The sequence below is a fragment of the Arvicola amphibius genome, chromosome 4 (genome assembly GCF_903992535.2).
Source record: "Arvicola amphibius chromosome 4, mArvAmp1.2, whole genome shotgun sequence".
Taxonomy (NCBI): domain Eukaryota; kingdom Metazoa; phylum Chordata; class Mammalia; order Rodentia; family Cricetidae; genus Arvicola; species Arvicola amphibius.
Window position 1 is genome coordinate 161216305 of NC_052050.1, and position 71884 is coordinate 161288188.

General features: G+C 43.9%; 3 protein-coding genes across 3 annotated transcripts in view; 2 read left to right on the forward strand and 1 right to left on the reverse strand.

Moving 5' to 3' along the window:
• Positions 1-9984: 9984 nt before the first annotated feature.
• Arsh (arylsulfatase family member H) lies at positions 9985-19192 on the reverse strand. The gene is made up of 11 exons (XM_042054932.1): positions 19063-19192; positions 18611-18671; positions 15724-15873; positions 15326-15447; positions 14289-14414; positions 13117-13540; positions 12794-12930; positions 12121-12255; positions 11746-11908; positions 11510-11631; positions 9985-10926 (listed from the first exon to the last, which is right to left on the reverse strand). The coding sequence occupies exons 1-11, from the start codon at positions 19190-19192 to the stop codon at positions 10574-10576; spliced, it is 1923 nt and encodes a 640-aa protein (XP_041910866.1). The 3' UTR covers positions 9985-10573.
• A 5926-nt stretch (positions 19193-25118) lies between these two features.
• On the forward strand, positions 25119-31884 carry Arsl (arylsulfatase L). The gene is made up of 10 exons (XM_038326203.2): positions 25119-25163; positions 25354-25503; positions 25919-26040; positions 26895-27017; positions 27242-27665; positions 28680-28816; positions 29053-29187; positions 29615-29777; positions 30464-30585; positions 30778-31884. Exons 1-10 carry the CDS (start codon positions 25141-25143, stop codon positions 31122-31124), a joined length of 1746 nt encoding a protein of 581 aa, XP_038182131.1. The 5' UTR covers positions 25119-25140; the 3' UTR covers positions 31125-31884.
• Positions 31885-57798: 25914 nt separating this feature from the next.
• LOC119811654 (fibroblast growth factor receptor 3-like) overlaps positions 57799-71884 on the forward strand; it is a 25653-nt gene continuing 11567 nt past the window's right edge. Inside the window, exon 1 of the mRNA XM_038325550.2 lies at positions 57799-57837. Coding sequence (XP_038181478.2) covers positions 57825-57837 — 13 coding nt within the window. The 5' untranslated portion in view covers positions 57799-57824. The remainder of the gene's footprint in view (positions 57838-71884) is intronic.

The window sequence follows — 71884 nt, forward strand, 5'->3', positions numbered from 1 at the left end:
AGTTGACCTCTTGTATTAAGTGTCAATAGCACCATCATTGTCATTAACTGTAGAACTAAAGTCATTTCTGCATTCTGCTCTATAACTGCTGATCATCATATCAGTCCTTTCTTTTGAACTCAATATTTTTCCTGTTTCTTAGTGTTTTTCGCTGATCTATGGAAAACATAATATACTTATGCCTTTTGGGCCTCTTGTCATTTTAACAATCACATGTTAGCATCTAACTTGAGTGTTGACGTAAATAGTTTTTCTACATAATCGAAATTGATAATAAGTATGCTTAATCACAAGTACTTAAAGAACAGTTATATAAACATAACATGTATTAATAGCTGTTGCTTTTCATCCTAGTCTTTACCCACTACCAAATATATGTTAGTCCCTATAAGATGGGCCTAAATCCAGCATTTTCTGTTGATTTTTTTCTAATTATAGCCTTTTTGACTAAGATTATCTCAATGTAGTTTTAGTTATTTGTTAGGGTAGGGATCAGGGGTTTAGGATTAGTGTTGCTATGATGAAACACAGCCAATACAATTTATAGAAAAGGTTTATTTAGATTTACTGTTCCAGAGAGATAAGTCCGTCATGGCTGGTAGGAATGTCAGGAATCTGCAGGTACAGTGGTAGTAACATGATGCTGAGAACTCATCTCAACCACAAGCACAAAGTAGAGAAAAAACTAGAAATAGGATGAGGTTTTAAGCTCTCAAAGCTCACCTTCAATGAAACATTAAATTCAGCAAGGCAGCACCTCCTAACCCTCCCCAAGGAGCTCCACCAACTGTATTCAAATACAGCAGCCTACAGGGAACATCCTCTCTTCTGAGAACTGATTTCTTCTTGTATAGTAATTTCAGTGGCCCTTTTTCTACTGACATCAGAGAGGTCTTCCAGACATGCTTATACTATTTTTAGTTTCCTCTTTTATTGCCAGTCACTTAGCTCTTAGAGTTAGGAATGACCCTCAGGATTTGTATTAGGCCTTGCCTTTCTGACTTCCTTTTCGTACTGCCTGTCCCATAGGCTCATGTGCACTCAGGTCATCTCTTCCCCAAGTTCAATGTCTCAGCTTTTCTATCCTTCAGATGTAGTTTCCAGACAGTTTCCCCATTACTACATGCCTAGTAACTTTACTTTTGTTTCTGATTCTTCAAAAATACTACACAAAACAATGAAACAATGCTCTAAATGGAACAAATGTGAAGATGACATTTCTTGAACTGAGAGCCAATATCATAGAAAAAGGCATGTTTTTCTTGGTTTCTCAAAACTTGTGACTACTAACACACTTAGAGATTTAAATGTTTTAACCAATATTGTGTATTCAATTGTTTTTTTCATCCTTTTTTTCACTTTCATAAGACATGGTATCTAATATCTAAGCTGGGTGGTCTTGGTGCACACCTTTAGCCCCAGGACTTGGGAGGCAGAGGCAGGCAGATCTCTGAGTTCAAGGCCAGCCCAGTCTACAGAGCAAGTTCGAGGATAGGCTCCAAAGCTACACAGAGAAATCCTGTCGGGGAGGAGGGAGACACAGTTCATGGTTCTCACTTCAGCCAACCACTCACAGGAATCCTGCTTCAGCTATCACACCCAGTTCATATTTTCTAATCTTTAGAAGTTTTCATCTTTACTTTTCTTGCACACTAATTCAGTGAGTGGAATGTATCTTTAGCTTTTAGATAAAGTTTTGTTATAAGTTGTTGACTTAGGGCTTCTATTCACTGTGAAAATACCACAACCATGGTAACTCCTATAAAGGGAAACATTTAATCTGCACAGGCTTAGAGTTCAAAGATTTAGTCCATCATGGGCACAGCAGCATGCAAGCAGACATGAATCGCATGGTTGCCCCTCATTGGCTAAGTATGATCAAGACTTCCGACAGACTCCAGGTTGGCTCCTCTTGGCCTGTCTTTGACTTACTATATATCCACCCTTTTTTATTTATTAAATGGGTACTCAGAGGGAGCCAGAGTTCTTTACTCAGGCCTTGTTGACCCTACCTCAGGAGGGCTCAGCAACTGGGCTGTGTCTGTCTTAGGATGGCTGCCAAACAAGCTCTTACCCATCATTGACTACTAGCCCTTGAAGAGCATTCATTCCTGGAGAGCTGCCAGGGTTGGGGACTAGGCAGCCTTTTGAATTATACATAACCAGGCATCCATAACCTGCAGAAGATTGTGAGAAGAGTGCCTAAGAGCCATTAACATCAAAAGAGTTGTGTTTGTTTCTGTCTGCTAATGTTGGATCTGCTGCAGGAGACATTTAAAGAGAATAAGAATTAACAATACCACACCACCAATTAATGCATATGTGAGCATCCAAGAGGAATCAAATAGCCTTTTATCTTATGCCAAACTTTAAAAAAAATGAATTGTCAAGGGCCATGACTTCTACCCTTAATGAATCAACTTGTTTGGGGGAGGCAATGAGAGCAAAAAAAAAAAAAAAAAAAAAAAAAGGGAACTATATACATTACCCATCCTGGGTTATTCCCTCCTTGGTGAAAGCAGGCTGATCCATGGCCCAGTGTACATCTCTTACCAAGACCCATATTGGTGTCACGGCAGTCTGAGAACAAAACACAAGCATACCGTCTTCCACAGGTTAGCAGGAGAGCTGGTGGCTGCCAATGGAGGGAGATAGGATCTTTCCTTCCCAGCAGGGACAGAGGTATGTTCCTTGGCAGAGATGCCCAGGGCTTGTAGACTGGGCTGAACCCCTTGTCATCAAAACTGAAAAAGTTCATATGGAAAATTACCTCTGTTAAGGCCAGAAAAGGATTGCTCCTAGACTCTGGTAAGATATTCCTGGCCAACAGTTCCTTAAGAGTTCTGCTGGTCCTCTTCACAATGGCTTGTCCCTGCAGATTGCAGTGGATGTCAGTAGTATGGGAAATCTTCCAGGACCCCAGAAAGTCATTAAATTGTTGAGACCCATAGGTAGGGCAATTATCAGTCTTAAGTACCTCTATAACTACCATGGATGACTTAAGGGCATTGATAGCACTGATAGCATTGACAGCTTTCTCCCCAGAAAGGTGACAGCATAAACAAAGGAGAAACAGGTATCTTAAAAGATTATTATGCTGGGCTTAGTTGTAATGGTAGCTGAGGGTTAGATGGCAAGGGGGCTATTATTTTCACTTTTAGCTGAGGTCATAAAAATGGACTTAAAACATGGGAGAAGCACAAGCTGTGACAGTGGTGGCAAGGAAGGAGAGTTGGCAGACGGACTCGGCATCCCAAATAGCATGTTAAGCTTTGGGGTAGGGGAGGGAGCCATGGAGGCTGAGGAGTCATTCTCAGGAAGGCAGTTGTAGGTTTGAAGTCTGAGGAGGTGCTGCTGGCCAATGGCCATGTCAGCGATTACAACATCAACAGCCAACATCACACCTCTCTGGATTTCTATTGGATTAGCCCTTTTGCTGATCTCAAAACCCTCCTTGGAAGCAAATGATGCCAGAACAGTAGCAGTGGTAGTGCCATCCCCAGACTTTTCATTTCTGTTATTGACAACATCTTGAACAAATTTAGCTCTGATATTTTTGTATTTATCTTTGAAATCAATTGGCTTTGCATCTTTTGTTACTTTAAGACTTGCCCAACTTTGTTAAAAAATCACTGTTCTTCCCTTTGCCCTTATTGGTTGGGGCAGGGTTGCTCAGGTAGCTGTCCATAAATAGGGCCTCAGTGGGATCTGAGTCTCCAAGTGAGCTGCAGTGCTCACAAAGGCTGATATTGACTGCTGACTTGGCCAGAAGTTGCGAAGAAGTGAACTGAAGAAGGGCTGAAGATGGTGGCAGAAGTCATACACACTGAGGCCCTGCCAGGCCAGCATGGCTGCCATAAGCAGGAGGTTCCTTCACAGCCATGGGCTGGACTGGGCCCTCCAATATACCCAACAGGAGCCACTGCCACTCAACTGCACCAGCCATTCCAAGAGTACTGCAATGGGAATGGAGCTGTCTGGGAAACAGCGCATGCAGTCTTAACTGTGACCACACTCTCCTTAGCATGTTTCTTGGAGCTTGAAATGTCTGTCTCCTCATCAATGAATGTTGAGTAGACATCAGACAGACATGGAAAGGGTGGAGGTACACTAATCAGAGGAAAAGATAGACAAGTTAAGAACACACTCAACAACACAAAGAGCAACACAACACCAACAAAACCTAGTGGCTTTACAACAGCAACACCTGAACACCCCAATATAGATGAAGCAGAAGAAAAAGACCTAAAAATAATTTTAGGAGAATATTTGAGGCCCTTTAAGAGGAAATAAAAATAATCCCTCAAAGAAGTGGAGGAAAAGACAAAAAAAATGGAAGAATAAATCAATAAATCCCTTAAAGAAAACCAAGAAAAAGCAATCAGATGAAATGAAAGATAAAAGAAATGATTCAAGACTTGAAAACCAAAGTGGAGACAAGAACAAAAACCGAAGCTGAAGATAGATGCTAAACAGAAACCCAACACTAGCTCAGAATTGAGTATGATAGAGTTATTTATTTAGGAGGATACTCACAGATTACAGTCATCTGCATGAATGAGGAAACAGGAACCAAATCTAGTAGCCAGAAGACGAGTGTGTGCTTTACATCAACATTTATAGTATAAGAAGCCATGCCTAGGTGGGCTGGTAACTTAAAGGCTACTGGCTGAAGAAGTTCTTACAGCACATTCCCCCCTTTTATTTAGATAAGAGAGTTCTAAACCTACTACAGAATTATATACAATAAGAACAAATATCAACTATAAAAATTAGAATTACAACCAGCATAAGCAATATCAAGCAAGAAACATATAAATGTTTCAATAATTATCCTATCCTAAGTAGTTTAAGTCTTGCATTATAAATAACTTGGCCAAGTCATGAGAGGAAAGTAACTAGGACTATCTAGTTAGTCTTCAACCCCATCGAAAACCTGAGAAGGGAAATAATATTACTTAAGTAAGCAAGAAGTGCGATCAAGCAACTTCTAAAATGTGCAATAAATGACAGAGACAACTTGATACCTAGGCAGTCAAACACTCAAATTCTCATTTGCAACATTGGAGCAACCAATTTTAGCTAAGGTCTAGAGCAACTGACAGGCCATTTTTAGAGGCAGAAAATGTTTCAAAAGTTTCTAATCCTGTCTTGGCAAGATTTGACAGTCTTTTTTTTTTTTTTTTTTGTATTCTACATGTCCTATCCAGACACTGTGCATTTTGTCAGTGGTTGATGCTTGGGCAGTTCCTTGCCCAAAGGCCAGTTTTGCAAAGAAGAAAACAATCTCCAAGTGCAGTGTCTTCAGTGCTCAGCAGGAATATATTGGTACTGCCAGGAGCAATTATGTATCACATCAACAGAACTGTTCCTAAGTTATTTAAAAGCCATATTCTACAGTTCTTTGAAGCTAAAGAGTACCTGTCTATGCAGAATACAATCTCTATGTATCTAAAGAACCTGATTAGTCTACCTATAAGTATGACAAACATGGATGACTATTGACCTATAATTCTTAATACCTATATAGCTTAAAAACTAAGACTTCATATTAGAATATTAAACAATCTTTAAACTGGTACCCAAAACCAGTCTTATATTAGTGCTATCAGCATCATTATATCATATATACCAGGTGGATTCATTGTTGTGGATTCATTGTTGTGGGGTCCCATCTTCTTCCTTGAAACTTCAAAAATTACTGCAGGAAAAAATATGGCTCATTGTGGAAAACTTAAACATTATTTATACACTCATATATTCAATGAAAGGTACGATAGAGACAAAAATAGATATGAAGAAAAGTAAAATTTTTCCTACTTTCTGTCCCATACCAGATGGCTGCTGACATGAGACAGAAACTCTGAATTTTTCTTTTAACAACATGCTTGGATTTAGAGAAGGACAGAGCCATTGCCCACCTCCAAAGGCAGCAGAATATATATATATATATATATATATATATATATATATATATATATATATATATATGTGAATATATATACATGTACATATTCAGTGATTCTTACGCTCAGATGACCTGTTGTCCTAAGTCATATTCCTTTTTGCTTGGTGATCCTTTCTGGATATTTATTTTTTTCCTCTTTGGGCATTTAAACATCCAGGGATTCTTGACTTTTTGATGATGTGCATTTTACTGTAAAAGCAAGAACAGAACCCTGCCCCAACCCTTATGAGGTTTCCTTACCACCTTTATGGTTATCACCTCTGTGGATGATCTGTCATTTCTCTTTCTCAAGAGGCTTCTCTTTCAAACAGAATCTTATTTTTATGGTATCCATAGCTTTTCTTCTCCTGTGGAAACAAGAATGAAACCCCTTCCACAACGTAGAACATCTCCTGGTTTCCATTGGGAAGTCAGCACATCCTTGAAATACACCTGATGATTTAATTCAGAAGTTTTTTTTCTATTACACAATGCCGCTCTGCATTCCTTTCTCTGTTCCTTTCTCATTAATGTTAAGAAAACTCAGGGTTTATAAAGCATTGTACAATCTAATTCTGGGGATATTTTCCATCATTTTCTGTTTGTTTAACATATCCTTTATACTTCAATTTGATCTTTCTATAACTGCCTGACCTGTAGGATTATTTGTTATACATGTAATATGCGTTATAGTATAATGAGCAAAAAATGTTTCATTTGCTTACAGACATATGCTGGCCCATTACCTGTCTTTATTTATGCAGGTATACCTATAATAGTCATAACTTCTAATAAATGCAGAATTACTGAATCAGCCTTTTCTGAGCTCAAAGCAGTTGCTCATTGAAAACCTGAATAAGTGTCAATAAGTGTGGTGTACATAATTTTCCAAATTCTTCAAAGTAGAACACATCCATCTGCCAGATTTCATAACTTTGTTTTTGCCAGTACCAGAGAAAACATTATTTCTAGGAATTACTTATCTACAACCCCTTCTCAGATGTCCTATTCTACCAAAATTAAAACATTTGACATTTTGATGCCTCTTCATACCTTTGAAAATTGCTTCTCCTACCCAAGACTCAGTATTATAGTCAAATGTCTCAATGTTCATTGTATGCAGGATCTATTGGTGCTGATCTAACCTTTAAAGGCTCAGTGTCTGTGCATTCTAAGATGGCATTTTCAAAAGCCAGAGGTTCAATAATTACTCACCTAGCTTCTGGGTTTTTTATTCCTATTTGTACAGCCTTAGTTAATTTTTATAAAAAGACACTAAAGGGTTCTTTCTGGCCCAGTTTAACCCTAGGATATGATTGAATTCATTCTCCCTTTTTTTATTCCTGTCCCAACCATTTAAGACTGCTGTGTGGCATAGGGACAATATTTGTTCATCATAAAGAGCTTAAGACAGTTTATGACAATGAGACACATCTGCTCCTGGCAGCACCAATTACTTCAAGAAAAAAAGGCTCCTTATGGAGTTGGTCAGCCATTTGGGCAAGAAATTTCACTTGCCTGGACTGCTTGATGAATTGGACATGTAGGACCCGCAGAGAAATGACTACTAAACCTGCCTAAAGATGAGACGATCCTTCAGAGTTCCCGCTTCATGAAAGAGTCTGCTAGACTTTCTGCATGTCACAGAAGAAAGCGACTGAAAACTGAAAATATAGGTGGAACTGTCTTTGAAATTTCCTGCTCCATGGAAAAGTCTGCTGGATACTATGGGCCTGTAGGCTGAAGATGGATGCCCCAGTGGTACAGAAAACTTTCAGTGACTATCCAGGCAGCAAGATGTCTCTGTCAATTCTAGAGATTTGGATGTTGCTTACAATGCACTTCCTGTTTACTCAGGTAATATTATATCCTTCTGAAGTCTTTGATGGAGTTGAAGAATAGTTATTATTATAGTTTTGTAACTGTTTTGTTATATGTAATTTTATTATGTTAATATTAAAACCTTCCTTTTTATTTAAACAGAAAAGGGGAAGTGATTGTAATTCCCCTCTGTATGCTGCGAATATTATTGGTTAATAAAGGAACTGCTTTGAGCCCATTGCAGAGCTATGGGGAACAGAGCTAGGCAGGGAAAACTAAACTGAATGCTGGGAGAAAGAAGGGTGGAGTAAGAGAGAAGCCATGTATCCCTGCTGGAGCCAGACAGAACTTTACCCAGTAGGCCACAGCCACATGGCGATACACAGATTAATAGAGATGAGTTAAATTAATATATAAGAGTTAGCCAATAAAAAAGAGTGATTTAATTAATACAATTTCTGTGTGATTATTTCAGGGCTAAGCAGCCAGGAACCAACAAGCAGCCTCCTAGCCTAGTAGCAAAAGCCTGTAATTCCCACCCTTTGGGAGGTTGAGAAAGGAGGGTCATAAGTGGGAGATTTGCATAGACTACAGTAAGTTAAAAACAACCTAATCAACTTATTCAGACTCTGTCTGAAAATAAAGCGTATAAAAAGGATTAAGGATGCAGCTCAGGGCTGGAGTGCTGGCTACTAGCATGTGCAGTGCAAGGTTCTGGCTTCTATTCTTAGTAGCATTTTTTAAACATTTATTTATTTATTATGTATACAATATTCTGTCTGTGTGTATGCCTGGAGGCCAGAAGAGGGCACCAGACCTCATTACAGATGGTTGTGAGCCACCATGTGGTTGCTGGGAATTGAACTCAGACCTTTGGAAGAGCAGGCAATGCTCTTAACCGCTGAGCCATCTCTCCAGCCCCCAAAAGGGGATATTTCTAACACAAGCTGTTAGACTCAAGCTTACACAAGACACAAGATGGAGGCAGAGGACAAAATGGAGGAACTTTGGTTCTTCACTGAGCACATCCCCTGCAGGGCCATGAGGATCCCCAGAGCAGATATCATGTGGGAACTGCCAGATCAGACCTGGATGACGACCATGGGGACACACCCATGCATGCCCAGGATGCAGTATGTGGCACACCCCCCAACTCCAGGTTCTACCCCTACATGGCCAGCAACATGCTGTGCTTCAACTCCAGATGCCCCCACGCATGTAAGCATGCACACTCTGCTCAGAGCTTTCTGATGTGAAGGACAGTCAGCATGACAATGGCTCCCTGCATGGGGTTTTCACTGCATGGGGATGATTTAGGCATTTACACCATCCACGCTCCTCCCCACCCTAAAAAGAAATCCTAAATCATTGGGAAATTTCCTCAGGCTGCTCCCAAAATCCCTGGGGCCACAGTGGGGCTTGGGAAGTTGGATGTGATGTCTTCTATGATGAAACCGATCTCTAGAGTCCAGTAGGATCTGTCTGACAGCAAACTCGTCTAGAGTCTCCTTGGAGGGCACTCAGGCACCTCCCATCATGCTTTGCTGCAGGACCCTGGGTCACTCTTTTCACTTCCAGGTTGTTTTTTAGGGTCACTTGACTGTACGTTTGTAGCATTTCAGATATGATGACATCATGATGGTGCTTGGCTATTGTCTACCATTTGATGTCATGACATTTCTGTTGCCTTCCTGACAGAGACATGATGACATCACAACAGTATTTGGTTAGTCTCTGAGGGCAGATGACTTTATAACGCCGTTCTTTGGCTCAGTATTAGAGATTTGATGGTATCACGATGTGTTTGTGGGAGTGTCCACCATCATCATCTGCATCTCTACCCATAAGTCCCCCTGCATGGGTCAGAAAAGAAGCACAGGTAGCATTTATAACATGACCACTTATTCTAATATGAGAATGTATGTTAATTTACTATGCGATATTTTATGCTAATTTATTACAATGACACACAGATCTCTCAATCTGCAAAATCTTCTCTGTTTTCAGGAAAACATGGAGGACCTGCTGAGGAAACTGAGGCATGGGCCTCCTGTGTCGTCATGCACAGGGTGGTAACTCACATATTTTGAGGGATAAATGATGGACAAGAAGTACCGTGTGAGCACCCAGTATCAGGGAGCATTGCATGAAGATCACCCTGCTCTCAGGGAGTACCAAGTGAGGAGCACCCCACTTTCAGGAAGGACTGTGTGAAGAACAACCTGCTGTCATTAAGCACAATGGGAAGAGTACCCACGTTGTAAGCGCAAGAGTCAGTGATCACTCTGTAAGGAGCACTACCGCTATCAGGGAGAATTGTGTAAGGAGTCCAGCTATCATCAGTTCAACAGCTAGAGAAAACTGCCTGGTGAGCACCCCTGCATCAGTGAGCACCACGTGAGGAGCATGGTGTTCTCCATGAGCACTGTGTGAGGACAATCTCTCTTGGCAATCACTGTGGGTAGCATCCAGTTGTCAGTGAACATTGTTGGGGAGCACAGATTCTCAGGGAGCACCATGTGGTGATCAGCCCGCCATCATAAGCACACGTTGGGAGTACCTCAAGGTCAGTGAGCAATGTGAGAAGCATCCGTAATGGTAGAGCACCATGCTGCGAGCACCCTGCCATCATTGAGCACCTCATGGGGATCATCCTGCCATCATGGAGCATTGCATGGGGAAGCACTCCTCCATCAGGGAGCACCACGTGGGACGTACACCACCCTCAGTGAGCTCTGTGTGGCAAGCCCATTGCCATCACGAAGCACTTCATGGGAAACACCTGGCCCTTGGTGAGAATCGTGCTCACGCATCCTCCCCCGTGCAGCCACAGAGTGGGAAAGCAGCACCACAGCAAGGCTGCAGCCAGGGCTTCCAGAGGGCGTTGAAGACAGAGAGCTGGCGGGGTGCGGGGGTAATGGTGGCTCTGTGCTTCCTCATAGCCACTGACATCTTGCCGAGCACCGTCTCGAACAGCGCTTCGTTGTCGGGGTTCAGCGGCCGTGACTCTGCCGGGTCTCGTGAGATGTCGAAGAGCAGGGGTGGGTCGTGGTGGGTGACATCACCAGAGCATGCGCACACACTACCGCCGTGGCAGCTGTCCGAGCCCTCCGGGGAGACATTGGGGGTGACGTAATGGGCCTTCCACACAGTGTTGCCTGCACAGGGGAAGAACCGCATGACAAAGCAACTCCGTGGACTTCCTTTCATGTGACTCTGTGACTGTCATGGAGGAGGACCCCAGGGAACACGCTCCACAGTGGGGGTAGGCCATTGTGAGGAGACCTTTTTGACCAGAATGGATTGTGCTAAGGTCATGGGACAGTCATCTCAAGATACTTTCAGAGGCTTCTTGCTGATCCACTTCCTCTCCCTCACTTCCTCATCCTCTGCGTTTCCCCTGCCTTCTCCCCAATTCAGCTTCCTTACCTCTTCCTCTTCCATTTACCATTCACTTCCTCCCAACTTCCTTTTCCCTTCTCATCACGTCTGGTACCCCTCCCTCTTCCTCTTCCACACCGGCTTCCTCTTCCAGTTCCACTTTCTACTCCTCTTCCCATTTCCCTCCTACTTTTTCCTCTTCCTGTCCCTTTTTCATTTCTCTTCCTCTTCCTACTTCCTCTTGTTTCCTCATCACCTTTGCCTCCCACTTCCTCTTCTCCTAACTCTTCCTCTTCCATTTCCTCTTCTCTTCCTACTTCTGGTTCCTCTTTGCTTCCACCTGGCCCTGTCTCCACTTACAGTCCCTCTGGTGCCACCGTATGCTGTGCAGGAAAATGCCACAATAGTGGAACAGGAACTCATGGTCCGAGTGCTGCACATGGCCCTCCAGCAATGGCATCAGGTTCTGGCCATCAATCACTCTGTGCAGGAAAAAGAGGAAGTCAGTGGGAGGGAAAGAGGCGGGATTTCAGTACAATCCTCCCCTGCCATTCATCCCTCAGGCCCTGCCCACACAAGGCCCAGTCCCTCATCACCTGTCCTGGGGGAGGATCCCGCCGCCCACGTGACTTAGTGTGGGGAGCAGGTCCATGAGGCTCGTGGGCTCCTCGATGACTCGTCCTGCCTCCAGCACTGTGGGCCACCTGAAGATGCCAGGCACACGCACTCCGCCCTCCCAGCCACCCATGCCGCTGCCTCCTGTCATGTGACCAGCGTGAAAATGGGTAGGTGAGAGGGCTGAGTGAGAGCGAGGTGACTACTGCTCATTCCTGGGTCCCGGGTTCAAATCCTGCATCCTACCCCACCTTGGGGGAGTAGTATGGAGGAGGGGAACATAGTAGCACAGGTGGTCTTTGACCTCCACACAGAGCCTGGGGGAACAGTAGTGCATTTTGGGAGCTCTCACTCACCCCTGTAAACCCCATTCCAGCCACCAGCTCGGACCCCACCCTCCTCTGCCTCCAGGCGGCCGCCATTGTCTGATGTGAAGTAAACCAAGGTCTGATTGGTCAGGCGCTCCCGGTCCAGAGCAGCAAGGACTTTCCCTGTGGGGAGGAGATGGGGGACAGGGGTACGTGGACAGTGTGTGAGCCTAATGTGAGTGCTTGGGGTGGAGCCAAGGGTGGGGGCAGGACCAAGGGTGAGCAAGAGGGCATGGGCAGAGCTTCAGGTGAGCACATGTGGTGGAGTGGGGCATCAGTGGTCACATGAGGTGGGGGCGTGGCCTAGCTTGTGCTTGTAGGTAAGGGGCCTCCCTACAATGAGAAGGTAGGCAGCAGTGGGGACCTACAATGAGCATATGGGGCGGGAGTGGGGCCTGCAGTGAGCACCCTCAGTGTCAGCCAGGATGTGGGTGCTGCGGGTCCTTGTATCACATGGGATGACATCATATTTGATTATTGAACAAGTTATTTCCAATGATGTCAAATGACAATATGGCGCTATCACTCAGCTAACAGGATGCTTCATCATTAAATCATGTCATGACATCACCAGCTGACGTTGCAGACATCCGGGCAATCATATTTACTTCACGAACTCTTTTTCATATGCGATTTCTGCACTCAGTCTTGGGACACTCACCCACCATCCAGTCTAGCTCCTCCACATTGTCCCCGTATGCCCCGAACTTGCTGCGACCCACGAAATTTCCACGTGTAGGCAGCGGCGTGTGTACATGTAGGAAGGACAGGAACAGCAGGAATGGGCTGCGCTTGTGCCTGTGACAGGAATTCAGGGGGGTCACATGACCACTCCAGACAACCCACAGCCCTTCTGCCAGTCATTTCCAAGGATATGCCCTCAACTAGCCTATGTCAATCATCCCTCAGAATACGTCCACAGAGCTCCCATGTCAATCACCCCTCAAGAACTGCCCCCAGCCCTTCTGCCAGACATGAAGTCACCTATCGATGAAGGCCAGCGCCTCGCTCAGCATCAACCCTGCCGCCCGCGCCTCATCAGCTGGCTGCTGGATGACATCATGATCACGCATGAGTATACAATTCCACCTGCGCACGAAGCCGTAGCTGCTGAACCAGGACAGGAAGAAGAGTGCAGCCAGGAATCCAGAAGTGGCCATGAGCATCCAAGGGACAGGAAACCAGCCTGCCAGGCGGGGCACCAACAGCAGGAAGGGGAGGGTGGCCAGCGCTGCTGACGTCACCCACAACTGGATACGCAGCCTGCTGTGCACTTCCGGCCAGGCACCAGCACTGCAGTCTCCCAGCAGTCCCAGTGGCATCCCATAGAAGAAGTCAAAGCCGTGGTTGAGCGGGTGTGCACAGTGATCACCACGGGATGCACAGCTCATACCCAGGTGCCACTTCCCTGCGTGGGCGAGACGGGTGGGAGGGTGACATCATTGGCATGTCATTATGTTGACACCACACCCTTGTTTCTGTCCACTTTTCACATATTCTAGGCCTGAACCATTTTCAGTGGAAAATACAGCCTGATGAACACTGGAAGCCCCCTCTACTCTGGGTGGCACCTCCCTCCATGCCAGGACTCCAGCATGAATCCATCACTCTGCAGTAGACTGCATATATCAGGTGACCAGCTGACTTCCCCTTGGTGCAGGGCTGTCAGGAGGTGTGGGTGTTAATGACTGACAGGTGTCAATCACCGGGCACCCTGGTGTCATTTTTGTCAGGAAGTCCCACTCCCTAAGTTCCACCTCCCCCTTCAGCTATGACCTCTCCTTACCTCTGATCTCTTCCTCTTCTCCCTCACTCTTCCTTCTCCGACCTGTGACGTCTTGCCCCTCAATTATGAACCACTCCCCTCCTTCACCTCTCTCCGTTCTGACTTATGACTCCTTCCCCATGACCTGTGACCCCTCACCTATGACCCTCCCTTTCTTCACCCTCCTCTCTGACCTGTGATCCCTCAGGCCTCCCTTCTGTGACTTATGACCACCCTCCCCACCTCACCTCTTCCATCTGTGACATGTGACTCTTGACCCCTTCTTTCCTCCTCTGACCAGTGACCCCCTCCCCTCCCACCACTGACCCCTTACCTCTCACCCATGACCCCTTCCCCTTAGAACCCTCCCCTTTCCTCTCTGAGCCCTGACCTATGAGTCCTGTGCGGTATCCCCTGTGTTGCAGCATCTTGGCGAAAGTCGTCTCGTTGCTCGGGAGTCCACCCGACCCGCCCAGCCACATGACATCACGGTACATGTTGTTGGGTGACGCCATGCCTGGGGGAGCAGAGGTCAGGGGTCACGGCACTGCCATCTGAAACTGTCTGCCTGAAATCAGTACCCTCAGGACACTATCATGACATCAGCACCACAGGACAATGATATCAGCACTCTCAGGAGGATATCATGACATCAGCACACCCACATCCCATCATGACTGTAAGTCCCGGTCTCTGGCCTCCATCTTTAGAGGCCCTGTCCCTGTGCCCTCCAAACCTTGACCCCTCCCCCAGTCTATTTAAACTGCTCCCTGGAAAGCCCCCTCCAACCCGAATCTCATTAAAACCTGGATATCAGCTTGTTGTGATTTGGCTTAATTGGGATTTTTGCTTCGGCAGAAAGCTCGTGTTAGGAAAATTCCTAACAATGACATCATCATAGTATCTTGATGTCAGTACTCTTATGCTGTCATGACGTCAGCACCCAAGACAATGAGCAACATCATGACGTCGGCACCCCTTTGATTTCCCACTACAGGAAACAGAGGGGTCACCATGATGATATGGAAGTATATTTACTTATATGTAATTTTATTTGAGTGCCAATTAACATATATTACTGAGAAATCAGCCAAGGAACACTGTCTTTGTAGACGCAGTGCATGTTGGGTAAGGAGCTGCCAGGGATAACATCTGAGCACTCCGGGTGGTGCATGCTGGGTAGCAGGCAGCTGTGATGAATACGTGGCCCCCACCTGAGCCCATGGGGTGGTACATGATGGGCTGCCTGCCGTGATGTCATGCACACACCCCATCAGAATGCACAAGGTGATGCATGTTGGGTATGGGGCTTCCTGCAATGACTTCAGGCACATGTGGCAGTGCATACTGGGTAGCGCACTGTCCACCTGAGTGCACAGAGCAGTGCATGCTGACGTCCTTGGTGACGTCAGGTCACGTGACACTCACCTGAGCGCACAGGGTAGCGCCCTGTGAGGAAAGCTGCACGGCTTGGTGAACAAACAGATGCAGCTGCCAGGTGCTGCGTGAGCATCACGCCCTCGCTCGCCAGACGGTCAATATTCGGGGTGCTGAGGGGGGTTCAGAGGGAGGTCATGTGGTGGTGGTGGGGTCAGGAGAGGTCATGGTATCAACGTGTTACTCCCCAAGCTAAGAATCAAGACTGACAGCTAGGGAGAGTGGTGTTATTCCTGTATCACTGCCCACGTCAGAGTCACATGGGCTGCACGTGACTTCTGTGACCACACTCTTCTGTGGGCAAACTTAGGCTTCTGCAAGATGGCTGCCGCCAATGCGGGTGAGATGTCACTGGGAAAAGGCGGGGGCTGAGATGTGACTCTGTTTACCTGACAGAGGTGTTCCCATAGCAGCCTATGTCCCCCACGCCAAGGTCATCGGCCATGAGCAGCACAATGTTGGGGCGGGAGTTCCGAGTCACAAACTCACCACGTATGTCTGTAAAAGCAAAGCAGAGGAACAGCCACAGCCAGAGGGTCCTGGAGAAAGGTGGGAGCAGCTTCAGTGTCAATCACTCCATGGAACATTCATGTTATTTCATATCCTTCAAGTTTCAGTGATGCCCACAGCTCACCCATTCAATCATCCCTCATACATGCCCACACACAGGAAATTGTGTATCCTCTCACCGTGTGCTTTGTGGTTGCATCTTCTTCTGTACTAGAAAGAAAAGCACAAAAAATAAATTTAAAAATATAAGTGCGATCACTTGTCACCTGCATGTGACCTGGCTGTGTCATCACGGTGACATCATTCTGATAGACTTAGGTCAACATGACCGCCAGGGTGGGGCTTATTTCATGCCAAGTGGGAGATATTTCTCAGGTTTACAGAAAAAGACATGACTTTTAATTGCAGCTCATTATGTGACCTGCTTCCCAGCAAGTGGCAGTAGTTGGAGACAGGGCCACTTAGAAAGGGTGGAGCCTAGATAGTAATTGTAAGCCCTTGTCTCTAACCTCCATCTTTGGAGGCCCTGTCCCTGTGCCCACCCGGAGGATGGTCAAGACGAGTCCGCCAAAATCTTGACCACGCCCTCAGTCTATTTAAACTGCTTCCCTGGAAAGTTTCCTGGTGGTCTCTTTCCTCACGTTCCTCCTGCGGTGGTCACATCGCGGATTCCTGGTTCCCCCGCAAGTCCACCTATCCTATCCTGGATATTTCTAATTTGGCTTATAGTGTTTTGGCTTGATTGGGATTTTTGTATCAGCAGATAGCTCACATTAGGAAAAAATCCTAACAATAATTATGTGCATTTCCTTCAAAGGGACACAGGAAGTGGTCTCTTTACTTCCTGTGCACTGTGATGTCAGCAGCTGGGTGTCAGCATGTGCTCCCATAATGCCCCACTCCATCCACCCCCTGCTCCCATGAAACCCTGCTCCACTTCATCCTCTCATGTTGCTCTTCTCCATCCTGTGCTCCAGTGATGCCCTGCTGTCTCACAGTCTCCCATAGTGCTCTGGAAGGCAATCTCAACGTATACCTCCCTCCTGTCATTTAGAAAGAAATGGTTCACATTTATAACAAAAATTCAAGCAGAAGGGGAGTGGCACTCCCAAACCCATTGCAAGGTATGCTGGGATAGCAGGGAATTACAGAGTGGAGAAAAAGGAGAACATGTCCCTAATATCGCCCACTCTGACACTTCCACAGACTCCTATGCAGCATCCCTGTGGAACTCTGAAGCCATTTCTGACAACCCTCAATCTCAGCAGTAGTGCTCCCCACTCCCCTGGGAACCAAGGACCTAACAACTGCCCACACACGTACTGAAATGTTGGGAACTTTCCATCATCTCCCTGAATCCTTGTGAATGTTCTCCAAATAGAACTCAGTTATTGAGCCGGGCGGTGGTGGCGAACGCCTTTAATCCCAGCACTCGGGAGGCAGAGGCAGGCGGATCTCTGTGAGTTCGAGACCAGCCTGGTCTACAAGAGCTAGTTCCAGGACAGGCTCCAAAGCCACAGAGAAACCCTGTCTTGAAAAACCAAAAAAAAAAAAAAAAAAAATAGAACTCAGTTATTGAATAGGGGCAAGATAACACTTAGGTGTTGGCTCAGTTAACAACTACACATGCATGTACTACTTCATGTTTTGACTCAGTCTCTAGGAAAGGGCAAAGTGATGCTCAGATGTTTCCCCTTACCTCATCTGATCAAGCAATCACTCTCCAGCCAATTATTGGTAATAACCCTTTTAAATAAGCCAATCATAATAGTTAAAGAACAACCTCTAGACACCCCTTCCTTCTGTGGCTTTTCCCTTTAAAAATAGCCTGTACCAGCCATTTGGGATCTTTCTAGCCTCCCGAAGGCTGGGAGACCCTGTCACGACAGAATTAATAAAATCCTCATGCTTTTACAGCAGCTGTGGTGTGAGTGGTGGTCTCTGGGAGGGGAGGGGGCGACTCCTCCTCGCTGATTGGACTCTAGGGTACAACATCCCTTACCCCACCCCAGGTCACAGACCCTCACTTAAGCATGAGCCCATAGAGACAAAGGAAGAAGACCCTGTACACACACAGCAAAGGATGTGGGATATCCTGGGCTAAAACCATTATAACTATTGATTCCTTATTAACTTCCAGAATACCAGGGGACCAGAGGCCCAGGTGAATGCATATACCCTCTTATCAGTTCCTGAAATTTGATAAAGAGGCTCATGGCTTCATTAAAACCAATTCTGATGGTGGTAGGGGCAGAATCGTGAGCACTATTTATACTTCCAGGGTCTTTGATATAACAGGGTTAGCTCAGTCACCCCAGTTACTTAGACATGGCTATTTTGTAGTAATTGTGTGATGTGTCGGGAGTCTGAGTTGCTAGTGATCAAGGATGAAGTTCAAAGGGAACTTGGGCAGTTGTTAAATTTTTCATCGCTCCCTGCAGCCTTAATTACATAGCCAACCAGGCAGGGTTGGGCAGGGTCAATAAGAAAACATGGGGTTTATCGGGCCTGCCTGATGTCACATGAAAACTACTTGGCCTTCTCTGATTCCCTCACATTATTGTGGGAGAATGTACAGACAGAGAAACAGAAATTTACATACTCCTGTCAATAAAATATACATTTCTCATCATAACTTGGACACCAGTCACTCCTGTCAATCAAACTTCCATCATGACCCAGACCCCAGTCATCCCTGTCAATCAAACACAGGTGATTTCCCATCAGGACCCAGACCACATTCACCCCTTTCAATCAAACACTCACTTCCCATCATGACCCAAACTCAAGTCACCCCTGTCAATCAAACAACATTTCCAATCACGACCTGAACCCAGCCACAGCTGTCAATGAAAGACAAGTCATTTCCCATCATGACCCTAACCCAGTCACAGCTGTGAAACAAACACACATCTTTTCCCACCATGACCTGGACCCCAGTTACAGCTGTTAATCAAATGTATCTCATTTCCTATCATGACTGGACCCAGTCACACTTGTCAATCAAACACACCATTTCTTATCATGACAGACAGATGGAGGGACAGATAGCTCCTGCCCCTGAGCAGACAACACTCCTGAAACACCCTCAACAGCTAGCACATGCTCCCCCCAATCCTGGGGTTCCCCCCTGCTCAGTAGCCACAGAGAACCATTGACCCTCTCCCCCCACCCCAGCAGTGTGATAATAAACTGAATAACCAACAGACTGCACTCACCCTGAGCTCCTGCTGCGGCTCCTACATGGGGACACAGTCCTTTCCCATCAGACAGGGACGCTGGCTGAGCCTCATTAGCATATCTGGTTATGTCTGCCCTTATTAGCATAATCAAGTATCCTACTGTCATATTAGCATAATTAAGTATTTTTCTGATCTCATTACCATAATTACATACTAATTAGGGTGTCTGGCCTCAGCAACCCCCCCTTCCAGACTCTTTAATAGAGAGTTTTAATGATAACTTGGGAAGAATGAAGCTGGGTTTACACAGAGGTCAAACCACTGGCCTCACAGGAACTCAGCTACCCACATGTCAATCAGCTTCACGGAGGACTTCTTTCAGCCAGAATTAATGAAGAATAAATTGGGAGGGGCCTGATGCATGCTGGGAGTGATTTGTGTATTGTAGGAGGGGCCTGGTACAGGTTGGGAGGGGCCTGATGCATGATGGGAGGGGCTTAGATATTATGGGAGGGGCCTTGCTTTACAGGAGAGGCCTGGTGCATGCTGGGAGGGGCCTGGTGCAAGATGGGCTGGGCCTGGGTATTATGGGACAGGCCTGTACATTATGGGATGGTCTATGTTTTTGGGGCAGGGCCTGGTGCATTACTGGAAGGGCCCTGTGTATTATGTGTGTGTATTATGGAAGAGGCTAGGAGAAGTCTATGCATGATGGAATGGGCCTGCGTACGATTTTTCTTGAGATCATCAGAGTGTGATGGATTAAAATGTCATATTTACAATTCCTAAAAGACTTTCATTTTCTCACATAATCAACTTGTAAGAGGTGGAGCACACTTGTAGGAAATGGTGGGTGTGCACGAGGATAACCTACTGGCTGCAGCAGACTGAAACTTGAGAAACCACTGCTACTTTCAGGGTTATTTTTATGATTCAGTCTCTAATACACATTAGGCCTGTGTATTATAGTTATCATTTTGGTACTTTCTAACTTTAACATGAAGAGATTTATTAGAACTGACTCCAATACAAAAAGCAGTATGAAATAAGGAATAGAGTAACAATCTCTGAGAGAGTTGAAAAACAACAAGGAAAGAAAACAGGAGGTAGAGAGAATCCTAGGTCCAGGAGAACTTTCTGTAAAGAACATTAAGGTGCCAGTTAGAGTCTGACCTGTCCCTTTACACATTTTATTGAAAGCTTATGTAAAAGGAATTCCCCTTTAAGTAGGTTTTGCTGAGAAAGTCGGCCTGGTGACTTTTTTCCAAGCTTACAAGTTTTAACATTGAATATTTCAATGTAAAAGCATAAGCGAATTTACACCTTTGGCAGTGAACAGAACATCTTCCTCCCACTATTAGTTCCCATTTCAGCATCACCAGCATCTGTGCATTACTATTATTTCAAAATATAGATGCCTTTATTGTTCAAATACAGTTGTAACACAGCCAAACTGCTGATTTCATGTTTCTTTCATATTTAGTTGCATTTCTAAACATCTATCAACCAGAAAGTCTGATGCTCCTAAATGCCCTATTGCCTTCTTCTCTAGGGGCAAATCTGAGTTTGAAGAGCACCTGACAAAATGTCTAAGGGCCTGTGTATTATGGGAGGGGCCTGAGGCATGCTGGGCCGTCCCCACAGCTGCTGTGCACACTTGGGTTCCTCCACGTTCAGCTACTGTCCCAGTGTCACTGTTATGCCTGTGTCAAGGGTCCCCAAACAAAACCACCACAGAGTCGGTATCCGATGCAAACACACTGGGGTTTACTGATTACAAGTTAGCAAAATCCGACACTCCCCAGAGGCTTCAGGGTAACGGGATTTTAAAGGGGAAAGCCGCAAGTCTTAGCGTTTGGGGATTGGGTAAAAGTATACAACTTTTGAATTAGTTGTTTCAGGTACAGGGGAATTTCAAAACAGACAAAATAGCAGTTAATCAAGTACCGACAAGGACGTTTGAAGCAAGCAGACGTAAACCAATGTTGTTTGGACAGCCTGGTGGGCTCACTTTGACCAGGGCTGGCAGTTTCTTGGGAATGTTTATGACTTTGCGGGGCTGCATTCACCCTCCCCCGACGCCTAGTTAGTTCCTGTCTTAAAATAGAGTTCTTTTGTCAAAAGCGGTTTGTTGTGCCCCTTCACCACCAAGCTAACTTGTACAGATCACCTTAAGGAATTCAGGTGGCCCTGCAGCTCCTGCTGGTCTAACCTTCTCCCGGGTAGCAATTTCTACAGAAACTTACAGCATCCAAGGTTGCAGCGGCTGAGAGGGGCGGGAATTTCCCAAAATAAAGTTAAATTACGCAAGAATCTCTACTACCCAGGCCTGTCTGGGAAGAAGACCGGTTCCAGCCGGATTCGTGTCGACCCTGCCCAACCAGACAGACGGGTTCCTCCCGGGGGACGGACGGACGAGAGGAGAGGTTAGAACGGGCTGGAACCGGCTGGCTCCTGATGCTCCGCGTTTGCGGTGAGTCTGGGTGGGAGGCAGAGGGGCGGGGGGAGCGGACTTTACCCGCGCGGACTGATGGCCTCGTCGTGGGGCGGGCGGGGGGGGGGATCCACGACGTGAGGATTCGGCGCAAAAAGCAGAGTGGGGAGAGGGAGGACAGAGGAGAAAGTTCGTCCCTCCCCCACCCTCGGGGGGAAAAAACAAAAATAAATCAAAGGGTCCTTTTTGGTCATATGGGAGGGCCATCACAGCCAGTTCCTGCAGGTCTGTGTGGGAAACCTTCGGGTGAAAATGTTGGTTGACAAAACAAAAAAAAAGAAGAGTTAGTTTTGCAGAAAAAGTTTGGAGGGAGACAGGAGAGATGACGAGTTGGCAAAATAAACCGAATTAAAACAGATGAGAATTATCAAAAACTGAATTAGGAAATGAAGCTTATTAAGAATGAGAATGGAAAATAAAATTTTTAAATTAAGAATTAAGTTAAAGAAGAAATACAGGCAGAAGTAAAATTTGAAAGCAGACCGAAGCGAAAATTAAACTAGAAATAAAATGAAGTGCAAAGTTAAAATTAAAAAAAAAACCAGAACACTGCTTGTTGGGCCTGTGTGTGGCACCCATCCCAGCATGGTATGTATGAAAAAAATAGGTAAATAAACAGATGAGAAAGGGACATGCATCAGAATCATGATTTCTATGAATTTTTGACAGAGCAAGATGTTAAGTGATGCTTTCAACCAAACACAAGATACTCAAAACTGAAAAGATTTTTTTTTAAAGTTTTAGAATGTTAAAGATTTTAAAAATGGTTTTTAGCCGGGCGGTGGTGGCGCACGCCTTTAATCCCAGCACTCGGGAGGCAGAGGCAGGCGGATCTCTGAGTTCGAGGCCAGCCTGGTCTACAAGAGCTAGTTCTAGGACAGGCTCTAGAAACTACAGGGAAACCCTGTCTCGAAAAACCAAAAAAAAAAAAAAAAAAAAAAATGGTTTTTAAAAGTGAATATTTTTCATGACTCCATCAAACTACCGTCTAAACCTGTGGGCCCTGGCACAATCCCAACCTCGCAGCAGGACAGGAAAATCCTCAGGAATCGAAATATTTGCACATGGCGGTTTAGAGGGCATTAACTGAATGATGAAATTTATCTTTAAATTCAGTTTCAACCGAAGCTAAAATTGATGCATGGTGGGTCTCTCCCATAATACACAGGCTCCTCCCACAACAAACAGGTCCCTCCCATAATACACAGGTCATTCCCATAATGTGCAGGCCCCTCCCATAAAACACAGATCCCTCCCCTTATACACAGGCCATTCCCATAATGATATGTTTAGTCCTGGTTGACACAGTGAAGTCAGCTCAGATGTTTGAGACACAGGTCATTGACTATAAGTCCATTTTTCAGTGTACAACACTCAGCAGCTAACATTTTACATGGTTCAAATTCATGTGTTCTCTTATTACTGGCATTATCCCATAAAACACAGATCCCTCCCCTTATACACAGGCCATTCCCATAATGCACAGTCCTCCTAGAATGCACCAGGCTATTCCCATAATGCACAGGTCCCTCCCATAATACACAGGCCATTCCCATAATACAGGGGTCATTCCCATAATGCACAGGTCCCTCCCATAATACACAGGCCATTCCCATAATACAGGGGTCATTCCCATAATGTGCAGGTCCCTCCCATAATGCACAGGTCCTTCCCATAATTTGCATGTCCCTCCCACAACACACAGGCCACTCCCATAATGAATAGTCCTCCTAGAATGCACCAGGCTATTCCCATAATGCATAGGTCCCTCCCATAACACACAGGCCATTCCCATAATGCAAAGCTTCTCCTAGGAATGTACCAGACCCTTTCCCACCATGTACCATGCCCCTCCAATAATATACAGACCCCTTCCTGCATTCACCAGACCCCTCCCATAAGAAAGTCTCCTCCCAGCATGCACCAGGCCCCTGCCAGAATTCACCAGGCCTCTGGGACCACACACTACACCCAGCATGCAATAGTCCTATTCCATAATAATAGGCACCTCACAGCATGTGTCATGCCCCTCCTATAATACACAGGCCCTTCCCAGCATGAAGCAGGCCCCACCCATAATACACAGGTCTCCCCTAGCAGGTACCAGGGCCCTTCCCTGCATGCATCAGGCCCTTCCCTCTATTTCCAGTTTCCTGTGCTATCAGGTCTCCATCAGTGTCTTCTTCCCCAACAGTTTCCTGACCAGCGTGGCTGAAATACCCACTCTAAAAAGGGTCACAGTAATGATGTCACAGGTGCTTCCTTAGGGACATGGGCAAGAGAGCAGCACATAGGGTGACTGATAGTTCTGTCAATTGTCACTACCCATAATTCCCTGGAAAGTGTTTAAGTGAGGGACTTGCCACCTCACAGGGGCCTGTGGGCATGTCCTGAGGGATGACTGACAGGACAACTGTGGGCGTGTTCTGAGGGATGACTGACAGGAGGGCTGTGGGCCTGTCCTGAGGGATGACTGACAGGAGGGCTGTGGACATGTCCTGAGGGATGATTGACAGGAGGGCTGTGGACATGTCCTGAGGGATGATTGACAGGAGGGCTGTGGACATGTCCTGAGGGATGATTGACAGGAGGGCTGTGGGCATGTCCTGAGGGATGACTGACAGGAGGGCTGTGGGCATGTCCTGAGGGATGACTGACAGGACGACTGTGGGCGTGTCCTGAGGGATGACTGACAGGAGGGCTGTGGGCCTGTCCTGAGGGATGACTGACAGGAGGGCTGTGGGCATGTCCTGAGGGATGATTGACAGGAGGACTGTGGACATGTCCTGAGGGATGACTGACAGGACGACTGTGGGCGTGTCCTGAGGGATGACTGACAGGAGGGCTGTGGGCCTGTCCTGAGGGATGACTGACAGGAGGACTGTGGACATGTCCTGAGGGATGATTGACAGGAGGACTGTGGACATGTCCTGAGGGATGATTGACAGGAGGACTGTGGACATGTCCTGAGGGATGATTGACAGGAGGACTGTGGACATGTCCTGAGGGATGATTGACAGGATGACTGTGGACATGTCCTGAGGGATGATTGACAGGAGGACTGTGGACATTTCCTGAGGGATGACTGACAGGATGACTGTGGACATGTCCTGAGGGATGACTGATAGGAGGACTGTGGGCGTGTCCTGAGGGATGACTGACAGGATGACTGTGGGCGTGTCCTGAGGGATGACTGACAGGACGACTGTGGACATGTCCTGAGGGATGACTGACAGGACGACTGTGGGCGTGTCCTGAGGGATGACTGACAGGAGGGCTGTGGGCCTGTCCTGAGGGATGACTGACAGGAGGGCTGTGGACATGTCCTGAGGGATGATTGACAAAGGACTGTGGGCGTGTCCTGAGGGATAACTGACAGGACGACTGTGGGCCTGTCCTGAGGGATGATTGACAGGAGGCCTATGGGCATGTCCTGAAGGATGAGTGACATGGTAAGTCTATAGGCATGTCCTGAGGAATGATTGACAGGGGAGGGCCCACTGTGGGCAGTACCATCACTCAGGCAGGTAGAGGGGCAGGGACTGTGCAGGTGTCCTTCCTGTCACATGCTCATTTGTCATATATTTACTTCTCGCAGGAATCCTTAGACTGAAAGTGTCATGCCACATTACCTACATACCTGGTAAGAGAATCTCCCAGCAGTCTTTGTTGTGGAAATGTAATTGATTGACAATTTATAATTACTTGTAAATTAATCCTGTATATACCCATCATGGCCAGAAGTTGCCACCATGATTCCCAGACCATGTAGCTTCTCATCATGCGATGGCTTCAGTGCTCCCTGCCCTGGTGATGTGACACTTGTGTTTCAGGAATTACCTTGCCACTCTACTGGGTGTCTTCTTGGGCCTGAAGCTGGTCACAGGCCTGGACGTGTCACAGTCTCGACCCAACTTCCTCCTGCTCCTGGCAGATGACCTGGGCATCGGGGATCTCGGCTGCTATGGCAATAGCACCATCAGGTAAGGAGAGGGGAGGGCTGTGCTACCCATAATACTCCACATGATGGTACCCATAATGCTCCTCACCAGGATACCCATAATACTCCTTATCATGGTATCCATAATATTCCACACCAGGATACCTATAATGCTCTTTTATTTTGGTACCCATAATACTTCTCACAGCACGGTATCCATAATACTCACAGCATGTTACCCATAATAATCCTAACCTTATGTTACCCATAATACATCAGGATATGCGCTTCCCATGATACCTAGCTCCAGGCACTGATTCACCCTGGGGGGGGGGGTCAGCTCTGAATTTCCCATGATGCCTAGCACCAGGTCGTGACAGTGACAGCAGGCTGACTATGCCCAGCAAGACTGCCATCAGGATCTCATGGTGCGTGTGGCACATGCCCCTCCCCCACAGGACCCCGAACATCGACCGACTTGCAGAAGGTGGCGTGAGGCTCACACAGCACCTGGCAGCAGAGGCCGTGTGTACACCAAGCAGGGCTGCCTTCCTCACCGGAAGGTACCCCATCCGCACAGGTGGGCAAGCCTGCGTGCCTGACCCCTGAAGTCACTGCCCCCCAGGGATCCACTGGTGATGTCACTTCCTCCACTAGGCCACACCCCTAAGTACCCTCAATAGTCCATTGAGCAATGATTCCACGCACCATCCCACTGATGATATCACGTCCTCATACCAGACCTCACTGATGATGTAACTTCCTCCAACTAGGCACATGGATGATACCACTTCCTTCCATTATGCCCCATACCTAAGTCCCTCCCACTGACCTGTGACTCCAGCCATGGATGATCCTACTACTGATGTCACTTCCTCCCACTGGCCCCACCGCTGACATCACTTCCCCACCTGGTCCCGCTGTTGGTATCACTTCTCCCATTAGGCTATTGATGTCCCTTCCCTTGTTCTGCCCCCACTGGTGACTCTCCTAGGCTTGAATCCTAAATCCTCCTATTGACCTCTGACTTCATCCATGGATGATCCTGTTGGTGAGGTCACTTCCTCCCACTAGACCCCATTGTTGACATCACTTCCTCTGTCATGCCCCATTGATGATGTCTTTGTCCAATGTCCAATGATATCACTTCTCATTAGGCCCCATTCCTGAGTTCCTCCCACTGACCTCTGTCTCCATCTGTGTATGAACCCCCTGCTGATTTCACTTCCTCTCACTATGCCCCACTGATGACATCGCTTCCTCCTTCTAGGCCTCTTAAGTTTCTCTATGAGAAGCAGAGCCAGGGGCATCCTGGGAGCTATAGGAGGCAGGGCCAGGGGCTTGCTGGGAGCTGTGGGAGCAGGGCCAAATCCTACTGTGTACCCAAGTCCTACTGTGTTCACGCCCTCCTAATTCATCTTCCTTCTGGTGCAGGCATGACTTCTGGTAATGGCCACCGTGTCCTCCAGTGGGCAGCGGGTGCTGGCGGCCTTCCTGCTGAGGAGATAACATTTGCGAAAATCCTGAAGGATCAAGGCTACGTCACAGGCCTCATTGGTGTGTTCTCTGATGTTGTAGGATAGTGATGTAATTTGATGTGGCCTGGGTCGGGATGTAGGTGGTGATGTCATCAAACCTGGAGCTGGTGATGGTGACATCACCTGAAATGAGTGAGTGGTGATGCTACCTGACTCTGAGTGGGGGTGAGGTCATCTGGCACAGACTGAGTGGTGATGGCCCTGGACAACAGCACCTGTCCCATTCCTCCATCCCACCACCAGGGAAATGGCACCTGGGTCTGAACTGTCACTCTTCCTCTGACCACTGCCACCACCCACTGAGTCATGGATTTCAGCACTTCCTGGGGATGCCACTGGGCATGATGGGGGACTGCTCTGGGTCAGAGCCTTCAGAGAAGCGTGTGACGCTACAACGCCGCCTGTACCTGTGCAGCCAGGCATCTGCATTAGCAGCACTCACCCTGGTTGCAGGGTGGCTCACAGGGCTCCTCCATGCACCACGGTGGCTGCTAGTCCTCATCCTGGCTGCTGCAGCCACCATGTTCACTGCTTCGTGTCATGTTGGTGACCTTATCATATATGCTGATTGTTTCCTCATGAGGAACCACACTGTGACCCAGCAGCCCCTGCACCTCGAGCGGGTCACTGGCCTCATGCTCCGGGAAGCAGAGACCTTCCTGCAGAGGTGAGTGGCCCAGGGCATGGTGCCAAATGCCGAACAGGCCCCTACCACTGCCCTCCCATGAGAGCCATCAAAAGGCAGTGCATGGTGGGAAATCCCTGACCCCCTCCCTCCTCCTTTTTCCCTACCCCTTCCTTCCTCCCTCTTCCCTCTCTCTCCTGTGGTGCCCTGTGAGGAGTCAGCTGTTGAGGCCATGTGGAAGGAGAGTGTGTACCCAAAAGTGACATTATTCACATGGAATGGGCCTAGCTGCCCTACACTCAAGTTTGAAATAGACTTACGGGAACTGGGTGAGGAAAAAAAATCAGTAACCTGCTTGGTGGGGTGTCTCCAACTGTTGGCTGCTGAAAAGTAAGCAGAGGTAGGGGGATAGTGGGTTTGACAACAGCTTTGAAATAGAGCCAGGGACACGTGATTTGCAGATAAAGTGGGTGATCGGTATTGGTTCCTTGGTTTATTGATTGCTGGAGACTAGAGGGAGCAGAGATAAGCAGATGGATGACTGACAGGACAGCATGGATGGGTACCGATGATGGATATTGAGGGACTAGCTGACAGCTGATACAGAAATGCAGTTACTAATAGATAGATGATAGATCAATACACACACAAGACAGATATGTGATTGACAGGTCTGTAAAGGATGATTGATAGACGACAGATACAGATTGACAGATACAGGAGTGATTGACAGGTATATGCTCGATATACAGATAATAGGTAAAGATTGATTGAAAGAAACGTGATTGACAGATGACTAGAAGATGACAGACGATTGATGGACAGACAGAAAGATGGGACAGAAAAACCACTGCTGATGTCAGCAGGCTCCAGGCAGAAATGACTGAGACCTAGAGGCAGGACTACAGGAAATCGGCAGGGAAGTTGGTCAGAGGCAGTGATGTGTGATGTCATTGAAAAGAGGAGGGACTGTCATAGTTATCATTTTCCCATGAGCTGTGACATCAACACCTCACTCCCCCCATGGCTGCTGATGTCACCGCCCCCCCCCCCCAGGAACAAGCACCACCCCTTCCTGCTGTTCATATCCTTCCTGCACGTGCACGTCCCCCTCGTGACCACTGCAGACTTCCGGGGGCGGAGTAAGCATGGGCTGTATGGGGACAGTGTGGAGGAGATGGACTGGATGGTAGGTGAGTGTTGGGCATAGCATGGTCGCTGGGTCTGATGGGAATGTCCCGTTTCATGTTTCCCTGGTCCCCCCACCCCCACCCCATGTGTGGATCCCAGGGCCTGATAGGAATGCTGTGCATCACCATTGTCCCTGGGTTGCAAGGGGCTGATGGGGTGGGTAGCCCCGTGGACTTCTCGACATGCCCCCTCTCCCATGGTCCCACATGTCCCCAGTGTCACATGTTCATCGTCGCAGGACGGATCCTGGACGCCTTGGACCGGGAAGGGCTGACAGACAATACGCTCGTATACTTTGCGTCTGACCACGGTGGCTCACTGGAGTCTCGCGTGGGTCACGTGCAGTTTGGGGGCTGGAACGGAGTATACAGAGGTGAGCTCGGTACTCTCCCCAGCCTTGAGCTGTGTTCCCATACATCTCTTGGCTGGTGGCCCTGTCTCTCTCTCCCATGATCCTTCACCCCCCCCCACACACACACACACTTGTGGTTACTCAGGTGAAATGTATTCTTGTATGGTATTCCCATCCCTTCCTCACTATCTCCCATGGTCCTTCACTCTTCTCCCCACTTCTGGTTTCCTGGGGTGACAGGTGTCCTGGGCTGCTGGCCTGGTCCCTCCCTCCCAGGTGCCTCCACTCTCTTCCTCCACTTCCTGTTCTTGGGTGTCCTGGAGTTGTGCGCTTGTCTCACCCACCCTCATTCTCTCCCCTTCCATTTATTGTCATTTCCTATTCCCACCAACTTCAGCCTCTAATCTGACTTCTGGTTCCTAGCCTTACTCCAGTCCTTCCCTCACAGGTGGCAAAGGCATGGGCGGCTGGGAGGGTGGCATCCGCGTTCCTGGTATCTTCCGCTGGCCTGGGGTGCTGCCCGCAGGGCGGGTTGTGGATGAGCCCACGAGCATGATGGATGTGTTCCCCACCGTGGTCCTCCTGGGGGGCGGGACTGAGCCAAGGGACAGGTGAGCAATGACATCACACCAGAAATGAGCCTGAGTGACAGCTGCTGTCACAAATGTGTGGGTATGGTCCGGGCTGAGCAGGGTGGACAGGTTAGCATTAACATCATACCGGAAGTGAGCTTGGGTGACAGGTGTCCGAGTGACAGCTGCTGACACATGAATTCAGGGCCTGGGAGGTGTTTAGCAGGCCAAGCACCAGGACTGGTGAGCAATGATTTCACACCAAAAGTGGGCCTGGGTAACAGCTGCTGTTATATATGAGCAGATAGGGTAGAGAGAAGGATCGAGGCACAGATTAGCACAGACATCACACAGGAAGTGATTCTGAGTGACAGTCGCTATTACATGGGCAGTGGGAGAAGGAAGCCATGAAACTAGTGAGCAATGATATCACAATGGAAGTCAGTGACAGCTGCTGTGATGTGAGTGCATGGTGGGTGTGGGGCAGAAGGGTGCACGAGCAATGATGTCACTCCAGAAATACGCTTAAGTTACAGGTGGGGCTGTTACATGGTATAGTGGGGGGCAAGGCTGCAGAGGACTTGAGTGACAGGTGCAGTGTCATGTGGTACAATACAGGGGTGGGATAGCAGAGAGCTTAAGTGACAGGAGAGGCTGTAGGGCCACCATATTGGCGTTGTGGAACACTTGTTTAATTGACAGCCAATGTGTCCCCGACCCCCCAGGGTGATTGATGGGCGGAATCTGCTGCCCCTGCTGCGTGGGGAGACCCCACACTCTGACCACGAGTTCCTGCTGCACTACTGTGAAGTGTTCCTGCATGCTGCGCGCTGGGTGCAGCGCGACCGTGAGTTCACAAATAACCCCTTCCTCTGGGGAGTACTTTCAGATCAGAGTGGCCATGGGTTAGGCTTTCCTTTTGGCATCCGTGGGTCAATAAAATCACTCTTAGGAATGTATACTATTCCCCTCCCCCAAGTAGACTTGTGTCTCTTCATCACTGGTATTGGCAGCTGTCAATCATCCATTTGACCGGCAGGAGGAAGAGTCTGGAAGGTTCACTTCATGACCCCGAACTTCCACCCAGAAGGGGCCGGCGCCTGCTATGGCAGTGCAGTGTGCCCATGCATCGGGGATGTGACAGAGCATGACCCGCCTCTGCTCTTTGACCTCTCCACGGACCCGGGTGAGACCCGTCCACTGAAGCCTGATTCAGAACCCGAGTTCCACACTGTGGTGGGGAAACTGAAGCAGGAGGCAGCTCAGCAGTGGCACTCGCTAAGCCAGATCCACCAGCAGCTGGGCTCCATCTACAACATCTGGCGTCCATGGTTGCAGCCATACTGTGGGGAGTTCCCAAACTATGGGTGTGACCTTGAGGAGTGACACCCACATTACCCTGGCATGGGACTGAAAGGCAAGCCCCCACATGTCTATCATATCCAGAACCAGAAGTTATGTTCATCCCAATGCATTATAGGTGTGGGTGCAGGGAGTTCTTTTGGTGAGGTGCAATGTGGGTGCAAGTACAGGGTGTTCCACTAGTCCGGATATGACGTCGAGGATTGACACTCCACACAAGACATTCTTGTGAGTCTGTGGGGTAGGGCTCACATGTCCATCACCTTTAAGATTGGATATTAAAGCCATCACAATGCATTGTGGGTGCTGCTGTAGGGTTATCCACTTGTGTAGGTGTGACCATGAAGAATGACACCTGTGACACCCACTGGAGACATAGGGGTGAGGTTGAGGTTATGACTGCTAGGAGTGGTGTTCCCATGATGCCATGAGGGGCTGAGGGATGGGACTTCACCTGTTCATCAGTGTCAAAACCGAACATTATGTCCATAGTAATGCATTGTTGTTGGGTGTTTCTGCAGATTTATGTAAGTGGTTTGACTCAGGAGTGTTAACAGCTAGTTTTGATCTGCCTTGTCTCTAGTACCTTATGAAGTCTTATCTGAAAGTTTCCTAGGGGTGCAAAATCTATGCGAAATTTGGATTGTGAAAAAATCTAGCAAACCATGAAATTTCTTGATGGAGCATTTGCATTTGTCATTGTCCCTTTGAGCTTAGATAAGATGTTTTGGGATATGGAAATTGTAAATTGGATAACAATAAAAATGCCCTTGGCTATGGGAAAGGTCTCAGTCTGTGCCTGATTCCCCTTACAGTTGGAAAGGTTAAAATCATTCTTAAGGTGCCTCTGTGTCTTCTTTCCATGAACCCATACCTAATCTTCAATATTTGGCACCCAACATGGAGCTTGAAGAAAAACAGAAGATTCCTTGCAGTGAGGAGGCCACTAGTTGAGATCTGACCTAGCCAACTTAATAAATATATGATCTCTAAATCTCATCCTTGAGGTACCTTAAACAACTTACTCAGACCTTTGTAGCTTGCAAAACCTTTATAGTCTTCTTTATTTTGGAGTCATTCAGTCATCATGTCTTCTAAGTCCTTTTTATAAAACTAAGGTCATTGACACATTTATCTTCTTCTAATATGTTCTTTTATGTACTGCTTCCTTTTTCTAATACCATGAGAAATAGGAACATCAACAAATATGTTTATGATCTGTTGTGAGAATTTTCTCCCCCTTGGATGGGGCGGAAGCAATGTCTATCCCAAAACCGTAAGTCCTAATGAAGATACAAAGTACAGTTTCACCAAAGTCCATCCTGGGGAATCAATGAGTTTATTGAGCTTACTTATTGAATGTCGTTGAAAAGATGCAAGGGTTTTGATTCTGTGGTTGTTTGAATCAAAATGACTCCCAAACTCCCATGGAGAGTAGCACTATTAGGAGGTACGGCTTTGTTGGAGTAGGTATGTCATAGTCACTTTCTGCTGCCTGCTGATCTGGATGGAAAACTCTCAGCTCTTTCTCAAGCACCATTTCTGCCTGCATCCACCAAGCTCCCTGCCATGATGATAATGGACTAAATCCTCTGAAGCTGTAAGCCAGCCCCAATCAAATGTTTTTCTTCATCAGCCAGGTAGTGGTAGCACATGCCTTTAATCCCAGCACTCAGGAGACAGGTAGGTGGGTCTCTGTGAGTTTGAGGCCAGCCTGGTATACAAGAGCTGGTTCCTGGACAGGCTCCAAAGCTACAGAGAAACCCTGTTTTGAAATCCCCCTCCCCCCCACCAAAAAAAGTGTTGCTGTGGTCATGGTGTCTCTTCACATCAATAGAAGCTAACAAAAGGAGCCACACAGAAATATCTTCACCCAGTGTGTACAACAGCTTCCCCATAGGCACACATGTGGTGCTTACCTTCTCTTTACTCTGCCACTATCCAGATACTCTCCATCACAATACGTTTCTCAGTGGATATAAGTAAGCCTGAAAGCATGCACTCAAGGTAAATTCCCACTTTTAAAGACGCTTTCTCATGGGTGCAGACAGAATCTACATCCTCGCAAGTCGTTTCCAGGCTGTGTACTCTAGCTTATCCTTAAAACCACAAGGTCACATGTCATTAGAGATGAATTGCATATAGTTGCCTGGAAAAGAGGCTGTGTACTCAGATGGAGGGGATACTTTCTTTCATGATGGAATATTAACAGTCAGCAAACCTGGTGGTGGTCATCCTTTGTAAGCAGGAACTGAAAGACCCCCAGTGTGGGAAGACTCTCACTCAAGTCTCTGGATAACACGACCCTCCCCAGTAACTCATGAGAGACCATCCTTGCTGCAATCACACAAGGTTTAATGATGAGATGAGACGGGAACCAGTGCACTGGGGCTGAGACTCATAACCCACACAGGGGAAGAGTTCGACCCCAGTGACCAGGAGAAGGAGTTTTCAAGGGAAGAAACCACAGCCCAGTGATCCGAAAGGGGCAGGGAGTGTGTGGAAAATTCCAAAAATGCCAGTGATGATCATTAGGGGGCAACTACCTGCCTTTCAAGATCACTCTCAGGGTCATAATCAGCTAGTTCCTGAAACACAGTATTCCAAAATACCAATGATAATCACAAGGGGGAAATTCCCTGTTTCTCAAGATTATTCTCAAGATTACAATCTAACTTTATCTTCAGCTAGTTCCTGAAACACAGTCACTGAATCGGCTAATCCTAGATTTCTTTCTTCTCTTCCTGCTTAGATTTTTAGCTATTTTCTTCCTGCTGGGGGTGGGGGGAGGGAACCTGGATTTATCCAGGGCTTTCTTTGGGGAGACCTGGGTTTATCCAGATCTTTCAGAACAGTTGATTATAGTAAGGTAACAATTATTTGTCTTAAGATAGTGCTGAGCAACAACAAATAAAAGAAAACTGAATAGAAATTGTATATGATAATGTAATAAATTAGTCTTTCCTAGATACAAACTGTTCAACTGAATCTTAGATAAAATACAAGACATTATTCATTTGATACATGGCATCACTACTGTAATCATGCTTTTGGATTTTAATGTATGTATGTAGTTGATACCAAGAAACAACAAATACATAACAAAATATCATGGAATTGATGTTCACAGCATCCAGTCCAACACAACTAAGAAATTCCTCTTAATACTATGATGCTCCAGCTTACTTTAGATAGCTACACAGGTAGACTCTCTATCCTTTCAATGGGTGTGTTATGGTTTTGGTCCCTGTCCCTTTAAGAGACAAGGCACGCCCACTCCCTCCCCCTTCTGCTGAGGCAGGCTGATCTTCAGCTTCCGGCCTGAGCTCGCTCTCTTTCTCATCTTCCTCTCAAAGAGGCAGCTTTGTTTCTGCCTCTCTCCCCACTTCTCCGCTTCCCCCCTCCTCCTCTCTGTCTCTTTCTCTCTCCCACCTCTCTCTCTCCCCCTTCCCCCTTCATAACTCTCCTGAATAAATATTCAACCTCACCATGTCTCTGTCTTCTGCCCGCCTGCCATGTGTCTCCCTGCCTGGGACCAGCCACTGCTCAGGGACCGGCAGCCATCTCTGCCTGGGACTGGCTGCTCCTAGAGCCCACTGCCTGCCGCCACATGGGCCGCCACCACTGCTCAGGCCACGGTGGCTCTAAGACCGGCAGCCTTCTTTGCCTGGGACTGGCTGCTCGCAGGGCCCTCTGTCTGCCACCACATGGCCTGCTACCACCATTTGGGACTTTATAGCATTTGCTGCTTGCCTACAGCTGCCGCCTGGGACTCCGTAGCATTTTTTTTAACTGAGTGGCTTTTTTCATACAGCATGTGACTGCTGCCATTTTGACTGAGGTCATGTGACCTCACCACCATCTTAACTGATGTCAAGTAAGTTCACCACCATCTTAACTGAGTAACTTTTCCGTATAACATGTAGCTGCCACCGCCACCGCCACTAATCTGCCGCTGCTGTTCACCCGCTCTGGTCACACGTGTTCTGCAAGTCTACGCGCAGCTGCCCAGCTACTAAATCTTTTTAAGAACAAAAGGGTGAGCATCTCATTTGCTGTTTTCACTACAGAAGTAAATAAACATTTACATCTTAGCATCCAAATCTCTAACAGTCCTGGTTAACATACTACTTGTCTTTGGGGTATTTCCACGGCAGCCCTCCCAAAGTTAAATTTTACTTGGTGTGACTTACTCTCTCCTAAGCATTGGTCAATCCTTTATATCACCAATTATTTTTCTACATTGCGACTTAGTAGTGGAGTACTACACAGTACATGGGATGCTGTTTACGAGTTTCACAAATTAACTCCAAATGGACGTTACACCTAAATGTCAAATGGTAAGTGCAGAACTTCTAGAAGACACTTGAGACCAGGCCTCCCTGAGTCTGGCAACTCGCCTAGGCTTTGGGAGGATTCTCTAAGGTCCTGATGTATAGAGCAATAACAGAGCTCTGTCTCTAATTTTGGGAATATGCTTGGGAGAGCTGGTAAAGATATGGGGCCAGGGCCTTTGGAAAAGGGATGTTTCCAAGCCTCAGAAACCAGGACTTTTCACAGAAGGGCGGAAACTGTGGTTATTAGTCCCAACACCACTCTGGACTTTGTTTATGATGTTCTTGAGTTACCCAATGTTCTTCTCGTGCGACATTGTCTGATTGGCCTCTTTTTGAATTTGTATACTTCCTTTGAAAACCAAACACATTGATTTACATTAGCAAGAGACTTGCTGTTGAATTTGGCATAAATCTCCAGCCAATCTGGGACGGGTCTGTCTTTAGATTAGAAGCCAGTGCTGGAAGGTGCTAAATCCCTTCTGCTCACCTGGTCCTGTCACTCAGACCTCACCAGCCAATCAGAGCCTCCAGCATACCCACCAGTCAGATGGGAGGGTTCTTCCGGGAGCCGGACTTCCGTTCAGCTTCAGCTGTCTCCTCACAGAGCTTTGGCCTCCCTCGTGTACTGAGAGCGTGTCAGCTCAGCAGCTGCACCATAGTGAGTGAGGGGTTCCTCTCCACAGACAGGAGGAGAGGCTGGGCTTAAAGAGTGAGGGGCCAATGTCCCCAAACTAGGTGGAGCGGCCCGCTGAGGCTCGCAGCCAGTATGGTGGGTCCTCCACTTGTTGGGTGGGAGCCAGCGGACAGAGAGTTTAGTGCCTTCCTGCCTCAGTAGTCCTAAACTTGCAACTTTGCTGGCAGCCTCTGAACCACTTCACTACTTGGGTTGTGTCTGCACAGAGCAGAGCGTCGTAGCCGCAGAAGGTGGTGTCTGTCATGCTTATATCGTCGCATGTGGAGAGATATCTCCACATTTGCCAAATGTGGAGACTCCTGGTCTCTCCTGGGTCTTCAGAAGTTCTGTGCTTTTAAAATTTATGTTTGGGATCGTTCTGTAGTTAATTTTGTGTGGCTTGTAAATGGTTTCTCCTGTGTAAAGTAGTGCTCCACTACTAAACTGTGATGTAGAAGATTATAATTGATAATAGAATTAATGGTATAAGGAGTTCTTAGGAGACATTAAGTCACACAAAGTAGAATTTAAGTGAGGGAGGGCTGCATCCCAAATATCCAGAGATGAGTATCATGTGCACCATGCCTGTTAGATATTAGTATCATGAGATGCAAATGTTTGTTCACCAGGATTAATCAGCCATTAAGGTACATTTCTATAACAAATGAGACAACCATGATTTACAACCAGCCAGAAGATCAACTTCCCCATCAAAGGCCTCTGACCTGCTGCTTGGGGGCCATTATGAGGTCATAACCTTGTGTGCCAGGAGAGTACAATTCTAGAACAGCTGCATTTTTCAGCTCTTAGGAAAGCACTTGTAACTCAGTGTCCCCTGTGTTGATTGAGGTGGACTTGAATCCTGTCTGTAGCCCCACAATGGCTATTCTCTTGGCTAACCACCATAAATTTTTGGATTACAAGTATGCTGCACCACAGAGCTCTAAAATTACCAGTTTGAATCCCACAGTGGGGCTGTCCATTGCAGTAACAAAGAATTTGCATGTGGACCATGCTTTTCCCTTCGGACCAGAAAAGTAGGAACTGTGTACTGTGTGTGCTGGTGGAGGTAAACACACTGGACAATTGCTAGGTCTTAGACTGAAGTTTAAGACCGCGGGCTGCAAGGGTATCCATTACAAAGAAGGACCTGATTCGGCACAGTGTGACTTTGTGTAATTTCCCATCATACATTAATTCCTTCCATGTGCATGAAAACTGACATCAGTGGGTGTACAGTTTAGGGAGGAGAGCTTGAACTACTACATATTTAATTTGTAATTAGTGAACTCTCCCATGCAGATATGTTTAGTCCTGGTTGACACAGTGAAGTCAGCTCAGATGTTTGAGACACAGGTCATTGACTATAAGTCCATTTTTCAGTGTACAACACTCAGCAGCTAACATTTTACATGGTTCAAATTCATGTGTTCTCTTATTACTGGCATTATCCCTACCAGGGAAATGGCCTACTCTGTTTCAAAGTCAGTATAAATGAGTGTTCAATTATTCTTATCATTTTAAGAAGTCAATTATTGGCTACCGTTTTTTAGATGTCATTTTTTTCAATGGCATGATTGCTATAATCTTTGTTTCTATTTTCCAATGTTTCCCAGTTTTTGAATTTCATTCCATCTTGAATTGCTGTTTATTTATTCATCTTTTTATTTATATAAGTTTACAGCAGTGATTCTCAACCTGGTGGGCCATGACTCCTTTTGGGGGGATTAAATGAACCTATCATAGGACTTGCCTAAGACCATCAGAAAGTGTGGATATTTCTATTATAATTCATAAGAGAAAAAACATAGTTATGAAGTAGTAGTAAAAGTAGTTTTTTAGGTATGGAGGTTACTACATTATGAGTAACTTTACTAAAGTGTCACAGCACTAGGAAGATTGAAAACAACTGGTTTAGATTGTCTCCTGTAGCTCATGCTTGCATCATACTATGTAACTGAGAATTGCTGTGAACACCTAATCCTGCCTTTGCTACCTAGTGCTGGAAAGACAGTCCTGCAACTCTTACCAGGGTGGACCTTGACTGGTCTGTGTGATTGAGAAATAGATCAGTGAATGAGTCTCCTCCAATTTGTCTAGATTTTATTGTGAATTTACAAGTGAAGTGAGACCTGTGTAAGAATTGAGTTCAATGACAAATTGTAAAGCCAGTGTAGTCACAACAGAAGAAGGGATGGGCAAGAAGGAGGGTAAAAACTTTCCTGCTGTGACAGTAGTTGACATTAGCAGTGAGTAGTGAGGTAATCAATTTTAGATGTTCCATAAATGTCCAGTTTGGCCATTTCATGGGTACACAGACCACGCATACAAGAATCTATATAAATAACTTATCATTAAACTGAATTACTATAGTTACAGTAGTTCAAGTAAAATAGAAGAGCTGAATAAAATGGTGTGGCCCTGCCTCCCATGATTTATTTTCCAGGTTTAAGATGTATACTCTGAGGCAAATGATGTGAGTACTTGGTGTGCTCTAATAAAAATCCATAGTCTTTGGGACACATGACCATAAAGCCTGTTTCAATTTTTGAACAGAATTTTTCAGGATTATAAATACATTATTCCTTCCCACTAACTCTTTCTTTCTTCTAAGCCCTGTTATAGACCCTTCATTGTGTTCTAATTCATGGCTTTTTGTTTAACAATTACTGTTTGTATTTGGTTGCAGGACCTCCCAGCTATGAAGTAAAGGGTTGGCTACACTGGACCTTAAGTGTATAATGGAATATGTACACACAAGACCCATTTTTTGAAGGAGGAACAGAAAGTGCTCTGGGAGAATAGATTAACTATGAATTTCCCAGATTATGTTCTTATCTGACCATAGTGTGAAAGGACAAACTTGGAGGATTTTTGCTTTCTGAGACATTTGATCTCTGCTCATCCAGTAGGGTAATTGTTAATGTCTTGAAGTCCAGCTGTGTGGTCCCAGCTAATGAGGGTAAGAGGTGGTTTACAGGTTCTTTCAGTATTCTCTTGTTTTGCTCTAAGGAGCTGTAAGGAGGACCACAAGCCATGTCATGGTGAATGTAGGAGCCACTGTCCCCAGACCAGCAAGAGCAGGTTGGCTGAGGTGTCAGAGCTGCTTGGACAGGGATGAACCATGAGCCAGATAGGTTCTGTTTTTCTTTGTGGTGACCTAGGTAGTGTCCCTTGGCCTCTGAGTGTGGGGGAGACTGTGAGCTTGTGGTATTGGTACCTCATGCTATGTAACTGAGAATTTCTTTTAACACCTAATCCTGCCTCTGCTGCCCAGTGCTGGGTAGATAGGCCTACAACTTCTTCAGGACTGGACTTTGACTCGTCAGTGATAAGGAAAAATAAACCAGCTAATGAGTGACCTTCAGTCTCTGACATTTACTTTGTTATTATAGATGAAGAGGGATCGGTGCAAGAATTGAGTGCATAGACCAAGGTTGAAGCTGGTAGATTCACAATGCAGAAAGGGAGAGACAGGACAGTGGTTGAGAACTTTCCTACTTCAACAGCAGTTGAGATTAGCAATGTGAAACTATGTAATCAATTTTAGATCCTCCATAAATGTCCTGATGGTTATTTCTTGATGTCCACAGACCAGGCAATCAACAATCTAGATAAAGAACTGAATTTATCATGAAATGAAATGCTATAGTTACAGTAGTTCAACCAAAATAGATCAGAGTGAAATGCTGTGGGCCTGCCTAACAGGACTGTTATTTTACTGATTTTAGATATACATCCTGAGTTAAAAGGTTTGAGATATCTTTGATGTGCTCTAATACAAATCCCTAGTTTCTGGAACACATGGCCATAAGGTGTGTTTCAACTTTTCAAAATAATTTCTTGAGATTAAAACTATATCATATCCACATTCTCTTTCCTATCCTCAAGCCCTACCACGACCCCTCAGTGTCTTCTAATTCATGTCCTGCTTTTCTTTAACAGCAGTTTTTAATGTGACCTGTGTTTGGCTGCAGCATTTTCCAGCTATGAGGCAATGGGTTGGCTGCACTGCACATTGAGTGTGTAATGGAATATGGTACAAAGGACCCTGTGCTTTGGATGAGGAACAGGGTATGCTCTAGGAAAGTGGATGAATGTGTACTAAAGTACACTTTGTGGACTAGGGCCCTGTCCACTGGACTGGAAGGGCAGTGCAGAAAGTTCTGTGATATCTGAGTAATTTGATTTCTGATCACCTAGTAGGGGAGCTCATAATATTCTGAGGCCCAGCTGGGTGGTGTTAGTGAGTAAGGGACTCTGGGAAGGCTTAGCAAGTAGGGATCATAGTGGTAGGTAGTTTATAAGTGGTTTTTCTAGGAGTCTTCTCTGCTTCTGTTTTAATGAGTTGTAAGGAAGACCACAAGCTATGCTATGGTGAGCGTAGCATGTTCAGAAAAGGTCTGTTGAGCTGTCATATTCTGTTGGGATTTGGATGGACCATGAGCCAGGCTATCTGTTTGTCTTGTCCTCTGAGCCTCCCTGAATATGGATTTCTTGGGGAGAGGGAGACTCTGCAGCCCTGACATGGTAGGATATTATGCTTTTACTATCACTATCCAGTGTACAAACAGAGTCATGCTTTTTGTGTCCAATGGTAAGAGAGGTCTGAAAATTGATGGTGTAGTTTCTAGAATTTCTGATTATTGGAGGCTACTTTCAAGATTGTCTTATAAATGTTTTGTAGTGTGGAGCTGCGGGCCGCATTCCTGCCACCTGGCTCCCAGCACTGGCTGCTAGCTTATGCCCCGAAATAACAACACACAAACTGTATTCTTTTAAACACTGCCTGGCCCATCAGTTCCAGCCTCTTATTAGCTAATTCTCACATCTCTTGCTTTAACCCATATCTAATAATCTATGTAACACCACGAATGGTGTCTTACCGGGGAAGATTCAGCATGTCTGACCTGGTAGCTGGCTTCATCGCATCTCGTTGTAGAGGAATGGCAATTGTCTGAGCCATCTACCTCACTTCCTTCTTCCTGTTCTGTCTACTCCGCCCACCTATTTTCTAACCTATTAGGCTAAGCAGTTTTCTTTATTAATTAACCAATGAAATCAACAGATTGATAGAAGACCCGCCTCCATCAATGTTTCAAATACTTTAAAAGCTGGCAGTATTATGGTGATGTTGATTGTCTTTTAGAAATACATAATTAGAATGCTTCTAACTTTCTGCTATGACCAGCCATAATGACATGATTCAGTTATGTTTAGTTCCAGTGAACAAAAGGAGCTACCAAGGTTTCTCAGGTGTGCATTGTGTTGGGGAGGTAGATATGGCAGAATCTATATCTTGTTTAATCCATGTGACAGGAAGCCGTTATTAAATCTATTTTTCTAAATATTTTAATAAATATTTATCCTAAATATTTTTTACATTCTTGATTGTTAATAGCTTTGTTGTAAGTTTTTTTTTTTTTTTTGAGTTTTCGGTTTCTCTGGCTTTGAACTCACAGAGATCTGCCTGTGTCTGCCTCCTAAGTGCTGGGATTAAAGATGTGTACCACCACTTTCCAGCAAGAAGTCATATTATGTCAGTCTGTGTACTATTTTTTCATAATCTCATTGCTCTGAGTGTTTCCACTATGAATGTAGCTTTGCAATCAGCTTTCCTGTTACAAATGGTTGCATTGAATTGCATTTATTTTTTTGCCACAAATTTACTATACACAGCATCTTAGTTTTGGGGTATCATTTTCCCAAGTTGAGAGGCTCATAAATATCTACTGTTCCAGATCCTATATTCATTCTAATGTGCAAACATATGAAAAAAAATCACAATAAACTTGTTTTCAAAAGTGCTTGTGCCCGGGCGGTGGTGGCACACGCCTTTAATCCTAGCACTCATGAGGCAGAGGCAGGTAGACCTCTGTGAGTTCAAGGCCAGCCTTGTCTAAAAGAGCTAGTTCCAGGACATGTTCCAAAGCTACAGAGAAACCCTGTCTCAAAAAATCAAAAAAAATGTGCTTGTGAAATATAATACAATTATGAACTGAGTTGCTTTAGGTATATACTGATTCTTTAAAAGTCTGTTGTATTTTGTTTTAAAATGTTTTTATTTCCTCACTTTGAAGTAGACTTATTGGCAATCAAAAGTCATAGTGAAGCATCCAAGAATAAGAATATAAAATTGTAGGTTCCAGAAATAGAAATCTAGAAATAATGAAATATAAACTTGTAAGCCTAGGAGAATGAGAACAGACTGTCAGCAACTTTCTCTGCATCTCAATGTGATGTGGGATTTCCCTCTGTATGCTGTGAATATTATTGGTGAATAAAGAAATTGCCTTGACCTGTTGATAGCGCAGAACTTAGGTAGGCAGTGAAAATTAAACTGAATGCTGCACAAAAGAAAGGCAGAGTCATGAGAAGCCATAGAGCCTCTGCTGGAGAGAGACATGCTCAAATTTTGCTGGTAGTCTAGTACCTCATGGTGATGCACAGATTAATGGAGGTAGGTAAATTAAGATGTAAGAGTTAGCCAATAACAAGCTAGCACTAATGGGCCAAGCAGTAATTTAAATACTATAGTTAAGGGGGGAGGAGGAGGGAAGGAGATGGAAATTTTTAAATATAAAAAAAAATAAACCATGAGAAAAAAAAAAAAAGAAAAAGAAAAACTAAAAAAAAAAATAAAAAAAAAAAATAAATACTATAGTTACTGTGTGATTATTTCAGGTTTGTGCTGCTGAGCATCTGGGAACCAACAAGTGGCCTTCTTCAACATTAAGGATCATTAAACAGTGGATTCCTTTGCTTTACAACTGATAGCTCTGCCTGAAAGCCTGAAGCATCCCTCTGCAAACTGAGTGTCCCTCTTTAAACTGAGGGTCAGCTTTTAGATAACCCTCTGACCACTCATGACCAACAACTGTCATGAGCTGAGTTAACTTTTAAATGATGAGATGTACATAACTTTTCTGTTGTGCATTGTCCCATACTCTTTCCTGATATGCAAAACTGTCAGTATTAAGGGATTGGAGAACTTTAATGAACACCATCAGAAAGTGGCAGAAAGATACAATAGGCTAAATGCAAACCCTAGTTTAACTGAAAAACTCTGTTAGTGGAAATTGTAACAACAAACAAAGCAATTAGTACCTAAGCTTTACCTCGAGATTATAAAAATTCTTTTGTTCATGCATAATGCTTGCTTGCTTGCTGTAAAAAGGGCAGCTTGGAAATCTCCTATTGCCACTGATATAGTCATCCAATCTCTGGCTGTGGTCAGATATAACTGATAAGCTTTGTGTGCCCCATGGAGTTTTTTCCTTCCTTTTTCTGGAATAAAGTTTGCTTCTGGTTTAATAGATTTTAGTGGTCTGCCCCCTCCTCAATAAGTGCATGACACCTGGACCCAACGATAGTAAGCAAAATGTTGTCTAAGTGACCCTAATAGACATCCTATTCTTTATCATAATAGAATGATATCCTTTTAGTAGTCACAATATTTTCTACAAAGTTAAAACCTCAGCATGCTTCAAGTGAATCTCTCCAAAGAATGGGGTGTACTGGATGAGTTAGTGATTTCTTGTAGTTTGATTTTGATTAGAATCTTGGCATTTCTGTTTAAGGGATTATAATCTATATTGGTAGCTATGTCTTTAGGTCTCATTTTTTGAGTGGTGCAATCTATATTGTTAGTTTTATTATCATCTGATTATATTGTTCCTCTGGAAAATAAATGGCCTTCAACAATTTTCTATCCAGAAAATTTCTTGTTTAAAGTTCCTTGTGTTTTTGTTGGTTTGAGAAGTTTCTGTGTGGATTGGTTTTAGTTTTTTTTTTAATTGTTCTTAGAGGCTTGCTTCTTTCCATTCCCTGGCATATCTGTGTTTTCCAGTTGCTGCTATCTTCATGTTTTTGTTTTTGCTGTTTAAGTGATTGGATGTGATTAATACATTGTCTTTTGATCTTTAAAACCTCCTTGTATATTATTGTCTTTTTTCTTTTTCTTTTTTTTTTTTTTCGAGACAGGGTTTCTCTGTAGCTTTGGAGCCTGTCGTGGAACTAGCTCTTGTAGACCAGGCTGGTCTCGAACTCACAGAGATCCGCCTGCCTCTGCCTCCCGAGTGCTGGGATTAAAGGCGTGCGCCACCATCGCCCAGCTATTGTCTTTTTTCTAATTAACTGCAGGTGTCAACATGACATTGCCTAGGTTTGTCTGAAGGAGCATCAGTTGAGGGTGTGCTTAGATGAGAACATGTAATTTCTGCATCTGAGAGAGATTGTATTGGCTTCAACTGATGTGGGAAGGGTCTTCCACTGAGTTGATAATATTTAAGTGAGTGGACCTGCAGAAGAGTTCATGAGACCATGACAAAACAAGAGAGAAAGCTAGCAAGCAACATTTCCCCATGTTTTGCCTTCATCTATTAGCTTTGTTTCTATCCTAAGCTCCCACAAGGATGGACTGTGATCTAGGAATATCAACCAGATAAACTTCATTACCTGAGTTGCTTTTTGATAGAGAATTTAATCACAGAAACAGAGAAGAAAGTTGGAACAAAAAATGATACCTCAAATGCAATTTTTGTACTGCAAAGGACTTGAAATTCTTAGGCCTTTCTATCCTGAAGGGTGGTTATCAGTTCCAACACCACTGTGGACTTTGTTTATAATGTTCTTGATTTACCCAATGTTCCTCTTGTGCACCATTGTCTGATTAGCTTATTTCTTAATTTGTATACTTCCTATTAAAACCAAACCCATTGATTTATATTAGCAAGACACTTGCTGTTGAATTTGACATAAATCTCCAGTCAATCTGGGACATGTCTTTCTGTAGATTAGCAGCCAGTTCTGGGAATGCTGTGCTGTGTCCCTTCTGTTCACCTGGTTCTGTCACTCAGACCTCACTAACCAATCAGAGCTTCCAGCAGACACACCAGTCAAATGGGAGGGTTTTTCTGAGAGCCTGTAGTGCTTATGATGTTGCATTTGGAGAGATACCACCAAATTTTCAAAACTCAGAGACTAGTGGTCTCTCCAGTATCTTCAAAAGTTCTGCACTTTTAATTTTTAGGTTTAGGATTGTCTGTAGTTAATTTTGTGGAGCTTGTAAATGGTTTCTCCTATAAAGTACTACTCCAGTGCTATACTGTAATGTAGGAGAGCATGATTGATAATAAAGTTAATGGTATAAGGGTTCACCAATTCTCTAATATTTTGAGGAATTGCAGAACTTCTAGAAATACTTGAAACTACGCCTCTCTGACTTTGATAATCTGCCTAGGCTTTAGGATGTTTTTCTAAGGTCCTGATGTATAGAGCAACAACAGAGCTCTGTCTCTAATCTTGGGAATATGCTTGGTAGAGCTGGTAAAAATGTGGGGACAGGGCCTTTGCAAAAGGGTTGTTTCCGATCCTTAGAACCCAAGACTTTTCACAGAAGGGTGGAAACTGTGATTATCAGTTGCAACTCCACTGTGGACTTTGTTTATGATCTTTATTTACCCAATGTTCTTCTCTGGCGACGTTGTTTGATTACCCTATTTTTGAATTTTTTTGTATACTTCCTTTGAAAACTGAACCCATTGATTTACATTGGCAAGAGAGTTGCTGTTGAATTTAGCATAAATCTTCAGCCAATCTGGGATAGGTCTCTTTAGTTTAGTTGCCAGTGCTGGGAATGCTGTGCTGTGTCCCTTCTGCTTACCTGGTCCTATCACTCAGACCTCACTAACCAATCAGAGCTTCCAGCAGACACACCAGTCAAATGGGAGGGTTCTTCCCAGAGCCAGGCTTCTGGTTTAGCACTTCCTGATGAAATCACAGTCTCATGCACTGCCCCTTGGTCTCCCATGTGGGGAGATAGTGTGTCAGCTCAGCAGCTGCAGCATGGTGAGTGTGGGGTTGCTCTCCACAGACAAGAGATGTGGTGGGCCAATGTGTGTAAGAAGCTGCTGTCACCACGTGTGGAGGAGTGGCTGGGCTTGGCAAGTGAGGGGCCACTGTCCTCAAACTAAGTGGAGTGGTCTGCTGAGGCTTGCAGCTGGTGTGGTGCGTCCTCCCCTGGCTGCTTGGGAGGTAGTGTACAAACACAGAGTTTAGTGTGTTCCTGTCTTGTCCTAAGTAGTCCTAAGTGATCCTTGCAACACCCTGCTGGCAGTCTCTGAATAACCTCACTGCCTGGGCTGTGTCTGCACAGAGCAGAGGATTGGGAGCCACGAATGGTGGTTCCTGTAGAGCTTATGTTGTCATATGTGGAGAGATATCACCAAATTTTCAAAACTCAGAGACTACTGGTCTCTCCAGTATCTTCAGAAGTTCTGCACTTTTAACATTTAGGTTTACCATTCATCTATTAGATGTTGGTTAGAAATTAGTATCATGAGATTCAAACATTTGTACTCCAGAATTAACCAGCCATTAAGGTCCCTTCCATTAACAAAGAAACATCCATGATTTACAACCATCCTAAAGACCCACTTCCCCATCAAAGACTTCTAACATGCTACTCAAGGAGCCATTACAGGGCCACAACCTCTGTGCCATGAAAGTATAATAATCCTAGAACAGCCACATTTTTCTGCTTTTAGAAAAGCAATTTAGAGTCAATGTCTCCTTTACTGATTGAGATGGACTTGTATCCTGCCTGTAGCCCCACAGGGTATTACCCTTACTGCACCACAGTTCTAAAATTACCAGTTTGAGTCATATAGTGGGGTAGTGTGGGACACATGTCTGTATTCTATCAATCATGTTTTAAATAAACGGTGATTGGCCAGGCAGCTGTGTCCCTTCTGCTCACCTGGTACTGTTATTCAGATTTCACTATCCAATCAGAGCCTCCAGCAGACCCACCAGTCAAATGGGAGGGTTCTCCTGGCAGCCAGGCTTCCAGTTTAGCCCTTCCATTTTAGAGCTTCCGGTTTAGAGCTTCCAGAAGGAAGCTCTGTGCCTTGGGCTTCCTTGTCGGGAGAAAGTATTATCACCTCGGCAGCTTCATCACGGTGAGTGAGGGATTGCTCTCCACAGAAAGGAGGAATGGTGGTCCAAGGTGAGTAAGGGACTAATATCTCCAGGAGGTGAGGAGTGGCCGGCCTTGGTATGGGGGGGGGGTTGCTGTCCCCACGTGTGGAGGAGTGGCTGGGCTAAGGGGTAAGCGGTCCCTGTTCCGAAACTAGATGGAGAGGCCTGCTGAGGCTCGCCGCTGGTGTGGTGGGTCCTCTCCTGCCTGGGTGGGAGTCAGTGGACAGACACAGAGTTTATTGTGTTCCTGCCTCATCCTGCCTCATTCTAAGTAGTTCTAAGTGATCCCTGCTGGCAGCCTCTGAATAACTTCACGGCCTGGGCTGTGTCTGCACAGAGCAGAGCTTTGGGAGCAGCAAATGTTGGTTCATGTAGTGCTTATATTGTCGCATGTGGAGAGAGATCAACAAATATTCCAAACTTGGCGACTATTGGTCTCTACAGTATCTTCAGAAGTTCTGCACTTTTAACATTTAGGTTTATTATCTATCTGTAGTTAATTTTGTGGGGCTTGTAAAAGTTTTCTCCTGTGTAGAGTAGCACTCCGCTGCTAAACTGTGATGTAGAAGAGTAGAATTGATCATAGAATTAATGGTCTAAGGATTTTCCATTTCTTAGGATACATTAAGTCACACAAAGTAGAATTTAAGTAACGGAGGACCACATCCCAGATACCCCAAAGATAAGTAGTGTGCAAACCATGCTGGTTAGACATTAGTATCATGAGATTCAAGTGTTAGTTCACCAGGATTAATCAGCCATTAAGGTACATTCCTATAACAGAGACAACCATGATTTACAACCAGCCAAAAGACTCACTTCCCCATCAATGGCCTCTAACATGCTGCTGAAGGGGCCATTACAGGGTCACAACATGTGTGCCATGAAAGTATAAGAATTCTAGAACAGCAGCATTTTTCAGCTTTTAGAAAAGTGAATTAGAGTCAATGTCCCCTATACTGGTTGAGGCCTTGTTTCCTGTCTGTACCCCACATGGCATTACCCTTGCTGCACCACAGTTATAAAATTACCAGTTTGAGTCATATTGTGGGACGTCCATTGCAATAACAATAAAAGGATTTGTGTTTAGAGCAAGGCTTCTCCCTTCAGACCAGAAGAGTAGGAACAATGTACTGTGTACACTGCAGGGGCAAACACACTGGACAATAGCTAGATCTTAGACTGAAGTTTAAGGCCATACACTGCAGGGGTTTCCATAACAAAGAAGGACCTGATGTGGCACAGTGTGTGACTTTCTGTGTAATTTCCTATCATACATTATTTTCTTCTATGTGAATGAAGACAGACACTGGTGGGTGTAGAGTTTAGGGAGGAGAACTTGAACATATTCATTTTCCAATTAGTGAATTCTCCCATGCAGATATGTTCAATCCTGGTTGACACAATTAATCAGCTCATATGCTTGAGACACAGGCCATTGGCTGTAACTCCATGTTTCATCTTCGAGCACTCAGCAGCTAACATTTTACATGGGACAAAGTCATTTGTTTTCTTACTAATGGCATTCTCCCTACCAGGGAAGTACCTACTCTGTTTCAAAGTCAGTATAACTAAGTTCAATCATTTTTATTGTTTTTAGAAGTGAAATATTGTTATCAGTTTTCAGATTTCATTTTCTTCAATGGCATTATTGCTATAATCTCTTTGTTTCTCTTTTCCAATGTTTCCCAGTTTTTGAATTTAATTCCACTTATAAGTGCTGTTTATTTATTCATCTATTTATTTTTATCAGCTTAGAGCAGTGATTCTCAAACTTGGTGGGTCATGACTCATTTTGGGGGATCAAATGAACCTATCACAGGACTGGCCTAAGACCATCAGAAAGTACAGATATTTATATTATAATTCATAACATTAGCAAAAATATAGTTATGAAGTAGTATTGAACATAGTTTTACAGGTGGGGAGATCACTACATCAAGAGTAACTGTATTAAAGGGTCATAGCAATCAGAGATTGAGAACAACTGGTTTAGATTAATGTTTCCTGTAGCTCAGGCTTGTATCATACTATGTAACTGAGAATTGCTGTGAACACCTAATTCTGCCTCTGCTACCTAGTGCTGGAAAGAGAGTCCTGCAACTCCTATCAGGCTGGACCTTGACTGGTCTGTGTGAAGGAAAAATAGATCAGTGAATGAGTCTCCTCCAATTTCTGTAGATTTTATTGTGAATTTACAAGTGAAGTGGGACCTATGTAAGAATTGAGTTCACTGACCAATTATAAAGCGAGTGTAGTCACAACAGACAAAGGATGGGCAAGAAGGATGGTAAAAGCTTTCCTGCTGTGACAGTAGTTGACATTAGCAGTGAGTAGTGAGGTAATCAATTTTAGATGTTCCATAAATGTCCAGTTTGGCCATTTCATGGGTACACAGACCATGCATACAAGAATCTATATAAATAACTTATCATTAAACTGAATTACTATAGTTACAGTAGTTCAAGTAAAATAGAAGAGCTGAATAAAATGGTGTGGCCCTGCCTCCCATGATTTATTTTCCAGGTTTAAGATGTATACTCTGAGGCAAATGATGTGAGTAGTACTTTTTGTGCTTTAATAGAAATCCATAGTCTCTGGAACACATGACCATAAAGCCTGTTTCAACTTTTGAACAGAATTTTTCAGGATTATAAATACATTATTTCCACTATTTCTTTCCTGACTCTAAGCCCTGTCAAAGACCCTTCATTGTGTTCTAATTCATGGCTTTTTTTTGTTTAACAACAATTACTGTTTGAATGTGACCTGTGTTTGATTGCAGGACTTCCCAACTATAAAGTAAAGGGTTGGCTACACAGGAGCAGGCTGGCTGAGCTGTCAGGGCTGCTTGGACAGGGATGAACCATGAACCAGACAGTTTTCTGTTCTTTGTGGTGACCTGGGTAGTGGCCCTTGGCCTCTGACATTTGTTGAGTCTGGGGGAGCTTGTGATATTGTTGCCTTGTGATATATAATTGAGAATTGCTGTAAACACCTAATCCTGCCTCTGCTGCCCAGTGCTGGGTAGATAGTCCTACAACTTCTTCAGGACTGGGCTTTGACTGGTCAGTAAAAAGGAAAACTAAACCAGCTAATGAGTGACCTCCAGTCTCTCTGACTTTCAGTGTGTGATTTTAGATGAAGAGAGATCTGTGCAAGAATTGAGTACATAGACCAAGCTTGAAGCTGGTAGATTCACAGTGTAGAAAGGGAGAGACAGGACAGTGGTTGAGAATTTTCCTACTTCAACAGTAGCTGAGATTAGCAATGTGGAACTAGGTAATCAATTTTAGATGCTCAATAAATGTCCTGATGGTCATTTCTTGATGTCCACAGACCAGGCAATCAAGAATCTGGACGGACCTTATTATGAAACCAAATTGCTATAGTTGCCCAAGCCCTACCATGACCCCTCAGTGTCTTCTAATTCATGGCCTGCTTTTCTTTAACAACAGTTGTGAATGTGACCTGTGTTTGGCTGCAGGATATTCTAGGTAAGAGGCGATGGGCTGCACTGCACATGGAGCGTGTAATGGGATGTGTACACAAAGGACCCTGTGCTTTGAATGAGGAACAGGATATGCTCTCAGATATACTAACTTTCTAGACTAGGGCCCTGTGCACTGGACTGGAAGGGCAGAGCAGAAATTTTTGTGATTTCTGAGTAATTTGATCTCTGATCACCCAGTAGGGGAACTGATAATATTCTGAGGGTGCCATTAGCCAGTGAGGGACTTTGGGAAGACTTAGCAAGCAGTAATAATAGTGGTAGTTAGCTTACAGGTGGTTCTTTCCAAGATTCTTCTCTACTTCTGTTGTAATGAGTTTTAAGGAAGACCACTAGCTATGCCATGGTGCATGCAGGGTGTTCAGAGATGATCTCTTGAGCTGTCAGTTCTGCTGGGATTTGGATGGACTATGAACCAGGCTATGGTTCTGTTGGTCTATGTAGTGACCTGGCCAGTGGTCCTTGTCCTCTCAGTCTCCCAGTGTATGGATTTTCTGGGAAGAAAAATAATGCAGCTCTAGTATTGTATGATATTATGCTTGTAATATCATTGTCTAATGTACACATAGGGGCATGCTTTTGGTGTTCAGTGGGAAGAAGGATTCAAAAACAGTTGGTGTGGTTTCTAGAATTTCTGAGTATTGCATTCCACTTTCAAGTTTGTAATATAAATGTTTCAAATAGTTTAAAAGGTGTTAGAACTATGGTGGTGTTGATTTTCTTTTGGCAATACATGATTAGAATGTTTCTAACTTTCACCAGCCACAATGATATGATTCAGTGATGTGTAGTTTTAGAGGACAAAAGAAGCTACCAAGGTTTCTCAGGTGTGCATGGTGTTGGGCAGGTAGATAGGGCAGAATCTATATCTTTTGCTATAATCCTTGTGACAGGAAGCAGATTTTAAATTATTCTATTTTTCTAAATATTTATCTTAAATTTTTCCACATTCTTGATTGTTATACCTTTTTTATATGTTTTTTTTTTAGTTTTGTGTTTTTTCTGGTTTTGAACTCAGATATCTGCCTGTGTCTGCCTCCCAAGTGCTGGGATTAAAGATGTATACCACCACTTTTCAGGAGGAAGTCTTTTTATGTCAATCTGTATACTATTTATAATCTCATTGATCAATCTGAGTGTTCATATACTCTCCATTACAATACATTTCTCAGTGGACATAGGATGTAAGCCTGATAGCACTCAAGATAAATTCCCACTTTTAAAGATTTTAAATTTAAGTGAAAGAGTGCTGCATCCCAAATTCCCCATGCTGGTTAGAGATTAGTATCATGAGATGCAAACATTTGTTCAACAGGATTAATAAGACATTAAGGTACATTCCTATAATAAAGAGACAGCCATGATTTACAACCAGCAAAAAGACCTACTCCCCAATCAAAGGCCTCTAACATGCTGCTCAAGGGGCCATTACAGGGTCACAACCTGTGTGCCATGAAAGTTTAATAATTCTAGAACAGCTGCATTTTTCAGTTTTTAGAAACGCAGTTTATAGTCAATGTCCCCTATACAGATTGAGGTGGACTTGAATCCTATCTAGCCCCACAGGGCATTACCCTTGCTATCCTCTTGACTAACCTCCATAAATTTTTGGATTACAAGTATGCAGCACCACAGAGTTCTAAAATTACCACTTTGAGTCATATCTTGGTGCATCCATTGCAATAGCAATAAAAAATTTGCATGAAGCATGGCTTCTTCCTTCAGACCACAAGAGTAGGAACAGCATACTGTGTATGCTGGAAGGGGAAAAAGACTGGACAAAAACTAGATCACAGAATGAAGTTTAAGGGAGTGAGCTTCAGGGGTATCCATAACAAAGAAGGATCTGATGTGGCACAGTGTGTGACTTTCTGTGTAATTTCCCATCATACATTAATTCCTTGCATGTGAATGAAGACAGACACTGGGGTGTACAGTTTAGGGAGGAGAACTTGAACTCCTAAGTATCCATTTTCCAATTAGTGAATTCTCCCATGCAGATATGTTCAATCCTGGTTGACATAGTTAATCAGGTCAGATGTTTGAGACACAGGCCATTGACTGTAACTCCATGTGTCAGAGCACTCAGCAGCTATCATTTTACATGGGACAAAGTCATGCATTCTTTTATTAATGGCATTCTCCCTACCAGGAAAGTACCCACTCTGTTTCAAAGTCAGTATAACTAAGCATTCAATTATTTTTATTATTTTTAGAAGTTAACTATTGTTTATCAGTTTTTAGATTTTATTTTCTTCAAAGGCATTACTGCTATAATCTCTTTGTTTTTATTTTTAAATATTTCCCAGTTTTTGAATTATCAGTTTAGAGCAGTGGTTCTCAACCTGGTGGATAAGGACTACTTTTGGAGCGATCAAATGAACCTATAACAGGACTGCCCTAAGACCATCAGAAAGTACAGATATTAATATTATAATTCATAACATTAGCAAAAATATAGTTATGAAGTAGCAGCAAAAATAATTTTATTGGTGGGGGTTCACTACATCATGAGTAACTGTATTAAAGGGTCATAGCACTAGGAAGATTGAGAACAACTGGTTTAGATTAATGTCTCCTGTAGCTCAGGCTTACATCATACTGTGTAACTTTGAATTGATGCGAATACCTAATCCTGCCTCTGCTATCCAGTGCTGCAAAGACAGTCTGCAATGCCTACCAGGCTGGGCCTTGACTGTTCTGTGTGAAGGAGGAATGGGTTAAAGAAAGATGTGAGAATTAGCCAATAAGAGGCTGAAACTAATGGGCCAGGCAGTGTTTAATTTAATACAATTTGTGTGTTGTTATTTTGGGTATAAAGCCAGCCATGCGGGAGCTGTGCTGAATGCAGCCCGCTGCTCCCTTCTACAGTTGAGTGTGTGGGAGACTGTGAGCTTGTGATAGTGGTGCCTTATGCTATGTATTTGAGAATTTCTTTAAACACCTAATCCTGCCTCTGCTGCCCAGTGCTGGGTAGATAGTCCTATAACTTCTTTAGGACTGAACTTTGACTGGTCAGTAAAAAGGAAAACTAAACCAGCTGATGAGTGACCTCCAGTTTCTCTGACTTTTAGTTTGTGATTATAGATGAAGAGGGATCTGTGCAAGATTTGAATACATAGACCAAGCTTGAAGCTGGTAGATTCACAGTGTAGAAAGGGAGACAGGACAGTGGTTGAGAACTTTCCTACTTCAACAGTAGCTGAGATTAGCAATATGGAATAGTCAATCAATTTTAGATGCTCCATAAATGTCCTGATGGTCATTTCTTGGTGTCCACAGACCAGGCAATCAAGAATATGCATAAAGAACTGAACTTATCATGAAATCAAATTGCTATAGTTACAGTAGTTCAACCAAATAGATTAGAGTGAAATGTTGTGGGCCTGCCTAACAGGACTGTTATTTTACTGGTTTTAGATATACATCCTGAAGTAAAAGATTTGAGTTATCTTTGTTGTGCTCTAATATAAAGCCCTAGTTTCTGGAACACATGGCCATAAAGCCTGTTTCAACTTTTTAAAATAATTTCTTGAGATTATGACTATATCATATCCACATTCTCTTTCCTATCCTCAAGTCCTACCACGACCCCTTAGTGTCTTCTAATTCATGTCCTACTTTTCTTTTCTTTTTTTTAACAGTTCATTTAAAACAGTTTATTTGGTTTGTTTGGAGATAAAACAGATTTTCTAATTCAGAATTTAGTACAAATTCTGTGGTATGCTCTTGAATTTTATCACAATTGAACATACATTATAAATCTATACTAGTTCATTCTCAGAACTTTAAAACTCTTTCACTAAATTATATTTGATGTATGACTAGTCACTCAGGAAGTCAAATATCTACATGATTTTTTTTTTGTTTTTATTAAAACTTTCTGCCTACCCCTCCTCCCTCCACTCTTCTTCCCTCTCCTGTCCAAAGAGCAGTAAGGGTTCCCTGCCCTGTGTGAAGTCCAAGTTCCTCCCCCCTCCATCCAGGTCCAGGAAGGTGAGCATCCCAACAGGCTAGCCCCCCCGCCCCCCCAAACCAGCATGCATAGTAGGATCCAAATCCAGTGTCATTGTCCTTGGCTTCTCAGCAGCCCTCAATGACACTGGATTTGGATCCTACTTTTCTTTAACAACAGTTATGAGTGTGACCTGTGTTTGGCTGCAGGATTTCCCAGGTATGAGGTGATGGGTTGGCTGCACTGCACATTGATTGTGTAATAGAATGTGCATAAAAAGGACCCTGTGCTTTGGATGAGGAACAGGATATGCTTTAGGAAAGTGGATGAATGTGTAGTAAAATACACTTTGTGGCCTAGGTCCCTGTCCACTGGATTGGAAGGGCAGAGCAGAAAATTCTGTGATATCTGAATAATTTGATTTCTGATCACCCAGTCAGGGAGTTGATAATATTCTGAGGCCCAGCTGGCTGTTGTTACCCAGTGAGGGACTCTGGGAAGGCTTAGCAAGCAGGGATAATATTGGTAGGTAGATTACAGATGGTTCTTTCCAGGATTCTTCTCTGCTTCTGTTGTAATGAGTTGTAAGGAAGACCACAAGTTATGCCATGGTGAGTGTAGCTTGTTCAGAGAAGGTCTGTTGAGCTGTCATTTCTGCTGGAATTTGGATGGACCATGAGCCAGGCTATGATTCTCTTTGTCTTGTCCTCTGAGTCTGAGTTTGGATTTCCTGGGGAGAGGGAGACTCTGCAGCACTGGCATTGTAGGATATTTTGCTTGTAATATCACTGTCCAATGTACAAACTGAGTCATGCTTTTGGTGTGCAATTAGAAGACAGATTTGAAAACTAATACCCTGGTTTCTAGAAGTTCTGAATATTGCAGTCTACTTTCATGTTTGTCTTATAAATGTTTCAAATAGTTTAAAAGCTGGTAGAACTACAGTGATGTTGATTTAGCAATGCATGATTAAAGTGTTTCTGACTTTCTTCTACCACCAGCTGCAATGGTGTGATTCATTGATGTTTATTTTCAGGGGACAAAGGGAATTTCTGAGCTGCAGAAGTTTCTTAGGTGTCTATAGTGTTGGGCAGGTAGATAGAGTAGAATCTATATCTTGTGCTATAATCCATATGACAGGAAGCAGAAATTATTCTATATTGTTTTGGGATTGGGCATCAGTGTGGCTGGGTTTACCTGAAAACACAAGGAGGTCTAAGGGGCTGTAGAACCATAACAGTAGATCATCTCTTTTTGTAGAGAGGGCTCTAGAACATGGTGACTCTCTGGAATAAATAATAGTTGCTGGAGGGTTAGAAACAACAGTTTCATGGTCACTTTGAGGTAAAAATTGTGAAGTCTTTTTATTTAATTTCTATACACATAGAATCATAGGTAGCTGGAGAACACTGGTCAAGATAACACATTTTGTGACTAAGTTTCCTTTGGTCTTTTGATTAATAGCTGACTATATTTTCCTGCCTTTGTTCTTGGCTTTTTTGCTCCATTCTTTTTATTCTTTCCCAAATATCATACACATTCTTGATTGATTAGCATTGTGGTAATTTTTTTCCCCTGAGACAGAGTCTCTGTGGCTTTGGAGCCTGTCCTGAAACTTGCTCTGTAGACCAGGCTGGCTTCACACTAACAGAGATCCTCCTGTCTCTGCCACCTGAGTGCTGGGATTAAAGGTGTTTGCCACTCCCACCCAGAAAGAAGTCATATTATGTCTGTGTACTATTTTTTTCATAATCCCATTGATTACTCTGTGTGCTTTCAATATGAATGTAGCTTTGTAATTAGCTTTCCTTTATAAATTGTTGGGAATTGTCATTGCACTGTATTCATTTATGGTGCAAATTTAACATACACATCATCTTAATTTTGATGCATCATGTTTCCAAGGATTATTTATTCTTTATTTAGGTTTTGTTGCTCCTGTTAATGTGTGAGAGACTTCTGGTTTATTGGATAAAAGGTATTATGGATGTTGGCAGGTGGCTCAGCACATATTCATTTTTGAGGTGACCTGAGTTCAGATACCTACACTCAAGTTGTAAGGCTCATAACTCTACCATTTCAGATCCAGGGCATCTTAACTCCTCTTTTTTGTGTTACTTGTATACATATGGAAGACATTCTCACTCTTGCACAAACATATGCAAATATAGAAATAAACTTGTTTTCAAAAGTGCTTGTGACTTATAAAGCAATTAGAGTAAAACAAGTTGCTTTAGGTGTTTAAAACTATGATGCTCCAGTTGACTCTAGAGAGTTCTTTACACGGGGGTCTCTCTATCCTCTCTACAGATGAGCATCTCCTTAGTTGTTTTCACTACAGAGGTAAATAAATATTTTCATCTTAGCATCCAAATCTCTAACATTCCTGATTAACATTCTACTTGTTTTTGGGGTATTTCAGAGGCAGCCTTCCCTCAGCTAAATTCTACTTGGTGTGACTCACTATCTCCTAAGCATTGGTCAGTCCTTTATATCACCAATTGTACTCTTCTACATTGCGACTGAGTACTGGAGTACTACACAGTACATGAGATGCCATTAACAACTTCCACAAATTAACTCCAAACTGACCTTACACCTAAACATCAAATGCTAAGTGCAGAACTTCTAGAAGACACTTGTGACCAGTCCTCTCTGAGTTTAGCAACCTGCCTAGGGTTTGGGAGGTTTCTCCAAGGTTCTGATGGAACAGAGCTCTTGGGAATATGCTTGGGAGAGCTGGTAAAGATGTGTGGCCAGGGCCTTTGGAATAAGGGTTTTTTCTGATCCTCAGATCCTAGGACTTTTCACAGAAGGGCAGAAACTGGTTATCAGTCCCGACACCACTGTGGATGTTGTTTATAATTTTCTTGAGTTACCCAATGTTCCTCTTGTGCAACATTGTCTGATTAGCCTCTTTCTGAATTTGTATACTTCCTTTTCAAACCGATTTACATTAGCAAGAGACTTGCTGTTAAATTCTAATTAACCACCAGTGCTGGGAATGCTGCATTGTGTCCCTTCTGCTCACCTGGTTCTGTCACTCAGACTTCACTAGCCAATCAGAGTCTCCAGGAGACCCACCAGTCAAATGTGAGGGTTCTTCTGGGAACCAGGCTTCCGGTTTAGCACTTCCGGTTTAGCTCTTCTTGAAGAAATCATAGTTTCGCTTCTGCACTGTGCCTTGGGCTCCCTTTTTGATAGAGAGCCTGTCATCTCGGCAGCTTCACCATGGTGAGTGAGGGATTGCTCTCCACTGTCAGGAGGAATGGTGGGCCAAGGTGAGTAAGGGACCAATGTCTCCAGGCAGGGAGGAGTGGCCGGCCTTGGTGTGTGGGAGTGGGTGGTGGGGTTGCTGTCCCCATGTTTGGAGGAGTGGCTGGGCTTGGCGGGTAAGGGGTCCCTGTCCTGAAACTAGATGGAGCTTATTGCTGAGGCTCGTGGCTGGTGTGGTGGGTCCTCTCCTGCCTGGGTGGGAGCCATTGGACAGACACAGAGTTTACTGTGTTCCTGCCTCATCCTAAGTAGTGCTAAGTGATCTCTGTTGGCAGCCTCTGAATAACTTCACTGCCTGGGCTGTGTCTGCATAGAGCAGAACTTTGGGAGCTGCTATGGTGGTGCCTGTAGTGTTTATATTGTCGCATGTAGAGAGATGTCACCAAATATTCCAAGCTCGGAGATTACTGGTGTTGTGTTTCTTTTTTTTTCTGTGGCTTGTGTTTACCACGGAGTTGGAGGGAGGAACCCAAGACTCGACCACGTGTATGGAAAGGTTGTTTATTAGGGAAGGGGGTGTTCCACAGTGGGGTGAAGGGGCAGAAGGGGGGTAAAGGAGAGGGTGAGTGTGGTAGGGCTTTAACTTTTAAAGGGGGTTTGCACAGGTGCTGTTGCATTTTGCGGTGTTCTTGGGAAATGTAGTTTTCCCTTGTGGTGGGGTGAAACTGTGATCTGCGCTTGCGCAGAGACCTTCTGCACACAGAGGCCTTCTGGGAGACGTAGTCCTTGCCTCTGTGCCTGCAGTTCCTCATGAGAATCACAACTGGTCTCTTCTGGGTCTTCAGAAGTTCTGCACTTTTAACATTTAGGATCCGTCTGTAGTTAATTTTGTGGGGCTTGTAAAAGGTTTCTACTGTGTAGAGTAGCACTCCACCTCTAAACTGCGATGTAGAAGAGTAGAATTGATTATAGAATTAATGGTATAAGGAGTTACCAGTTCTTAGGATACATTAAGTCACACAAAGTGAATTTAAGTAAGGGAGGACTGTATTCCAGATACCCTAAAGATAAGTAGTATGCAAACCATGCTGGTTAGAGATTAGTATCATGAAATTCAAGTGTTTGTTTACCAGTATTAATCAGCCATTAAAGTACATTCCTATAACAAATGAGACAAACATGATTTACAACCAGCCAAAAGACCCACTTCTCAGACCCATGCTCCACACACAAATCCTTATATTTTTTTTGCAATGGAAGCCCCACAATATGACTCAGACTTTTAGAGTAGCAAGGTTAATGCCTTGTGGTGCTACAGACAAGATACAAGTCCACCTCAATCAGTATAGGGGGACATTGACTCTAAATTGCTTTTCTAAAAACTGAAAATGTGGCTGTTCTAGAATTATTATACTTTTATGGCACAGAGGTTGTGACCCAGTCCTCAAGCCCTCAAGCCCTGTCCTCAAGCCCTACCACGACCCCTCAGTGTCTTCTAATTCATGTCCTGCTTTTCTTTAACAGCAGTTTTGAATGTGACCTGTATTTGGCTGCAGGATTTCCCAGGTATGAAGCGATGGATTGGCTGCACTGCACATTGAGTGTGTAATGGAATATGGTACAAATGACCCTGTGCTTTGGATGAGGAACAAGGTATGCTCTAGGAAGGTGGATGAATGTGTACTAAAGTACACTTTGTGGACTAGGGCCCTGTCCACTGAACTGGAAGGGCAGAGCAGAAAGTTCTGTGATATTTGAGTAATTTGCTTTCTGATCACCCAGTAGGTGAGCTGATAATATTCTGAGCCCCAGCTGGGTGGTGTTAGCGAGTAAGGGACTCTGGGAAGGCTTAGCAAGTAGGGATCATAGTGGTATGTAGATTACAAGTGGTTTTTCCAGTTGTCTTCTCTGCTTCTGTTTTAATGAGTTGTAAAGAAGACCACAAGCTATGCTATAGTTAGCATAGCATGTTCAGAAAAGGTCTGTTGAGCTGTCATTTCTGCTGGAATTTGGATGGACCATGAGCCAGGCTATGATTCTGTTTGTCTTGTCCTCTGAGCCTCCCTGAATATGGATTTCTTGGGGAGAGGGAGACTCTGCAACCCTAGCATGGTAGGATATTATGCTTGTAATATCACTGTCCAGTGTACAGAGTCATGCTTTTGGTGTCTAGTGGGAAGAGAGGTCTGAAATTGATGGTGTGGTTTCTAGAATTTCTGATTACTGGTGGCTACTTTCAAGATTGTCTTCTAAATGTTTCAAATAGTTTAAAAGCTGGTAGTATTATGGTGATGTTGATTGTCTTTAAAACCTTCTTGTGTATTATTGTCTTTTTTCTAATTAGCCTCAGCTGTCAACATGACATTGCCTAGGGTTGTCTGAAGGAGCATCAGTTGAGGGTGTGCTTAGATGAGAACATGTAATTTCTGCATCTGAGAGAGAGTGTATTGGTTTCAACTGATGTGGGAAGGCTCTTCCACTGAGTTGCCAATATCTCTGAGTGGACTTGCAGAAGAGTTCATGAGACCATAACAAAACAAGAGAGAAACCTAGTAAGCAATGTTTCCCCATGTTTTGCCTTCATTTATTAGCTTGAGTTTATATCCTAAGCTCCCACAAGGTTGGACTGTGATCTAGGAATATCAACCAGAGAAACTTCATTACCTGAGTTGCTTTTTGATAGAGAATTTAATCACAGCAACAGAGAAGAATGTTGAAACAAAAAAATGATACCTCAAATGTAATTTTCTTACTTTAAAGGACTTTAAATTCTTAGGCCTGCCCTTGCTATCCTGAAGGGTGAAAACTGGTTATCAGTTCCAACACCACTGTGGACTTTGTTTATAATGTCCTTGATTTACCCAATGTTCCTCTTGTGCAACATTTTCTGATTAGCCTCTTTCTGAATTTGTATACTTCCTTTTAAAACCAAACTCATTGATTTACATTAGCAAGACACTTGCTGTTGAATTTGATTTAGGTCTCCAGCCAATCTGGGATTTGTCTTTCTGTAGATTAGCAGCCAGTGCTGGGAATGCTGTGCTGTGTCCCTTGTGCTCACCTGGTTCTGTCACTCATACCTCACTAACCAATCAGAGCTTCCAGAAGACCCACCAGTCAAATGGGATGGTTCTCCAGGGAACCAGGCTTCTTGTTTAGTGCATCCTGAAGAAATCATAGTCTCATTCACTGTGCCTTGGGCTCTCTTGTTGGGAAAGACCATTTATCCGCTTGGCAGCTGCACCATGGTTAGTGGTTGCTCTCCATAGATCGGAAGAGCAGTGGGCAAAGGTGAGTAAGGGGCCAATGTCCCCAGGTGGGAAAGAATGGCCAGCTTTGGTGCACATGGCTGCTCTCCACACATGCAGAGGAGTGACTGGGCTTGGCGGGTGACAGGCCACTGTCCCTGAACTAGGTGGAGCAGCCTGCTGAGGCTCCTGGCTGGTGTGGTGCATCCTTCCCTGACTGGGTGGGAGGCAGTGGACAAACATAGAGTTTAGTGTGTTCCTGCCCTGTCCTAAAAGTCCTAAGTGATCCTTGAAACACCCTGCTGGAAGTCTCTGAATAACTTCACTTCCTGGGCTGTGTCTGCACAGAGCAGAGCACTTGGAGCCACAAATGGTGGTTCCTGTAGTGCTTATATTGTCGCATTTGGAGAGATATCACCAAATTTTCAAAACTTGGAGACTACTGGTCTCTCCAGTATCTTCAGAAGTTCAGCACTTTTTTTTTTTTTTTTTTTTTTTTTTTTTTTTTTTTTTTTTTTTGGTTTTTCGAGACAGGGTTTCTCTGTGGCTTTGGAGCCTGTCCTGGAACTAGCTCTTGTAGACCAGGCTGGTCTCGAACTCACAGAGATCCGCCTGCCTCTGCCTCCCGAGTGCTGGGATTAAAGGCGTGCGCCACCACCGCCCGGCAGTTCAGCACTTTTAACATTTAGGTTAAAAGTGTAATTTTCTGGAGCTCGTAAATGGTTTCTCCTGTGTAGAGTAGCACTCCACTGCTAAACTGAAGTAGGAGAGCATAATTGATAATAGAATTAATGGTATAAGAATTTACCAGTTCTTAGTAGACATTAAGTCACACAAAGTAGAATTTAAGCAATGGAGAACTGTATCCCAAGTTCCCCAAAGATAAGTAGTATGCTAACCATGCCTGTTAGAAATTGGTATCATGAGATTCAAATTTTGTTCACCAGGATTAATCACCCATTAAGGTACATTCCTATAATAAAGAGACAACCATGATTTACAACCAGCCAAAGACCTACTCCCTGATCAAAAGCCTCTAACATGCTACTCAAGGAATCATTACAGGGTCACAACTTCTGTGCCATGAAAGTATAATAATTCTAAATCAGCTGCATTTTTTACCTTTTAGAAAAGCAATTTAGAGTAAATGTCCCCTATACTTATTTAGGTGGACTTGTACCCTTTCTGTACCTTTGCTGCACCACAGAGCTCTACAATTACCAGTTTGAGTCATAAGGTGCAGCATCCATTATCAATAACAACAAAAGGATTTGTGTTTGGAGCAAGGCTTCTCCCTTCAGACCAGAAGAGTAGGAACATTGTACTGTGTACACTGCAGGATTAAACACACTGTAGAACAGCTAGATCTTAGACTGAAATTTAAGGCCATGTGCTGCAGGGGTTTCCATAACAAAGAAGGACCCATCATACATTATTTCCTTCCATGTGACTGAAGACAGACACTGGTGTGTGTACAATTTAGGGAGGATATCTTGAACTACTACAAATTTAGTTTCCAATTAATAAACTCTCCCATGCAGATATGTTCAATTCTGGTTGACACAGTTATGTCAGCTCAGATGTTTGAGACAATGGTCATTGGCTGTATTCCATGTTTTAGCTTTGAGCACTCAGCAGCTAACTTTTTACATGAGACAAAGTCTCAATGTCATTCTCCCTACCAGGGAAGTACCTACTCTGTTTCAAAGTCAGTATAATTAAGTGTTCAACATTTTTTTTTTTATCATTTTTATAAGTGAATTATTGCTTATCATTTTCTAGATTTCATTTTTTTCAAAGGCATTATTGCTATAATCTCTTTTTCTATTTTCCAATGTGTCCCAGTATTTGAATTATCAGTTTATAGCAGTGGTTCTCCACCTGGTGGGTCATGATGCATTTTGGATTGATCAATTGAACCTGGCACAGGACTGGCCTAAGATCATCATAAAGTACAGATAATTACATTATAATTCATAACAGTAGCAAAAATATAGTTATGAAGTAGGAACAAAAATAATTTTATAGGTGTGGGGTCACTACATCATGAGTAATTATATTAAAGGGTCATAGCACTAGGAATATTGAGAACAACTGGTTTAGATTAATGTCTCCTAGCTAAGGCTTGCATCATGCTTTGTAAATGAGAATTGCTGTGAACACCTAATCTTGCCTCTGCTACCCAGTGCTGGAAAGATAGTCCTGCACTTCATTTTCTGTAGATTTTATCTACAGAAGCTGGTAGATTCACAGTGCAGAAAGGGAGAGACAGGACACCCTCCGTACCCCCTGGGATAACTGGGCCTTGGTGCTCTCCCCACGTGCAGAGGAGTGGCTGGGCTTAGCAGGTGAGGGGTCTCTGCCCCCAAACTAGAGTGGCCTGCTGAGGCTTGAAGGAGGTGTGGTGGATCCTCCCCTGACTGGGTGGGAGTCAGTGGACAAACACAGAGTTTATTATGTTCCTCCTGCCTTGTCCTAAGAATTCCTAAGTGATCCTTGAAACACTCTGCTGGCAGCCTCTGAATAACTTCACTGCCCAGGCTATGTCTGCACAGAGCAGAGAGTTGGGAGCCACAAATGGTGGTGCCTGCAGTGCTAATGTTATTGCATGTGGAGAGATATCACCAAATTTTCCAAACTTGGATACTACTGGTCTCTTGTAGGGCCCGGGTCTGCCCTTATTCCTGGGGCTCATCTTGAGGACAGTTTTTGGGCAGATGACTAAGCATTCTGTTTGTTCCTGTGCTCCCTCTGCCCTGCCTGGTGATTTGCTGTAGGGCATTGTTGACTCTATTGTTGGCATGGTAATTTCCCACCTGCCTAGGTGGAAGTCCTTGTGCAGCAGCAGTTAGATATGGTAATTTCCCACCTGCCTGAGTGGAATTCCTTGGGCAGGAGTGGGGTATATAAGATTTTCCCCAAGGCTAAATAAACGGCATTCGGCTGATCTCCTTTCGAATGACCCAGGTCTCTTATGTGTTCTTTCAATCTCCAGGCCCTTGTCCGACTCGCGTTAAGGTACAGTGGCGCGCGAACTGTACCGAGGGGGTAACACAGAATCGGGTGTTACAGTCTCTCCAGTATCTTCAGAAGTTCTACACTTTTAGCATTTAGGTTTAAGATCCATCTGTAGTTAATTTTGTGGAGTTCATAAACAGTTTCTCCTGTGTAGAGTAGCAATCCACTGCTAAACTGTGAAGTAGGAGAGCATAGTTGATAATAGAATTAATGGTATAAGAATTTACCAGTTCTTAGGAGACATTAAGTCACACAAAGTAGAATTTAAGTGAGGGAGGACTGCATCCCAAATTCCCCAAAGATAAGTAGAATGCTAACCATGCCTATTAGAGATTAGTATCATGAAATGCAAATGTTTGTTCACCAAGATTAATAAGCCATTTAGGTACATTCCTATAACAAATGAGACAACCATGTTTTACAACCAGCCACGGCTTTCCTCCTCTCCTGAAAAACTCATGTGTCAGAAAAAGAGAGATAAAGCCACAGCATTATAAAAATAGGCTTCCTGGGGCCTGCCACTGGTGCAAACTCCAGATATCATGCATTTCTGGGCCCTGACGTTTCTGTGCCCACTCGGGGTCAGGAATAAAGTAGCTGTGGCTCTGCTTTCCTGCCTGAGAAGGCAGCATGAACAGGACTTTTAGAAAGTGGCAGTTTTGAAATACCAGTTTCTGGTCTGTGCCACCATCATGATCTCTGTCTGCCTCCTGCGGGAGACAGAGCTTTTCTTTTTTTAATATTTATTTATTTATTATATACACAATATTCTGTCTGCGTGTATGCCTGCAGGCCAGAAAAAGACACCAAGACCTCATCACAGATGGTTGTGAGCCACCATGTGGTTGCTGGGAATTAAACTCAGGACCATTGGAAGAGCAGGCAATCCTCTTAACTGCTCAGCCATCTCTCCAGCCCCTAGACAGCTTCTGAATGGAGCATTTGGAGTAAAGTACTATGATTAGTTTGATGGCAACCAGACTCACTGTGTGCCTCAAAATCTCTAAATTTTCACTGTGTTTTAAAAATATATGTTGGCTTGGGAGAAAAAAGAAAACGGTTAAAGATCTTAAAAATAGAAAAAAGTACTTGTGTATGGTGGTAAACACCATAAATCCCAACACTTTGGAGGACTAGGTAGATTGACCTTGTGACTTCAAGGGGCAGAGGTAGATTGACCTCTGTGACTTCAAGGTGTGTTAGCACGTGCCTTTAATCCCAATACCTGGGAGGCAGGAACAAGCATATCTCTGAGTTCAAGGTGTGGTAGCACACACCTTTAATCCTAGTACTTGGGGGCTGAAACTTCACAACGCAGGCCCCTTCATTTTACAAGGTGCCCACGTGGTAGGCTGCCACTGCATTAAGCCCGAGACAGTTTGGGAAATAATTCTAGAAAATGACAGTATGTGCATGGTTTCTTGGTAGCAGCAATTTTTCAGATCTGCTCTCCTTCCTAGGGGCAAATAAGCACTCTCACCTAAGAGAGGCTTCCTGACTCAGTTTTAGCTGCAAAACCCTTCAGCTCTATAAGAGGTCCTGCTACAAAACACTTGAATGGTATTCAGCTGTAGCTTGAAAAAAGCTGCACCATATTAAAATGCAGGCTTTCTGGGCCATCCTGCCAGGGCAAACTCTGATTCTTTCAGGCAGTTATTCTGACCGAGTGTGGTCTGTGAGCGGAATGTTGTGGCTTGCTTGCTGGAAGCGACATTGAAACGCCATAGAGTTGTGGCAATAAAGATGGCTACAGTTGTTAACTCAGCCATGAGTCTCGAAAGCTAAGGAATCGGCTGGATTCAGCTGTTAAAGCCATCATTTTAGTCCTCTCTAAAGACTCATGTGTTCAGTAAAAGATATACAATAAAGAGAGATTCAAAGACAAAAAAACCCAGTATGCTTTTCAGTGTGTTAAATATATGTAGGGTAAAAGTTTCATCTTCTCCTTAAAAACTCATAGGCAAAAAAAGAGATAAAGCAGCACTCTTAAAACTAGGCTTCCTGGGGCTTGCTGCTGGTGCAAACTCCATCTATTGTGAATTTCTGGGCACGTATGTTTGGCCACTCAGGGACAGAAATAAAGTAGGTGAGACCATGCTCATGGCTCTGCTCTTCCTGCCTGTGTGGGCAGCATGATGAGTTCTTAAAACTTATGGTTTTGAAATACTAGTTTCTTGGTAGTGCCGCCATCATCATTTCTGTCTGGCTCCTGCAGGTTTTGAATGTATCATTTGGAGTAAAGTACAATGAGTTAATATTCAATGTGTGCCTCAAAATATCTAAATGGTTAGTGTGTGATAAAAATGTTGGCTTGTGAGAGAAAAAAAGGTTGAACTTCTTAATGGAGTTGGGTGTGATGGTACACACCTTTAACCCAAACTCTTTGGGGCCCTGGGTATATTGACATCTGTGACTACAAGGGGCAGAGGTACATTGGCCTCCCTGATTTCGAGGTGTGGTTCCCCCACCTTTAATCCCAGTGGCTGGGAGGCAGGGACAGACAGACCTCTGAGTTCAAGGTGCCTTAGCACACAGCTTTAATTCCAGCATTCCGGAAGGCCCAGGAAAGTGGAATTCTCTGAGTTCAAGTACAGCCTGGTCTAGAGTTTATTCCAGAACAAAGAAATACAGAGAACTTGTCTCAAAAAGTAAAAGTAAAAATAAAAGAAATAGAAGTTAAAATAAAGGCACTGAAAGATGGAAAATACACAGAGAAATTGATACCATATGCAATTATGCTCTCTTTGAATTGTTTGAATGCTGAGGAAGTAGCAACTTTTTGCGAAAAGATTTGTTTATAAATTCAGTTAAATTAATCCATGATAGATATTTTTAAAATTCCTTACTTCAAAATTGAATTCAAAAGTATGTTACTTTAGGGAAGATATTTTGCTTTTGTTTCCACCAAAAATGAGAGGCTGTATATTCATTGAGTCAAGAAAAATAACTCTAAATTACCTTTAGGTCCTTATACCATTATCAGTGCCCACAACCAGCAGTAAGTAGCATGGAATATTATGCCCACATTCCCAAAAAATGGAGTATGGGTATTTTCCTTTGTTTATAAAAAGAGGGAAGTAGTGCTAGAGAATTGTCTGTCTTCTGTCAATCATGTATTTAAAGAAAACGCTGTGCCAGGCAGGAAGTACAGGCAAGCAACCAGACAGGAAGTAAAGGCGGGGCTAGAACAGGCAAATGCTGGAAAGGAGGAAGACCATGCCTGTCAATCCAGCCCAGATCACCAAAGGAGCAACATGTCCTCTCCCGCTGTGAAAGGTACTGAGCCACATGGCTAACATATAAGTGGTAATAACTAATAAGCCTGAGGTAATGGGCTAATCAGTTTTAGACCCCATGGAGATCTCTGTGATTTTATTTTTTTTCTGGGGCTTTCCAGTTCTGTGGTCTGGGCAGGACAAACCCCACTAAGCATGCTTCTTCATGTTATTGTTGGACTCTAGCCTCCACACATAGAAGGAGTCACCCCAATAGACCACTTCACACCACAGACAATGCCAAAGCATGAGTATTTTATTAATTCTGTCATGAGTCCCACAGCATCTGGGAAGCTGAGAGACCCCGACTATTTGGTACAGGCTACTTTTAAAGGAGAAGGCCATAGAAGAGAGAGGGTTATATGATTGGAAAAGGCTATTACCAATAATTGGCTGGAGAGGTGTTGCAAGATCAGATTTGGTAAGAGGCCATTTTGACCTCGTTTCCCCAGGGGACTGAAACAAAACATACCTATATGGGTATTTGTTCAGGAACTCTGTATGTGCTTGTATAGTTTGGTTTTTTGGTGCCCAGGGGAGGAGGGGAAGCACTATGTCATGGAGGCTGAGAGGGTTCAGAGTTTAAATTATAAGGCTCCCACATGTTAGGCTGCAACCACAGTAAGCCCGAGACAGCCTCAGAAGTAATTCTAGAACAAAATGACAGCCTTGTACATGGTTTCTTTGCAGCAGCAATTTCTCAGATCTGCTCTGCTTGCTAGATACCATCAAGTGCTCTTGTAAGACTTTAAGAGAATTCTGAAGCCATTTATGACAATTCTGATTTATTGGTAATACCCCTTTCGAAGAGGCCAATCACAACCCCCCTTACCTATATGTCCTTCTTTAAAAGTAGTCTGTACCAGCTAGTCGGGGTCTCTTGGCTTCCCAAATGCTGAGGGACCCTGTCAGGACAGAATTAATAAAATCCTCATGCTTTTGCATCAGCTGTGGTGTGAGACATGGTCTCTGGGGGCGACTCCTCGGGGTTTGGACGCTAGAGTCCAACACTCTCATCTAAGAGAGGCTTCCTGACTCAGCTTTAGCTGTAAAACCCTTAGCTCTATAAGAGGTCCTTCCACAAAACACATAACCAGTGTTGATCAAAAGCTGAATGCGTGCTTCTCCGTTTTCAGCCATAGCACAAGAAAGCTGCACAGTTGTAAAATGCTTGCTTTCTGGGCCATCCTGCCATGGCAAACTGACTCTTTCATGCAGGTAGTCCAACCGAGTGTGGCCTGTGAGTAGAATGTTGCAGCTTGCTAGCTGACAGGGACCTTGAAATGCCATAGAGTTGTGGCAATAAAAATGGTTACAGATGGTACCTCAGCCATGAGTCTGGAAAGCTAAGGAATGGGCTGGATTCAGCCGTTAAAGCCATCATTTTAGTCCTCTCTAAAGACTCATGTGGTCAGAAAGAGAAATGGAGTAAAGAGATTCAAAAACAAAGAAAAACCCTCTAAATTGTTTACTGTGTGTTAAAAATATGTCCAGGCTAAAATATAAAGTAAAAAAGTAGGTGTGTGTGGTAGTATACCTTTAATCCCAACACTTGGGAGGCAGAGGCAGATTGAACTCTTTCAAGGTGTGGTAGCACAGGCCTTTAATCCCAGTGCCCCAAGGCAGAGCAAAACAGACCTCTTGTAAATTCCAGTTGTGGTGCCAGATACTTTTAATCCCAGCACTGGGGAAGCAGGCAATGGACTAATGTCAGTTCAAGGCCCGCCTTGTATACAGTTATTTCAGGACAAAGTTCCAGAGAACCTGTCTCAAAAAGTAAAAGTAAATAAAACTAAGAAGTGAAAATAAAGCCACATAAAGATGGAAAATATACAATCTTTACTGTTTGCTATTATGCTCTCTTTGAATAGTTTGAATGCTGAGGAAGGAGCAACAGCTGCTAAAAGACTTTTGTTTATAAATGCTGCTCAGTTAATCCAAGACAGCTATTTTTAAAATAACATGACTTCAAAATTGAAGTCAAAAGGCATATTACTTTGGAAAAGAGATTTTGCTTGTTTCTACCAAAAATGAAAGGCTGTGGATTCATTCTGAGTTAAGAAAAATAACTCTAAATGTTTTTTACGTCCTTATAAGATTATCAGTGCCCACAACTAGCTGTAAATAGTGTGGAATACTACACCCACAATCCCAAAAAATGTACTATGGGTATTTCTGTTTAACAAAAAAGGGAAATTGATGCTATAGAATTGTCTGCATTCTGTCAATCATGGATTTCAGTAAAACACTGATAGGCCGTGCATCCACGGCCTCGCAACCAGACAGAGGCAGGGCCCGGAGGACAAGCTAATGCTGGAAAGGAGGAAGCCCGTTCCCCCATTACTGCCCAGACTCTGAAGAAGCAACACGTGATCTGCCCCGGAGTGTAAGGGACTGAGCCCCATGGCAAACATAGATAAGAATTATGGTTTTAAGCTGCAAGAGCTAATTAGAAGACTGAGCTAGTGGTCCAATAAGTTTTATAAATTAGTGAGAAGTTTGATTTTTTTCTCTTGGGCTTGCTGGCTGTGGGTTATTTGTTATGACAGGAGCACCAACAAGTCAGCCCCTCATTTCAGTATAGTATTGTTTTGGGGATCCTGGGTTTTTTGTTTTTCCATATAAAGTTGAATATTCTCTCAAGGTCTGTAAGAATTTTTTTTGGTATTTTAATAGGAAATGTATTGAATTTATAGATTGTCTTTTGGAGACTGCCATTTTTACCATGTTGATCCTACCTATCCAAGATCATGGGAGATCCCTCAATTTTCTCGTGTCTTCAGTTTCATTCTTCAAAGCATTAAAGTATTGTCAAACAGACCTTTCACTTTCTTGGTTAGTGTAACCACAAGATACTTTATGCGATTTGTGGCTGTTGTGAAAGGTGAAGTTTCTCTTATTTCCTTCTCTATCCTTTGTGTATAGAAGGGCCACTGTTTTTTTACTTGATCTTGTTTCCTGCCACAGCACTGAATGTATTTATCAGCTGTAGAAGTTCTATGGTAGATTTTGTGGTCACTGATGTACAGGCATCTGCAAATAATGAGACTTTGACATTTTTCTTTCTGATTTGAATCCCCTTGATCTCCTTATGTTGTCTTATTGCTATTGATAGAACTTCAAGAACTATGTTGAAGATATGGTGGTGGACAGCCTTGTCTTTCCTGATTTTAGTGGAATGCATTTGAGTTCCCCTTTAATTTGATATCAGCTGTTGGTTTGCTGTGTATTGCTTATATTATATTTAGATATGATTCTTGTATCCTAAACCCCCCAAGACCTTTATCATAAAGGGGTGTTAAATTTTGTTAAATGCTTTTTGAGTTTATTTATATGATGTAATACATTGATAGATTTTCATATTTTGAACCGGCTCTGCATCTGTGGTAGGAAGCCTACTTTATCATGATAGATTAATTTTTTTGTTTTTTTTGATTCTTGTTTGCCAGTATTTTATTTAGAATTATTGCATCGATGTTCATGAGTGAGATTGGTCTGTTATTCTCTATCTTGGTTGAGTCTTTTTTGGTTTTGGTATCAGGGTATCTGTAGCTTCATAAAAAGGGCTCGGCAATGACTCTTCTGTTTCTATTAAGTTACACCTTAAGGAGAATAGCTATCACCTCTTGGAATTTCTGGTAAAATTCTGCATTAAAACCAACTGGTCCTAGGCTTTCTTGTTTCAAGTTTTTTTTTTTTTTTTATGACAGCTTCTATTTCCTCATAACTTAAAGGTTTATTTACATTGTTTACCTGGCCTTATACAATTCTGGCATATAGTATTCATCTAAAACCAAGTCGACTTTTACATTTTCCAACTTTGAGGCATATAGGCCATTGTAGTAAGACCCAATTCTCTGAATATTCTCATTGTTATGCTCCCCTTTTCATTTCAGATCCTGTTAATTTGCATGTTCTTTCTGTCTGCTTTTTGATTAGATTGGATAGGTACTTGTCATTCTTTTTTTTTTTCTCAAATAACCAGCTCTTTGTTTCATTGAATTCTTTGTATTTTCTGTGTTTCTATTTTTTTTTTAGCCCTCAGTTTGATTACTTCCAGTGTTCTACTCCTGGGTGGGTCTGCTTTTTTTCTAGATCTTTCAGCTGTGCTCTTAAGTCTCTAATGTGAGCTTTCTCTTTTTGTGATGTGGGCACTCATTGCAATGAACTTTCCTCTTAGGATTGCTTTTGGTTTGGTTATGTTGTGTCTTTATTTTTTTTTTAATTCAAGGAATACTTTAATTTATATTTTTCCCTTACCCAGGGGTTCTTTAGTGGTTGACTGTTCAGTTTCCATGAGTTTTGCTTTCTGAGAATAGAATTTTTGTTAAATTCTAACTTTATTCCACGGTGATCTGATAGGACTCAGGTGCTTACTTAAATTCAGTTCTAGTAATGTGGGTGAATATATAATGGGAAGAGATTTAGTATTGAGACTTCATCTTGATGTTATGAGTAGAGTGTTCATCTCATTCTCTTCTTATTGATTTTATTTTGAACACATTTTTGTTCTATATTATTGTTATATCCACAGTCACTTTTTTCTTAGGCCCTTTGATTGAAAAACCTTT

Coding starts and splice junctions, on each gene's coding strand:
- Arsh (XM_042054932.1), bottom strand. CDS start 19,192: ATGACAGTAGGATACTTGATTATGCTAATAAGGGCAGACATAACCAGA. Junction 15,448..15,723: donor TATGGGAACACCTCTGTCAG/GTAAACAGAGTC, acceptor AACCCCCCTCAG/CACCCCGAATATTGACCGTC. Junction 13,541..14,288: donor ATACCGCACAGGACTCATAG/GTCAGGGCTCAG, acceptor TCGCCCACGCAG/GGAAGTGGCACCTGGGTATG.
- Arsl (XM_038326203.2), top strand. CDS start 25,141: ATGCCACATTACCTACATACCTG. Junction 25,164..25,353: donor CCACATTACCTACATACCTG/GTAAGAGAATCT, acceptor CTTGTGTTTCAG/GAATTACCTTGCCACTCTAC. Junction 28,817..29,052: donor GGAGATGGACTGGATGGTAG/GTGAGTGTTGGG, acceptor TCATCGTCGCAG/GACGGATCCTGGACGCCTTG.